Below are 72,089 nucleotides of genomic sequence, written 5' to 3'. Positions count from 1 at the left end.
TTTATTAATAACACTATTACTGATACTAATAATAATGTACAGTGTTTATTAATAACACTATCACTGATACTAATAATAATGTTCAGTGTTTATTAATAACACTATTACTGATACTAATAATAATAGACAATGTTTATTAATAACACTATTAATGATACTAATAATGTACAGTGTTTATTAATAACACTATTACTGATACTAATAATAATGTACAGTGTTTATTAATAACACTATTACTGATACTAATAATAATGTACAGTGTTTATTAATAGCACTATTACTGATACTAATAATGTACAGTGTTTATTAATAACACTATTACTGATACTAATAATAATAGACAATGTTTATTAATAACACTATTACTGATACTAATAATAATGTACAGTGTTTATTAATAACACTATTACTGATACTAATAATAATGTACAGTGTTTATTAATAACACTTTTACTGATACTAATAATAATGTTCAGTGTTTATTAATAACACTATTCCTGATACTAATAATAATGTACAATGTTAGATATCCAGTTATTATAAACACAATCTCACACTGTCTGATACTTACCCCAGTTTCTGTATTTTACAGTCCGGTTTCCTCAGAGCCGCAGACTGCAGTTCTACTCATGAATCTTCCAGTTTATTATTACCCAGGTTCAGAACCGTCAGTGACCGGTTTGTACTGAGAGCGGAGACGAGATCCTTGGTACAAGAATCTATGAGATCGTTATCACATAACCTGGAGATCAGAGAGTGAGGAGAGGGACAGAGTCGAGCAGAGATAACAGGAATCAATGTAAATTCCCAGTATTTATTTGTATTATTGTTACTTATACTGACATTAATATACAGTGTTCGGCATCCAGTTATTATAAACACAATCTCACACAGTCTGATACTTACCCCAGTTCCTGTATTTTACAGTTCGGGTTCCTCAGAGCCGCAGACAGTCGTTTCACTCCTGAATCTCCCAGTTTATTTCTCCCCAGTCTAAACACAAGCAGACAGACAGTGAGAGACAAACTGAATCCAATCCCCGATCTGACACATTTTTCCCTCTGACATTATAGCAAACAGTGAAAAATCTTCAGGAAATTAATAACCAGATTTCCCTGTCACTGACAATGAATCTCAGCTCTATAATCACTACAGATACTGTCATTAATATAATTTCTATATTCAATACAGATACTCTCCGTAATATCAGCTCTGTAATCAGTACAGATGCTGTCAGTAATATAATTTCGATAATCAATACAGATACTGTCAGTTATATCAGTACAGATATTTTCATTAATATCAGCTTTTTCTGATTCACAGCGGCCATTCTGGGATTTGAACTCACGGTCTTGGGGATCCGAGTGCAGTTTAAAACAAATAACTCTGTTCACAGTTGAAGTGGCAGCAAATTGCCAAACTGGTTCGATTAGATTTCACCAGAAAGGCCGCTCCCTGTTCTGAAACAAACGAGGAATGTTTGAGTTGAAATCCATCCTGAGGTTTGACAGCAGCTTGCACACATCGGGTGGAGTTTAGAATCTCACATCACAAGGTTCAGATCAAATCACAATTAGTGACTTGCTAAAATAAAACAAGGAGCTTCCACCTGATTGGTTGTCATGGAATTAAAAGGATATAATTTGTAAAATCGACACGGACATTGAGAGAGAGAAAATCCTTGCGGGATTTAGGTAAGTTATTGTCGCTTCTCAGCTTCATTTTGTTATTTTATTATCGTTTTCTCCCCTTCCTCTTTCATTCTAAACCCGATTTCCCGCGGTCAGATATGTTTCCCGGCGTTCGGAGCTCTGTATTCCTCGCGGGTGTATCAGTTCACTAAGTGTTCGCTCGGAAGGCGGGATATTTTACAACGGGGATTTCAGGGCTGAACCCTCTCCTGGTCTCCACCGGTCTCCCCACAGACACAATATTATAAGAGCGGTTACGGGACAGAAAGCAGGAACATGGACACTGGGAATTTACCATCCGCCCCATTTTAGAATTTGCAGTTCAGTAAATAGATGTTGAACCTGGGTCCGTCTAACTCCGGACGTATTTTTACTGTAACACTGGCTCTTTTTACTCACTGAACCGTTTGGTGCCCGGTGCACTTTTATTTAACTGATCAAAGGCGGGACCAGCTGTTCAGACCGAACACACAATTCAGCTCAGTGAAGGGTTCACACATTCGCACTGGCCGATTATCGATCTCTGCCTGGCACCTGGAAAATCAGCCTCTGATAACCTGAGGCAGGACTGAACGCGATCCACTCACAGGATAGGAGCAATTTCGGAGATAAAACTTGCCCACGATTAATTGCAATAATGAATTAGTGTTTAATGCGATAATGTCAGTAAAAAACGAATGCGCATTATGTGGGAAAATAGAGCAGGGACTTCTGCTTTTACCGAAATAAGTTCATGTTAATGAGGAAGTTATTTGCCAAACTGCCGAAACTGAAACAGAGAGAGGCCGCTCCCTTCAACGAGAAACAAACTTCAGGAATGTTTCAGATGGAAACCGGTTCAGGGCTGAAACGATCTTTCACACAGATAGGAGACTCCTGATCGTTAATCTTGGTAATTGGTGTAGTTACTTTTTATATCAACAGGTAGAAGGGTTAATCACTAATCTTTCTAAAAAAGTAACTACACAAATTATCAACAGGTAATAGGGTCCATCACGAAACTTTATATAAAAAGTACCTACATGAATTACCAACAGGCAGAAGGGTGCATCACTAATCTTTACATAAACATCAACTATACAAATTACCAACAGATAGGAGGGTTCCTCACCAATCTTCACATAAAAAGTAACGACACAAAGTACCAACAGGTAAGAGGGTCCATCACGAATATTTACGTAAAAGGTAACTACGCAAATTACCAACAGGAAGGAGGGTCCATCACTAATCATTATATAAAAAATAACTACACAAATTACCAACAGGTAGGAGGGTCCATCACTAACCTTTATAATAAAAGTAACTATACAAATTAACACCAGGTAGGAGGGTCCATCAGTTATCTTCATCTATAGAGTTACGACACAAACTCCCAACAGGTCGGAGGGTACATCACTAATCTTTATACAAAAAGTAACGACACAAATTACCAACAGGTAGGAGGGTCCATCACTAATCTTTATATAAAAAGTAACTACACAAATTACCAACAGGTAGGGGAGGGTCCATCACTAATATTTATATAAAAAGTAACGACACAAATTACCAACAGGTAGGAGGGTCCATCTGTAATCTTTATATAAAAGGTATCTACACAAATTACCAACATGTAGGAAGGTCCATCACTAATCTGCTGATATTCTACCCCTCCAGCGTTAATGAACTAACACCAAATGGGTAATGTACACTGCCTGTTTCTCCTTGACTTTCTCTTCACAGATCGAAACCCCACAATTTCCGAGACCCTTCAATTTCCGCCGATTGCCGGCTGTTAAATATCAAGATGTCCACCCAGGATAGAATAGAAGAGAACAGGCAATTGATGAATATGTGGAGGGAGGCAGCTTTGTGTTAACAAACAAGAAACCTTTCAGTGATCAAGGATATCGGGTAAATTGAAACAACACAATGATTTTGATTTATTTTAACATTATTGCTGAACGATGTTCGATATCGTAATTTCTTTTTGTGAACGAGATCATGTGGTAAAATGAAATCAACAGGACGATCATGAAATATATTTTTATTCAGTGCAAAATTTAGAAATCAATTATTTATTCCCCAATGACCTCACTCAAAAAAGATGGGAAAGTGACGATGAACTAAAGTTCCTGTTGCTTTCAGTGCAGTTTGCGTAGATTAAACTCTTGACGTTCACACAGCGCCATGTTGTAAAAAATTCAACAATGAGCACCCTGGAGAATTATTGATGTTTATACCCTCGTGGGTGCGGATCATGTGTCACGGGCGAGGAGTATCACAATTTTAAATGGTAAGGAAGTGTTTACTACATTTAGCAACGCAACATTTAAGTGTCGGACCGGGTCATCGGGGTGTCGCTGTGAGTCTGGTTCAGTGGGGTGTTGTTGTCGGACCAGATCAGAGGGGTGTAGGATTGGGTCACTGGGGTGTCGGTGTGGGACTGCATCTGTGGTTTGTTTCCTTCGGGAGATGGCAGGCTAAAGAATCAGCTACATTTCAACGATTTATATTTTGTTCATCATTAGAAAGAGAAAATTAATTTGTACTTTACACAGTCAGTATTTTCATCATCTGTTCTCCTGAAGAAGGCTTTAAACTAAAAAGGGGGGAGGGGTCAGGTGAGGAGAAATTTAGAAATCTTAATGAGAAGAGGTACAATTCTCATCAGTGTTAATGTTAGAACAGTGATGAATCTCCTCACCTCCTACTGTGTTCATTAGTGTTAACATTATTACAGTGGTAAATCTCCTCACATCCGACAGTGTTCATTAGTGTTAATATTAGAACAGTGGTAAATCACCTCACCCCATGCAGTGCTCATTACTGTTAATATTAGCACAGTGGTAAATCTCCTCACCTCCGACGGTGGCATAATTGTTAATATTAGAACAGTGGAAAATCTCCTCACATCCTACAGTGCTCATTGCTGTAAATATTAGAACAGTGGTAAATCTCCAAAGCTCCTGCAGTGCTCATCAGTGTTAATAACAGAACATTGGTAAATCTCCAATGCTTCTACAGTGCTCATCAGTGTTAATATTAGAACAGTGGTAAATCTCCTAATCTCTGACGGTGCACATTACTGTGAACATTAGAACAGTGGTAAATCTCCTCACCTCCTACAGTGCTTGAACTTGTTAATATCAGAACCGTGGTAAATCTCCTCACCTCCTACAGTGCTCGAAACTGTTAATATTAAAACAGTGGTAAATGTCCTCACCTCCTACAGTGCTCATAAGTGTTAATATTTGTACAGTGGTAAATCTCCTCACCTCCGACAGTGCTCATTAGTGTTAACATTAGAACAGTGATAAATCTCCTCACCACCTACAGTAGTCAGGAGTGTTAATATTAGAACAGTGGTAAATCTCCTCACCTCCTACACTGTTCATTAGAGTCAATATTAGAACAGTGGTAAATCTCCTCACCTCCTACAGTGTTCATTAGTATTAATATTAGAACAGTGGTAAATCTCCTCACCACCTACAGTGCCCATTAGAGTTAATATTAAAACAGTTGTAAATCTCCTCACCACCTACAGTGCTCATCAGTGTTAAGACTTTACCGTGGGAAGTCTCCTCACCACCAACAGTGCTCATTAGTGTTATTATTAGAACAGTGGTAAATCTCCCGACTTGCTAAAGTGCACATGAGTGTTAATATTGGAACAGTGGTAAATCTCCTCACCTCCAACAGTGCTCATCAGTGTTAACATTCGTGCAGTGGTAAATCTCCTCACCTCCTACAGTGCTCATTAATGTTAATATTAGAACAGTGGTAAATCTCCTCACCTCCTACAGTGCTCATTAGTGTTAATATTAGAGCAGTGGTAAATCTCCTCACCTCCTACAGTGCTCATTAGTGTTAATATTGGAACAGTGGTAAATCACCTCACCTCCGACAGTGCTCATTAGTGTTAATATTAGAGCAGTGGTAAATCTCCTCACCTCCTACAGTGCTCATTAGTGTTAATATTACAACAGCGGTAAATCTCCTCAACTCCGACAGTGCTCATTAGTGTTAATATTAGAACATTGGTAAATGTCCTCAACTTCGACAGAGCTCATCAGTGTTAATATTGGAACAGTGGTAAGTCACCTCACCTCCGACAGTGCTCATTACTGTTAATATTAGAACAGCGGGACATCTCCTCACCTCCTGCAGTGCTCCTAACTGTTAATATTAGAACAGTGGGAAATCTGCTCCCCTCCAACAGTGCTCATCAGTGTTAACATTCGTGCAGTGGTAAATCTCCTCACATCCCACACTGCTCATTAGTGTTAATATTAGAACAGTGGTAAATCTCCTCACCTCCTACAGTGCTCATTAGTGTTAATATTAGAGCAGTGGTAAATCTCCTCACCTCCTACAGTGCTCATTAATGTTAATATTAGAACAGTGGTAAATCTCCTCACCTGCTACAGTGCTCATTAGTGTTAATATTAGAGCAGTGGTAAATCTCCTCACCTCCTACAGTGCTCATTAGTGTTAATATTACAACAGCGGTAAATCTCCTCAACTCCTACAGTGCTCATTAGTGTTAATATTAGAACATTGGTAAATGTCCTCAACTTCGACAGAGCTCATCAGTGTAAATATTAGAACAGCGGGACATCTCCTCACCTCCTGCAGTGCTCCTAACTGTTAATATTAGAATAGTGGGAAATCTGCTCCCCTCCAACAGTGCTCATCAGTGTTAACATTCGTGCAGTGGTAAATCTCCTCACCTCCTACACTGCTCATTAGTGTTAATATTAGAACAGTGGTAAATCTCCTCACCTCCTACAGTGCTTATTAATGTTAATATTAGAACAGTGGTAAATCTCCTCACCTCCTACAGTGCTCATTATTGTTAATATTAGAACAGCGGTAAATCTCCTCAACTCCTACAGTGCTCATTAGTGTTAATATTAGAACAGTGGTAAATCTCCGCACCTCCTACAGTGCTCATTAGTGTTAATATTGGAACAGTGGTAAATGTCCTCACCTTCTACAGAGCTCATTAGTGTTAATATTGGAACAGTGGTAAGTCACCTCACCTCCGACAGTGCTCATTACTGTAAATATTAGAACAGCGGGACATCTCCTCACCTCCTGCAGTGCTCCTAACTGTTAATATTAGAACAGTGGGAAATCTGCTCCCCTCCAACAGTGCTCATTGGTGTTAATATTAGAACAGTTGTAAATCTCCTCACCTCCTACACTGCGCATTAGTGTTAATATTAGAACAGTTATAAATCTCCTCACCTCCTACAGTGCTCATTAGTGTTAATATTAGAACAGAGGTAAATCTCCTCACCTCCTACAGTGTTCATTAGTGTTAATATTGGAACAGTGGTAAATCACCTCACCTCCAACAGTGCTCATTGGTGTTAATATTCGTGCAGTGGTAAATCTACTTACCTCCTACAATGCTCATTAATGTTAATATTAGAACAGTGGTAAATCTCCTCACCTCCTACAGTGCTCATTCGTGTTAATATTAGAACATTGGTAAATGTCCTCACCTTCTACAGAGCTCATTAGTGTTAATATTGGAACAGTGGTAAGTCACCTCACCTCCGACAGTGCTCATTACTGTAAATATTAGAACAGCGGGACATCTCCTCACCTCCTGCAGTGCTCCTAACTGTTAATATTAGAACAGTGGGAAATCTGCTCCCCTCCAACAGTGCTCTTTGGTGTTAATATTAGAACAGTGGTAAATCTCCTCACCTCCTACAGTGCTCATTAGTGTTAATATTAGAACAGAGGTAAATCTCCTCACCTCCTACAGTGTTAATTAGTGTTAACATTGGAACAGTGGTAAATCTCCTCACCTCCAACAGTGCTCATTGGTGTGAACATTCGTGCAGTGGTAAATCTACTTACCTCCTACAATGCTCATTAATGTAAATATCAGACCAGTGGTAAATGTCCTCACCTTCCACAGAGCTCATTAGTGATAGTATTAGAGCAGTGGTAACTCTCCTCGCCTCCTACAGTGCTCATTAGTGTTAATAATAGAACAGTGGTAAATCTCCTCACCTCCTACAGTGCTCATTAATGTTAATATTAGAACAGTGGTAAATCTCCTGACCTCCTACAGTGCTCATTAGTGTTAATATTAGAACAGTGGTAAATCTCCTCACCTCCTACAGTGCTCATTAGTGTTAATATTAGAACAGTGGTAAATCTCCTCACCTCCTACAGTGCTCATTACTGTTAATATTCGAACAGTGTTAAATCTCCTCACCTCCAACAGTGCTCATTCGTGTTAACATTCGTGCAGTGGTAAATCTACTCACGTTCTACAGAGCTCATTAGTGTCAATATTAGAACAGTGGTAAACCTCCTCAAATCCTGCAGTGCTCATTTTTGATAGTATTGGAACAGTGGTAAATCTCCTCACCTCCTACAGTGCTCATCAGTGTTAATATTAGAACAGTGGGAAATCTCCTCACCTCCGACAGTGCTCATTAGTGTTAATATTAAACAGTGGGAAATCTCCTCACCTCCTACAGTGCTCATTAGTGTTAATATTAGAACAGTGGTAAATCACCTCACCTCCTACAGTGTTCATTAGTGTTAATATTAGAACAGTGTTAAATCCTCTCACCTCCTACGGAGCTCATTCGTGTTAATATTAGAACAGCGGGAAATCTCCTCAGCTCCTGCAGTGCTCCGAAGTGTGAATATTAGAACAGTGGGAAATCTCCTCACCTCCTACAGTGTTCATTAGTGTTAATATTAGAACAGTGTTAAATCCTCTCACCTCCTACGGAGCTCATTCGTGTTAATATTAGAACAGCGGGAAATCTCCTCAGCTCCTACAGTGCTCCTAAGTGTGAATATTAGAACAGTGGGAAATCTCCTCACCTCCTACAGTGTTCATTAGTGTTAATATTAGAACAGTGGTAAATCACCTCACCTCCTACAGTGTTCATTAGTGTTAATATTAGAACAGTGGTAAATCTCCTCACCTCCTACAGTGCTCATTAGTGTTAATATTAGTCATGATGTGCTCATTACTGTTTATATTAGAACAGTGTTAAATCCTCTCACCTCCTACGGAGCTCATTCGTGTTAATATTAGAACAGCGGGAATTCTCCTCAGCTCCTACAGTGCTCCTAAGTGTGAATATTAGAACAGTGGGAAATCTCCTCACCTCCTACAGTGCTCATTAATGTTAATATTAGAACAGTGGTAAATCACCTCACCTCCTACAGTGTTCATTAGTGTTAATATTAGAACAGTGGTAAATCCCCTCACCACCCACAGTGCTCATTAATGTTCATATTAGAACCGTGGAAAATCTCCTCACCTCCGACATTGCTCATAAGTGTTAATATTATAGCAGTGGGATATCTCCTCACCACCGACAGTGCTCATTAGTGTCAATATAAAAACAGTGGTAAAGCTCCTCACCTCCTACAGTGGTCATTAATGTTAATATTAGAACAGTGGTAAACCCCCTCACCGCCTACAGTGGTCATTAGTGTTAATATTAGAACAGTGGTAAATCTCCTCACCCCCTACGGTGCTCATTAGCGTTAATATTAGAACAATTGGTAAATCCCCTCACCTCCCACAGTGGTCATTAGTGTTAAAATTGGAACAGTATTAAATCTCCTTACCTCCTTCAATTTTCATTAGTGTAAATATTAGTGCAGTGGTAAATCTCCTCACCTCCGACAGTGCTCATTAGTGTTAATATTAGAACAGTGGTAAATCTTCTCACCTCCTACAGTGCTCATTAATGTTAATATTAGAACAGTGGTAAATCTCCTCACCTCCTACAGTGTTCTTTAGCGTTAATATTAGAACAATTGGTAAATCCGCTCACCTCCTACAATGCTCATTAGTGTTAATATTGGAACAGTGGTAAATCTCCTCACCTCCTGCAGTGCTCATTACTGTCAATATTGGAACAGTAGTAAATCTCCTCACCTAATGTGCTCATTAATGTTAACATCACAACAGTTGTAAACCTCGTCACCTCCTAAAGTGTTCATTAGTCAGGTGCTGACACCATGAGATATTTGGTAAATATATTCTAATTGAAGCACCAACCAGGACACATCACCATGAATACTAGGACACTGCCACTGCCCATCGTTACAAGAGGAATCACACTCAGCTGTATATCGTGTGTGTGGATATTTATCGTACAGCTAAAGTATCTGAATTTAATCACGAATCTCAACAAATCGAAAATATTGAACACAAATCTGTGAATAAAAATAATCCAATAGCCCCAGACTGTATAATATCGTGCGAAGGTTCATTTAATTCATCAATGATCACCCTGCTCCATATTTACTTCCAGAATATTCACTACCTCTGGAAAATGGCTGTTTCGGGACTGCCCTGTGTGAGTTGATCTTACCAATGGGCCCTTCCATTGCAGAGTCTCGGCCGACGGGAAATGGGTTGTGGAGATCAGCGGGAGTCATTGGGTTTCACTGGGCAGCTGTCCGTGTCACACATGATGTGGAGAGTTGATCATAACACTCGGGAAATGCTCGATCCCAGAGCTAACAACTGTTGTACTGATGGGAGAGGAGGGACTTGGTATCATGTTTAACAAGGGGACGCTCTCCTGCTCATTTTAATATTTCTGCCTAACCCTCTTATTAATATTATATTTATTGCAGAGCATCAGAATCTGGGAACGTCTGTCACCACCATGGCTGAAGGTTCAAACAGGGGAGAAGATCCAACATCTTCAACAAGAATGAGATTGGACACAGGTAGGTTCACAAAATTGTTTACAATATCACTTGTGTCCTGAGGTGGAACGAAGGAATGGAGAACGATAGTAGTGGGAGATTCCATAGTCAGGGGAATAGAGAGACTCTTCTGCAGCCCTGAGCAGGTCCCGAATGGTAAGTTACCTCCATGGTGTCAAAGGGATGACCATCCTGGAACATGTGGGACCATCTCTGGGAAGGAAAGGAGAGCAGAGAATAGCCATGATCGGGACCAATAAAACGGCTGGAAGTACATATATAGAGGGAATATTAAGACTGAGGTAGTAGATTAAAAAAAAACAAGGTAGTGATCTACGGATTATTTTACGCTAGGCCATTTAAGGAGTGAAATATGAGGCAGGTATATTTGTGGCTGCAGGGCTGGAGCAGGAGGGAAGGGTTCACGGTCTTGGGGACTAGAGTGAGTTCAGGGAGAAGGGAAGGGACGGTCACGATCTGAACCGACCAACAATGGTTTTACAGACTGGGTGAATGGAGCAGTGGGGAGGGTTTCAGCTGATATGTCTGGAGGGTGGGAAATATCCGGACCTGAGACAAAAGAGTGGAATTAATAAAACTGTTCTAGCAGGAGCAGAAGTTTTATGAAATAGTGAAAACTTATTATCAGGTAAAAAGGAAGGTGGTTTTGAAATATTAAAAGGTAAAGGCACTTGATATTTAAAAAAACGAAGAAGCGAAAACGGAACAACATTCTAAAAGATCGGAGTTATGGTTGAGTTTGATGTCTGTGAATCTACAAATCATTCCAAACACATTTGGAAAGTCAGAATCGTAAGAGATGTGATCCATTATCTGTAAGACAGGGCCTGACTTCACACAGGGCTCAGAGCGAAATGTTCTTGGTTATAACATTTTGAGGGGAGAGAAAAATAGTTCTGGACGCCAGTATCAAGAAAGGTTCTATGACAGAGCTGGAACAATAACAACTTGCATTTTGTAGAACCTTTAATGTAGTGAAATGACCCAGGGCGCTTCACAGGAGCGGTGATCAAACAAAATTTGACACCGAGACAAATAAGGAGATAATGGGATGGGTGACCAAAAGCTTGGGCAAAGAGGTTGGTTTCAAGGAAAGTCTTAAAAGAGAACAGAGAGGGAGAGAGAAGGATAGGTTTACAACGTAAGGATCTTCCAGGGAGCGAAGTTAAGATAGAATCCATATGAACGCAGTTAAGCAATAGGAAGGGAAATAGCACAATTCCCTGTGGGTTTTGCAAATCAGCAATCAGTGGAGGTGAGATAGAGGGGGAACTGGGGAAACTAGTTGTGGATGAAGTTTTCGGGAGATACAAAATAATTTATTTAGTTTCTAAAAATGATGGTGGAAGTGAAAATGTTGGTGTACTGGAGGAGGATGTGGGACCAAAGTTAGAGATATGTGTGGAGAAGGATAGCTATGGAGAACGATAGGTCTGGCCCAAAAGTTAAAATTCTAAATTGGGGAAAGGCCAATTTTGAAGGTATTAGACAGGAACTTTCAGGCAAAGGGACGTCTGGTAAGTGGGAGGCTTTCAAAAGTGTGTTCACCAGGGTTCAGGGTAAGCACATTCCTTATAAAGTGAAGGGCAAGGCTGGTAGAAGTTGGGAACCTTGGATGACTCGGGACATTGAGGGCCTAGTCAAAAAGAAGAAGGAGGCATGTGACATGCATAGACTGCTGGGATCAAGTGGATCCCTTGAACAGTGTAGAGATTGCCAGAGTAGAGTTAAGAGAGAAATCAGGAGGGCATAAAGGGGACATGAGATTGCTTTGGCAGATAAGGCAAAGGAGAATCCAAAGAGCTTCTACAAGTACATAAAGGGCAAAAAAGTAACTTGGGAGACAGTAGGGCCTATTAAGGATCAACAAGGTCATCTATATGCGGAGCCACAAGAGATGGGTGAGATCCTAAACGAATATTTCACATCGGTATTTACGGTTGAGAAAGGCATGGATGTTAGGGAACTTGGGGAAATAAATAGTGATGTCTTGAGGAGTGTACATATTACAGAGAGGGAGGTGCTGGAAGTCTTAACGCGCATCAAGGTAGATAAATCTCCGGGACCTGATGAAATGTATCCCAGGACGTTATGGGAGGTTGGGGAGGAAATTGCGGGTCCCCTAGCAGAGATATTTGAATCATTGACAGCTACAGGTGAGGTGCCTGAAGATTGGAGGGCAGCAAATGTTGTGCCTTTGTTTAAGAAGGGCGGCAGGGAAAAGCCTGGGAACTACAGACCGGTGAGCCTGACATCTGTAGTGGGTACGTTGTTGGAGGGTATTCTGAGAGACAGGATCTACAGGCATTTGGAGAGGCAGGGACTGATTAGGAACAGTCAGCATGGTTTTGTGAGAGCAAAATCATGTCTCACGAATTTGATTGAGTTTTTTGAAGGGGTAACCAAGAAGATAGATGAGGGCTGTGCATTACACGTGGTCTACATGGACTTTAGCAAAGCCTTTGACAAGGTACCGCATGGTAGGTTGTTACATAAGGTTTAATCTCACGGGATCCAAGGTGAGGTAGCCAATTGGATACAAAATTGGCTTGACGACAGAAGACAGAGTGTGGTTGTAGAGGGTTGTTTTTCAGACTGGAGGCCTGTGACCAGCGGTGTGCCTCAGGGATCGGTGCTGGGTCCGCTGTTATTTGTTATTTATATTAATGATTTGGATGAGAATTTAGGAGGCATGGTTCGTTAGTTTGCAGATAACACCAAGATTGGTGGCATTGTAGACAGTGAAGGATGTTATCTAGGATTGCAACGGGATCTTGATAAATTGGGCCAGTGGGCCGATAAATGGCAGATGGAGTTTAATTTAAATAAATGTGAGGTGATGCATTTTGGTAGATCGAATCGGACCAGGACCTACTCCATTAATGGTAGGGCGTTGGAGAGAGTTATAGAACAATTAGATCTAAGATACAGGTTCATAGCTCCTTGAAAGTGGAGTGATAGGTTGATAGGGTGGTGAAGAAGGCATTCGGCATGCTTGGTTTCATTGGTCAGAACACTGAATACAGGAGTTGGGATGTCTTGTTGAAGTTGTACAAGACATTAGTAAGGCCACACTTGGAGTACTGTGTACAGTTCTGGTCACCCTACTATGGAAAGGATATTATTAAACTAGAGAGAGTGCAGAAAAGATTTATTAGGATGCTACCGGGACTTGATGGTTTGACTTATAGGGAAAGGTAAGATAGACTGGGACTTTTTTCCCTGGAGAGTAGGAGGTTAAGGGGTGATCTTATAGAAGTACATAAAATAATGAGGGGCATTGATAAGGTAGACAGTCAAAATCTTTTCCCAAAGGTAGGGTAGTCTATAACGAGGGGGCATGGAATTAAGGTGAGAGGGGAGAGATACAAAAGGGTCCAGAGGGGCAATTTTTTCACTCAAAGGGTGGTGAGTGTCTGGAACGAGCTGTCAGAGGCAGTAGTAGAGGCGGGTAGAATTTTGACTTTTAAAAAGCATTTGGACAGTTACATGGGTAAGATGGGCATAGAGGGATATGGGCCAAGTGCAGGCAATTGGACTAGCTCAGTGGTATAAACTGGGCGACATGGACATGTTGGGCCGAAGGGCCTGTTTCCATGTTGTAAACTTCTATGATTCTATAATTCTATAAGGATTTGGATGTGAGAAACATCGCCGAGGTGGGAAAATCACTGGGCCCAGAGATAACACACCCGAGGCTGTAAAAGGAAGTCAGAAAGGTGATTGAAGGGACTCTGATCAGAATTTCTCAATCCTCGTTTGATATAAAAAAATCCAAGTGGACTGAAGGAGCCCAAGTAATGTCTCTGTTGAAATAGGGAGAGAGGATCGACGGGTAACTGGCGACCAATTAGTCTCCATCAGTAGAGGGCAAACTCCTCGAATCTTTAATTCCACGTCGAATTACTGAACATTTAGAGATACAGGGGATGATCAGGGGAGGCTGGAACTGATACGCTGTGGACAAGTCGTATTTGACAAATCTGATAGAGCTTTGACAATGTGGCTCACAGGAGGCTTCAGCCGTTTGGTATAAGAGGAAATGAAGCCGCCCGGATAGAAAGTCGATAATGTGTTTAGTTTTCTCCATTTTTGTTCACAGATCCGAACACTGCAATCACTGAGTTCCTGACAAAGTGCGACGATTACCAGCTGTTCCAGTTGACGAAATTCTACCGGGACAGATTAGAACAGGCGATTGAAGAAGGGGTGGACGGAGTCAGCTCGTTGTTAACGTACGGGAGGCATTTCAGTGGACAGGAACATCGGGTAAGTGGGAGGGACACAGAATGAGTTTGGATTATTTAAACATCACTGAACTAGCAGGGTATCAAATCTCAGAATCATAGAATGTTACAAAATAGAAACAGGTCAAATAATAAAGAAATGGATAAAACTAAAATTACAGTGAATCTGAAACAATGTTACGAAGAGGTGAAAATACCCAGTGGATCGGACAGTGTCTGTACAAAGGACAGGGGAACGGTTCAGGTATAACTCTTGTGTGGACTGAAAACAAAAGGGAATCATTTTTATTGGGAGTGGGAAAAGGAGAGACCAATATATTTATTATTATTCTTTACAGAAAGTCGTTGATCTCGTGGAGAAGGGAAACAGGGCAGACAGTTCCAAACTTCTCCTAAATCTGGTGATGGAGAAAGGCTCTCGGGCCCGAAGGGTGATGTGGGAATCCTTTGTGAAAATGCACCATGTGGTACCAAAGTTGGACAAAATACTGAAAGAGATGCAGGAACTTGGTACGGTAAAATCACACACTGAATTCAATTTCAGATTGAAACACTGCAGAATTTACTATAATATTACACAGATCTGATTTCATGAAAGCTCATTGATTTAAACAGGTCCTGATCCATTTGATTATATGAACATCGGACGAGGTTTATCTGAAATATCCAGTCACCTGAAAGGTAAGTGATGAAATGGAGATTTTAAACCGTTTATTTCACTTCTGAGAATCAGAATGTTTGACTGTAATTCATAGAATCATAGAATCATAGAAGTTACAACATGGAAACAGGCCCTTCGGCCCAACATGTCCATGTCGCCCAGTTTATACCACTAAGCTAGTCCCAATTGCCTGCACTTGGCCCATATCCCTCGATACCCATCTTCCCCATGTAACTGTCCAAATGCTTTTTAAAAGACAAAATTGTACCCGCCTCTACTACTGCCTCTGTCAGCTCGTTCCAGACACTCACCACCCTTTGAGTGAAAAAATTGCCCCTCTGGATCCTTTTGTATCTCTCCCCTCTCACCTTAAATCTGTGCCCCCTCGTTATAGACTCCCCTACCTTTGGGAAAAGATTTTGACTATCGACCTTATCTATGCCCCTCATTATTTTATAGACTTCTATAAGATCACCCCTTAACCTCCTACTCTCCAGGGAATAAAGTCCCAGTCTGTCTAACCTCTCCCTGTAAGTCAAACCATCAAGTCCCGGTAGCATCCTAGTAAATCTTTTCTGCACTCTTTCTAGTTTAATAATATCCTTTCTATAATAGGGTGACCAGAACTGTACACAGTACTCCAAATGTGGCCTCACCAATGCCCTGTACAACTTCAACAAGACATCCCAACTCCTGCATTCAATGTTCTGACCAATGAAACCAAGCATGCTGAATGCCTTCTTCACCACCCTATCCACCTGTGACTCCACTTTCAAGGAGCTATGAATCTGTACTCCTAGATCTCTTTCTTCTATAACTCTCCCCAACGCCCTACCATTAACGGAGTAGGTCCTGGCCCGATTCGATCTACCAAAATGCATCACCTCACATTTATCTAAATTAAACTCCATCTGCCATTCATCGGCCCACTGGCCCAATTTATCAAGATCCCGTTGCAATCCTAGATAACCTTCTTCACTGTCCACAATGCCACCAATCTTGGTGTCATCTGCAAACTTACTAACCATGCCTCCTAAATTCTCATCCAAATCATTAATATAAATAACAAATAACAGCGGACCCAGCACCGATCCCTGAGGCACACCGCTGGACACAGGCATCCAGTTTGAAAAACAACACTCGACAACCATCCTCTGTCTTCTGTCGTCAAGCCAATTTTGTTTCCAATTGGCTACCTCACCTTGGATCCCATGAGATTTAACCTTATGTAACAACCTACCCTGCGGTACCTTGTCAAATGCTTTGCTGAAGTCCATGTAGACCACGTCTACTGCACAGCCCTCATCTATCTTCTTGGTTACCCCTTCAAAAAACTCAATCAAATTCGTGAGACATGATTTTCCTCTCACAAAACCATGCTGACTGTTCCTAATTAGTCCCTGCCTCTCCAAATGCCTGTAGATCCTGTCCCTCAGAATACCCTCTAACAACTTACCCACTACAGATGTCAGGCTCACTGGTCTGTAGTTCCCAGGCTTTTCCCTGCCGCCCTTCATAAACAAAGGCACAACATTTGCTACCCTCCAATCTTCAGGTAATTGTTTGTTTAGAGATTGTCAGAACCTGGCAATCAGAAGTTCAAAGGGTGGAGGGAACAGAAATGAACCTCGTTTGGATTCGACATCAACACTCAACTATTCTGCGTAGATTCAAGTTACAATTGATAAGATTTTTGACACATCCTGTAAATATGCGGAGATTGCATTTTATCACTTAATCAAGCTGCTGATTGCGATCACTTGTTAAATCCCCATACACACCTGGCAGGCTCCTGATACACTCTAAATCCCCATACACACCTGGCAGAATCCTGATATGTTGCAAATCCCCATACACACTTGGCAGGATCCTGATATACTCTAAATCCCCAAACACACCTGGCAGGATCCTGATACACTGTAAATCCCCATACACACCTGGTAGGATGAAGATACACTGTCAAACCCCATACACACCTGACAGCATCCTGATACACTGTGTGTCCTAATACAAACTTGGCAGGATCCTGATACACTGTGAATCCCCACACACACCAGGCCGGACGTTGGAACACTGTGAATCCCCATACAAACCTGGCAGTATCCTGATACACTTTGAATTCCCATACACACCTGGCAGGATCCTGATACACTGTGAATCCCGATACACAACCGGCAAGATCCTTGTCTACTTTCAATCCCAATAAACAGCTGGCAGGATCATGCAACACTGTAAATCCACGTGCACACCTGATCACCTGGCAGGATCCGAATACCCTCTGAAACCCGATACAGACCTGACAGCATCCTGATGCACTGTGTATCCCGGTACTCATCTCGCAGGTTCCTCATACACTGTGATACCCCCTATACCACCAGGCTGGATCCTGATTCACTGTGAATGCCAATACACACCTGGCAGGATCCTGATGCACCGTGAATTCCCATACACACCTGGCAGGATCCCGGTACACTTTGAATCCCTATGCACACCTGACAGCATCCTGATACACTTTGTATCCCCATACACAACTCGCACGAACCTGATACACTCCATATCCCCTGACACATCTCGCAGGATCCCAATAAACTGTGAAACCCCATACACCATCAGGTAGAATCCTGATACACTGTGAATCCCCATCAACATCAGGCAGGATCCTTAAAGACTGCGATTCCCCGTACACACCTGGCGGGATCCTTGTTCAATGCGAAACCACATAAACACTTGGCAGATCCCGATACACTGTGAATCTCCATACACACCTGGCAGCATCCTGATACGCTTTGAATCCCCATTCATACCGGGCAGGATGTTGATCCACCGTGAATATCCGAACACATCTGGCAGTGTCCCGATACACTGCGTCCCCAGACACATCTGGCAGGATCCGAATAAACTCTGAATCCCCATACACACCTGACCATATCCTGATCCACTGTTTATCCCCGTAAACATCTCGCGGAAATCTGATACACTGTGATACCCCATGCACCACCAGACAGGGTCCTGATACATTGTGAATCCCCATACACACCTGGCAGGATCCTGATACATTGTCAAACCCTATACACGCCTAGCAGGATCCTGATACACTGTGAATCCCCTCACACACCCGACAGGATGCTTATGCACCGTGAATCATCATACACAACTGACAGCACCCTGTTACACTGTTTACCCCCATACACATCTCGAAGGATCCCAACAAACTGAGAAACCCCATACACCACCAGGCAGGTTCATGATACACTGTGATCCACATGGACACCTGGCAGGATCCTGATACACTGTGAATCCCCATACACACCTGGCAGGATCCTGGTACACCGTGAATTCCCATACACACCTGGCAAGGTCCTGGTCTACCTTAAAACCCCATATACACCTCGCAGGATGCTGATGCACTGTGAATCCTCATACACACCTGGCAGGATCGTAATGCACTGTGAATCCTCATACACAAATGGCAGGATCTTGTTACACTGTGAAAACCCTTACACACCTGGCCGGATAGTGATAGCCTGTGAATCCCCATACACATCTGGCAGGATCCTGATACTCTGTGAATCCTCATAGACAAGTAGCAGGATCCCGATACACTGTGAAAAACGATACACACCTGGCAGTATACTGAAACACTGTCAATCCCCATACACACCTTGCAGGATCCTGATACACTGTGAATCCCCATACACACCTGGCAGTATCCTGATACACTGTGAATCCCTATACACACCTGGCAGGATCCTGATACACTGTTAATCCCCATACACACCTGGCAGTAACCTGATACACTGTGAATCCCCATACACACCTGGCAGGATCCTGATACACTGTGAATCCCCATACACACCTGGCAGGATCCTGATACACTGTGAATCCCCATACACACCTGGCAGGATCCTGATACACTGTGATTCCTCGTACACAACTGGTAGGATCCTGATACACTGTGAATTCCCTACACACCTGGCAGTATCCTGATACACTGTGGATTGCCATACACACCTGGCAGGATTCTGATTCACTGTGAATCCCCACACACACCTTGCAGGATCCTGATAAACTGTGAAGCCCCTTGCACACCTGGCAGGATCCTGATAAACTGTGAATCCCCATACACACCTGGCAGGATCCTGATACACTGTGAATCCTCGTACACAACTGGCAGGATCCTGATACACTGTGAATTGCCATGTGCACTAAGCACGATCCTGATATACGGTGAATCCCCGCACACAACTCCAATATGCCCCACCGATGCTTTGGGCTCAGAATTAATGAGGAGTGCTCTTAGCCAGAAGTCACAGTTTAACTGCGCCCCCAAAAATCTGCTCTCAATCACCTGTTGGGAACGAGGTGAGAAATGCGAAAGGTTAAAAATGTTATAATTTCACAGACGTCAAAGTGTTCGATCTGATCTGAGATGATGTGCGGATTTTCACACGAAGGATCATTAATCCGTTGAGAAATGTGAGGGAAAGACAATGTTCAAGGTGATTCGGAAGTTATCGGCTCGCTTCCTAATGGCAGTGAAAGAGAGAACTTATTCCACTCAAAAAATTGTCCTTTAACTCAGAGGTGTTTTAGACCCAATCTAATTTCCCAAAACTGCATTGTATGAAGTTCAAACCAAAATGAAACAACGGAATATAATTACTGGGAAAACATTTGAAAAGAAATGTGAATGTTGTCTGCTCTAACATTACACTGAGTGATGTGGGCAGTATGTGTATTATTAATTCTAATCGGTGATATGACAGGACTGTTATAAAAGCACATTCAATGTAGGTGCAAACGGCTGAAAAAATGTTCGCAATTTCTGAAACACAATATAACTGGAGAATGATTAGAGACAGGAAAAAGCCATTTGGCCCAAATAAGCCTGTCCCTTTCAGAGAGATGACCCCAACGACCCCTCCTCTCAGTGTATCCACAAAATCACGTTCAATTATCTCTTGACCCCACTGACTCTGCCCCTTTTGTGTCCTTGCCAGGATCTCTGGCCCTTTGGATTAGACAATTACCCTGACTTCCCTTCTCTGTTATTAATTATTTTGTTGATTGTGAGCCTGTTTCCTGTTTCTGTTGAGTATATTCAAGAATCAGATCGATAGATTTTTGGACACGAAGGGAATCAATGTATATGTGGACAGGGTGGGCAAGTGGATTTAAGGTAGATCAGCCATGACCTTAATGAATGGCGGCGGAGGCTCGAGGGGCCGTATGGCCTACACCTGCTTCTATTTCTTATGTTCTTACTAATGTTGGGAATTCCATTGAAACATTTCAATCCCGAATTCGCTTGCCCAAACAAAATACACGAAACCCTCTCACCACTCCCTCAACCTAAAGTCCGAATACCTTACATCATCATTCTGATTCTCCTCTGTACCTACAGAATGGCAGTAATCGTTACCTGTGAAAAAGTGATTATAGAAATGTATGTAATACCCCAGATAACCTGCCCGAGTCCTGAATCAACAGCAACTTAACTCCTGCCTATTCAATCTAATCTTCTCCCAATACACACAACACCCCAGATAACCTGCCCGAGTGCTGAATCAACAGCAACTTAACTCCTGCCTATTCAATCTAACCTTCTCCCAATACACACAACACCCCAGATAACCTGCACCAGTCCTGAATCAACAGCAACTTAACTCCTGCCTATTCAATCTAACCTTCTCCCAATACACACAACACCCCAGATAACCTGCACCAGTCCTGAATCAACAGCAACTTAACTCCTGCCTATTCAATCTAACCTTCTCCCAATACACACAACACCCCAGATAACCTGCACCAGTCCTGAATCAACAGCAACTTAACTCCTGCCTATTCAATCTAACCTTCTCCCAATACACACAACACCCCAGATAACCTGCACCAGTCCTGAATCAACAGCAACTTAACTCCTGCCTATTCAATCTAACCTTCTCCCAATACACACAACACCCCAGATAACCTGCACCAGTCCTGAATCAACAGCAACTTAACTCCTGCCTATTCAATCTAACCTTCTCCCAATACACACAACACCCCAGATAACCTGCACCAGTCCTGAATCAATAGCAACTTAACTCCTGCCTATTCAATCTAACCTTCTCCCAATACACACAACACCCCAGATAACCTGCACCAGTCCTGAATCAACAGCAACTTTACTCCTGCCTATTCAATCTAACCTTCTCCCAATACACACAACACCCCAGATAACCTGCACCAGTCCTGAATCAATAGCAACTTAACTCCTGCCTATTCAATCTAATCTTCTCCCAATACACACAACACCCCAGATAACCTGCACCAGTCCTGAATCAACAGGAACTTAACTCCTGCCTATTCAATCTAATCTTCTCCCAATACACACAACACCCCAGATAACCTGCACCAGTCCTGAATCAACAGCAACTTAACTCCTGCCTATTCAATCTAACCTTCTCCCAATACACACAACACCCCAGATAACCTGCACCAGTCCTGAATCAACAGCAACTTAACTCCTGTCTATTCAATCTAACCTTCTCCCAATACACACAACACCCCAGATAACCTGCACCAGTCCTGAATCAACAGCAACTTAACTCCTGCCTATTCAATCTAACCTTCTCCCAATACACACAACACCCCAGATAACCTGCACCAGTCCTGAATCAACAGCAACTTAACTCCTGCCTATTCAATCTAACCTTCTCCCAATACACACAACACCCCAGATAACCTGCACCAGTCCTGAATCAACAGCAACTTAACTCCTGCCTATTCAATCTAACCTTCTCCCAATACACACAACACCCCAGATAACCTGCACCAGTCCTGAATCAACAGCAACTTAACTCCTGCCTATTCAATCTAACCTTCTCCCAATACACACAACACCCCAGATAACCTGCACCAGTCCTGAATCAATAGCAACTTAACTCCTGCCTATTCAATCTAACCTTCTCCCAATACACACAACACCCCAGATAACCTGCACCAGTCCTGAATCAACAGCAACTTTACTCCTGCCTATTCAATCTAACCTTCTCCCAATACACACAACACCCCAGATAACCTGCACCAGTCCTGAATCAATAGCAACTTAACTCCTGCCTATTCAATCTAATCTTCTCCCAATACACACAACACCCCAGATAACCTGCACCAGTCCTGAATCAACAGGAACTTAACTCCTGCCTATTCAATCTAATCTTCTCCCAATACACACAACACCCCAGATAACCTGCACCAGTCCTGAATCAACAGCAACTTAACTCCTGCCTATTCAATCTAACCTTCTCCCAATACACACAACACCCCAGATAACCTGCACCAGTCCTGAATCAACAGCAACTTAACTCCTGCCTATTCAATCTAACCTTCTCCCAATACACACAACACCCCAGATAACCTGCACCAGTACTGAATCAACAGCAACTTAACTCCTGCCTATTCAATCTAACCTTCTCCCAATACACACAACACCCCAGATAACCTGCACCAGTCCTGAATCAACAGCAACTTAACTCCTGCCTATTCAATCTAACCTTCTCCCAATACACACAACACCCCAGATAACCTGCACCAGTCCTGAATCAACAGCAACTTAACTCCTGCCTATTCAATCTAACCTTCTCCCAATACACACAACACCCCAGATAACCTGCACCAGTCCTGAATCAACAGCAACTTAACTCCTGCCTATTCAATCCAACCTTCTCCCAATACACACAACACCCCAGATAACCTGCACCAGTCCTGAATCAATAGCAACTTAACTCCTGCCTATTCAATCTAACCTTCTCCCAATACACACAACACCCCAGATAACCTGCACCAGTCCTGAATCAACAGCAACTTTACTCCTGCCTATTCAATCTAACCTTCTCCCAATACACACAACACCCCAGATAACCTGCACCAGTCCTGAATCAATAGCAACTTAACTCCTGCCTATTCAATCTAACCTTCTCCCAATACACACAACACCCCAGATAACCTGCACCAGTCCTGAATCAACAGCAACTTAACTCCTGCCTATTCAATCTAACCTTCTCCCAATACACACAACACCCCAGATAACCTGCACCAGTCCTGAATCAACAGCAACTTAACTCCTGCCTATTCAATCTAACCTTCTCCCAATACACACAACACCCCAGATAACCTGCACCAGTCCTGAATCAACAGCAACTTAACTCCTGCCTATTCAATCTAACCTTCTCCCAATACACACAACACCCCAGATAACCTGCACCAGTCCTGAATCAACAGCAACTTAACTCCTGCCTATTCAATCTAACCTTCTCCCAATACACACAACACCCCAGATAACCTGCACCAGTCCTGAATCAATAGCAACTTAACTCCTGCCTATTCAATCTAACCTTCTCCCAATACACACAACACCCCAGATAACCTGCACCAGTCCTGAATCAACAGCAACTTTACTCCTGCCTATTCAATCTAACCTTCTCCCAATACACACAACACCCCAGATAACCTGCACCAGTCCTGAATCAATAGCAACTTAACTCCTGCCTATTCAATCTAATCTTCTCCCAATACACACAACACCCCAGATAACCTGCACCAGTCCTGAATCAACAGGAACTTAACTCCTGCCTATTCAATCTAATCTTCTCCCAATAAACACAACACCCCAGATAACCTGCACCAGTCCTGAATCAACAGCAACTTAACTCCTGCCTATTCAATCTAACCTTCTCCCAATACACACAACACCCCAGATAACCTGCACCAGTCCTGAATCAACAGCAACTTAACTCCTGTCTATTCAATCTAACCTTCTCCCAATACACACAACACCCCAGATAACCTGCACCAGTCCTGAATCAACAGCATCTTAACTCCTGCCTATTCAATCTAACCTTCTCCCAATACACACAACACCCCAGATAACCTGCACCAGTCCTGAATCAACAGCAACTTAACTCCTGCCTATTCAATCTAACCTTCTCCCAATACACACAACACCCCAGATAACCTGCACCAGTCCTGAATCAATAGCAACTTAACTCCTGCCTATTCAATCTAACCTTCTCCCAATACACACAACACCCCAGATAACCTGCACCAGTCCTGAATCAATAGCAACTTAACTCCTGTCTATTCAATCTAACCTTCTCCCAATACACACAACACCCCAGATAACCTGCACCAGTCCTGAATCAACAGCAACTTAACTCCTGCCAATTCAATCTAATCTTCTCTCAATACACACAACACCCCAGATAACCTGCACCAGTCCTGAATCAACAGCAACTTAACTCCTGCCTATTCAATCTAATCTTCTCCCAATACACACAACACCCCAGATAACCTGCACCAGTCCTGAATCAACAGCAACTTAACTCCTGCCTATTCAATCTAACCTTCTCCCAATACACACAACACCCCAGATAACCTGCACCAGTCCTGAATCAACAGCAACTTAACTCCTGCCTATTCAACCTAACCTTCTCCCAATACACACAACACCCCAGATAACCTGCACCAGTCCTGAAACAACAGCATCTTAACTCCTGCCTATTCAATCTAACCTTCTCCCAATACACACAACACCCCAGATAACCTGCACCAGTCCTGAATCAACAGCATCTTACCTCCTGCCTATTCAATCTAATCTTCTCCCAATACACACAACACCCCAGATAACCTGCACCAGTCCTGAATCAACAGCAACTTAACTCCTGCCTATTCAATCTAACCTTCTCCCAATACACACAACACCCCAGATAACCTGCACCAGTCCTGAATCAATAGCAACTTAACTCCTGTCTATTCAATCTAACCTTCTCCCAATACACACAACACCCCAGATAACCTGCACCAGTCCTGAATCAATAGCAACTTAACTCCTGCCTATTCAATCTAACCTTCTCCCAATACACACAACACCCCAGATAACCTGCACCAGTCCTGAATCAATAGCAACTTAACTCCTGCCTATTCAATCTAACCTTCTCCCAATACACACTACACCCCAGATAACCTGCACCAGTCCTGAATCAACAGCAACTTAACTGCTGCCTATTCAATCTAACCTTCTCCCAATATACACAACACCCCAGATAACCTGCACCAGTCCTGAATCAACAGCAACTTAACTCCTGCCTATTCAATCTAATCTTCTCCCAATACACACAATACCCCAGATAACCTGCACCAGTCCTGAATCAACAGCAACTTAACTCCTGCCTATTCAATCTAATCTCCCAATACACACAACACCCCAGATAACCTGCACCAGTCCTGAATCAACAGCAACTTAACTCCTGCCTATTCAATCTAACCTTCTCCCAATACACACAACACCCCAGATAACCTGCACCAGTCCTGAATCAATAGCAACTTAACTCCTGCCTATTCAATCTAACCTTCTCCCAATACACACAACACCCCAGGTAACCTGCACCAGTCCTGAATCAATAGCAACTTAACTCCTGTCTATTCAATCTAACCTTCTCCCAATACACACAACACCCCAGATAACCTGCACCAGTCCTGAATCAACAGCATCTTAACTCCTGCCTATTCAATCTAACCTTCTCCCAATACACACAACACCCCAGATAACCTGCACCAGTCCTGAATCAACAGCATCTTATCTCCTGCCTATTCAATCTAATCTTCTCCCAATACACACAACACCCCAGATAACCTGCACCAGTCCTGAATCAACAGCAACTTAACTCCTGCCTATTCAATCTAACCTTCTCCCAATACACACAACACCCCAGATAACCTGCACCAGTCCTGAATCAATAGCAACTTAACTCCTGTCTATTCAATCTAACCTTCTCCCAATACACAGAACACCCCAGATAACCTGCACCAGTCCTGAATCAATAGCAACTTAACTCCTGCCTATTCAATCTAACCTTCTCCCAATACACACAACACCCCAGATAACCTGCACCAGTCCTGAATCAATAGCAACTTAACTCCTGCCTATTCAATCTAACCTTCTCCCAATACACACTACACCCCAGATAACCTGCACCAGTCCTGAATCAACAGCAACTTAACTGCTGCCTATTCAATCTAACCTTCTCCCAATATACACAACACCCCAGATAACCTGCACCAGTCCTGAATCAACAGCAACTTAACTCCTGCCTATTCAATCTAATCTTCTCCCAATACACACAATACCCCAGATAACCTGCACCAGTCCTGAATCAACAGCAACTTAACTCCTGCCTATTCAATCTAATCTCCCAATACACACAACACCCCAGATAACCTGCACCAGTCCTGAATCAACAGCAACTTAACTCCTGCCTATTCAATCTAACCTTCTCCCAATACACACAACACCCCAGATAACCTGCACCAGTCCTGAATCAATAGCAACTTAACTCCTGCCTATTCAATCTAACCTTCTCCCAATACACACAACACCCCAGGTAACCTGCACCAGTCCTGAATCAATAGCAACTTAACTCCTGTCTATTCAATCTAACCTTCTCCCAATACACACAACACCCCAGATAACCTGCACCAGTCCTGAATCAACAGCAACTTAACTCCTGCCTATTCAATCTAATCTTCTCCCAATACACACAACACCCCAGATAACCTGCACCAGTCCTGAATCAACAGCAACTTAACTCCTGCCTATTCAATCTAACCTTCTCCCAATACACACAACACCCCAGATAACCTGCACCAGTCCTGAATCAATAGCAACTTAACTCCTGTCTATTCAATCTAACCTTCTCCCAATACACACAACACCCCAGATAACCTGCACCAGTCCTGAATCAATAGCGACTTAACTCCTGCCTATTCAATCTAACCTTCTCCCAATACACACTACACCCCAGATAACCTGCACCAGTCCTGAATCAACAGCAACTTAACTCCTGCCTATTCAATCTAACCTTCTCCCAATATACACAACACCCCAGATAACCTGCACCAGTCCTGAATCAACAGCAACTTAACTCCTGCCTATTCAATCTAATCTTCTCCCAATACACACAACACCCCAGATAACCTGCACCAGTCCTGAATCAACAGCAACTTAACTCCTGCCTATTCAATCTAATCTTCTCCCAATACACACAACACCCCAGATAACCTGCACCAGTCCTGAATCAACAGCAACTTAACTCCTGCCTATTCAATCTAACCTTCTCCCAATACACACAACACCCCAGATAACCTGCACCAGTCCTGAATCAATAGCAACTTAACTCCTGCCTATTCAATCTAACCTTCTCCCAATACACACAACACCCCAGATAACCTGCACCAGTCCTGAATCAATAGCAACTTAACTCCTGCCTATTCAATCTAACCTTCTCCCAATACACACAACACCCCAGATAACCTGCACCAGTCCTGAATCAATAGCAACTTAACTCCTGCCTATTCAATCTAACCTTCTCCCAATACACACAACACCCCAGATAACCTGCACCAGTCCTGAATCAATAGCAACTTAACTCCTGTCTATTCAATCTAACCTTCTCCCAATACACACAACACCCCAGATAACCTGCACCAGTCCTGAATCAACAGCAACTTAACTCCTGCCTATTCAATCTAATCTTCTCCCAATACACACAACACCCCAGATAACCTGCACCAGTCGTGAATCAACAGCAACTTAACTCCTGCCTATTCAATCTAATCTTCTCCCAATACACACAACACCCCAGATAACCTGCACCAGTCCTGAATCAACAGCAACTTAACTCCTGCCTATTCAATCTAACCTTCTCCCAATACACACAACACCCCAGATAACCTGCACCAGTCCTGAATCAATAGCAACTTAACTCCTGTCTATTCAATCTAACCTTCTCCCAATACACACAACACCCCAGATAACCTGCACCAGTCCTGAATCAATAGCAACTTCACTCCTGCCTATTCAATCTAACCTTCTCCCAATACACACAACACCCCAGATAACCTGCACCAGTCCTGAATCAATAGCAACTTAACTCCTGCCTATTCAATCTAACCTTCTCCCAATACACACAACACCCCAGATAACCTGCACCAGTCCTGAATCAACAGCAACTTTACTCCTGCCTATTCAATCTAACCTTCTCCCAATACACACAACACCCCAGATAACCTGCACCAGTCCTGAATCAACAGCAACTTAACTCCTGCCTATTCAATCTAATCTTCTCCCAATACACACAACACCCCAGATAACCTGCACCAGTCCTGAATCAACAGCAACTTGACTCCTGCCTATTCAATCTAATCTTCTCCCAATACACACAACACCCCAGATAACCTGCACCAGTCCTGAATCAACAGCAACTTAACTCCTGCCTATTCAATCTAACCTTCTCCCAATACACACAACACCCCAGATAACCTGCACCAGTCCTGAATCAATAGCAACTTAACTCCTGCCTATTCAATCTAACCTTCTCCCAATACACACAACACCCCAGATAACCTGCACCAGTCCTGAATCAATAGCAACTTAACTCCTGTCTATTCAATCTAACCTTCTCCCAATACACACAACACCCCAGATAACCTGCACCAGTCCTGAATCAACAGCAACTTAACTCCTGCCTATTCAATCTCACCTTCTCCCAATACACACAACACCCCAGATAACCTGCACCAGTCCTGAATCAATAGCAACTTAACTCCTGCCTATTCAATCTAACCTTCTCCCAATACACACAACACCCCAGATAACCTGCACCAGTCCTGAATCAACAGCAACTTAACTTCTGTCATCGTCTTATTCCTCTCCGTCGCTTCACACTTGCAATAATATTCCTCCAGTGACTACAAGTGCCCACAATACCCCAGGTAACCTGTCCAGGACCTGATACACTAACAGTTGAACTTCTGTCCATTCACAGTCTGTTTCTCTCCCAGTGCCCACAATATCCCAGATAACCTGCCCGAGGTCTGATACAATAACAGTGGGACTTCTGTCCATTCCCAGTCTGTCCCTCTCCCAGTGCCCACAATATCCCAGATAACCTGCCCGAGGTCTGATAAAATAACAGTGGAACTTATGTTCATTCACAGTCTGCCCCTCTCCCAGTGCCCACAATATCCCAGTTAACCTGCCCAGGGTCTGATACAATAACAGTGGAACTTCTGTCCATTCACAGTCTGCCCCTCTCCCAGTGCCCACAATATCCCAGTTAACCTGCCCAGGGTCTGATACAATAACAGTGGAACTTATGTCCATTCACTGACTGTCCCTTTCCTAGTACATAAAATACCACAGATAACCTGACCAAAACATGATGCTATGACAGTAGAACTTCTGTCCATTCACAGTCTGTCCCTCTCCCAGTGCCCACAATATCCCAGATAACCTGCCCGAGGTCTGATAGAATAACAGTGGAACTTCTGTCCATTCACAGTCTGCCCCTCTCCTAATGCACAGAATAACCTATTTCCCATTTCCACAGAGGGTCAGCGCCACTGACGGTTTCATAAATTATTCCACTAGAACCTCAAGTTTTGAATACCAGAATCACGTTTGGATTTGTAACGAGGGCAGGGCTGATAGTATTAAGCATCAGAGGGAAAATATCAAGTTCATAGAAATCTCCATGCTCAGTCAATATTAGTATCAAGTGAGGATTTGAAACTTTTCTCCACCATTATTCACTTTCAAGCGAGGTTTTCAGTAACTGAGTTTAATTTCCTGCTTGCACCTCTATTGAAGCTGGGAATTAAATCTCGCAACATTTTACTGAATCGCAAAGTGAGATTGAGAATTTGCTTTTATTTCAATACAACTAACATTGATAACCATTCTGTGTCTGTTCTAATTGAAGATGCTCAACAGAAACACAAGGAAAAAATCCGGGTCCAAACTGAAACACTGAGAGTGAACACGATCCTAATAAAGGAGAAGGTTAAGATTTTCCAGCTGGTCACTCTATACACTGAGCTAACGGTCATTTCTACTGTTCGAGATCGGACACTTGTAGAACATGAACTGCTGGCAAGAGGCCGAGACCATGAAGAGTGGAGAGAGAAACATCTCCGGAGAGAACTTGAAAAAATCCGAACTGATCAATTGTTCCAGAGCAGTTTTTCTGGGAGAAAATCCAAATCTGGGAGTTCAGCAGCAGTGAGCGGAGTCGCGGGGATTGGAAAAACAACAATGGTACAAAAGATTGTTTATGACTGGGCCACTGGGAAAATATACCCACACTTTCAATTTGTTTTCAGTTTTAAATTCCGGGATTTGAACGCTATTAACTGCAGAATAAATCTGAGGAATCTGATACTGGATCTGTATCCTTACTTTGGGAATATTCTGGGAGAGCTCTGGAAGAACCCAGAGAGGTTACTGTTTATATTCGATGGTTTAGATGAATTCAAGGACAGTATCGATTTTGCTGATAATCGGAGAAATACAGAACCTCAGTACATGTGCACAGATCCTGAAGACTGGTGTGAAGTGTCTGACATTGTGTACAGTTTAATACAGCACAAGCTGCTCCCAGGATGTTCAGTGCTAGTGACCAGCCGCCCCACTGCATTACATTTATTGGAAAAGGCTGAGATCAGTGTCTGGGCTGAAATCCTGGGATTTGTTGGTGAGGAACGGAAGGAATATTTCAACAAGTTTTTTGAAGATCAGGTGGTGGCAGCAGCTGTTTTCAAACATGTGGAGGAGAACGAGATCCTGTACACCATGTGTTACAACCCTTCCTACTGCTGGATCCTCGGTCTGTCACTGGGTCCCTTCTTCACACAGAGAGACAGGAAACAGCAGCGAGTTCCCAGGACCATCACCCAACTATATTCCTACTATATTTACAACATTCTGAAAAACCATGGCCGAGAGATTGAATCCCCCCGGGATGTGTTGCTGAAGATCGGTGAGATGGCCTTCACTGGAGTCTCCGAGAAGAAGATTGTGTTTAGAAATGGAGATTTGATCAAGTACAATCTGCAAACTTCCCAGTTCCTGTCTGGGTTCATGATGGAACTTTTGGAGAGAGATGATTCTGCCCAGAGTGTGGTTTACACATTCCCGCACCTCACCATCCAGGAGTTTGTAGCTGCACTCGCACAATTCCTGACTCCAGATCCAGGGGACATCCGGAAACTCCTCAGTGAAGCCCACAGCAAGGAAGATGGGAGATTTGAGATATTTGTCCGTTTTGTTGTTGGTCTCTCCTCCTCACAGTCAGCTCGGCTCCTGGAGGAGTTTCTGGGTCCATTTCTTCATCAAACAATCTGCGGAGTGATTGACTGGGTGAAGGAGAAGGTTGAAGGACAGATTGGAAACATAGCGAGTGAAACTGGTAAAAGGAACCTCCTGAACACATTCCACTACCTGTTTGAGTCTCAGAATCAAACACTGGCTCGGGCCACAGTGGGATCTGTGGAAACACTTACATTTCATGGATTGCGACTGACCCCGATTGACTGTGCGGTGCTGTCTCATATCATTGGACTTTGTGATGCAATAAAACACCTCGATCTGGGGAACTGCTCCATTCAGTGTGAAGGACTCCAGCGGCTGGGACCCGCACTGCATAAATGCCAGGTGTTGAGGTAACTGTTTATTTGTCTCTAACTGTTAGGCCAATTGTAGAACAATCATGGATTGTATTGTTGCTCCGTAATGAAGGGAAACGAACAGTTCAGTTAAACCAGAGAGAAGCAGATTCAACACAAATATGACAAATGATAAGAGGATCGGTTAGTAATTCCGTGAGGACTGGAGAATCTAAAATGGATCCTTGTGAACAAGTCGTGATTTTGCAGTCTTTATCGGATCAGTAAATACAGGTCACTGAAAGAGTCTGAGAATTTAATTGCAATAAATGATATTTATTGCTGTTTTTCTCACTGCCTGAGATGCGTCCATTGAAGAGGCTCTCTCTGACTGTTACTTACCCGCAGACCGACACTAACTGTAGCAGTTTGTGTGTCGGAGCATCCCACCCTCTTACCGAGGTGTGGGGGCAAGTGACAGTCACCGGACTGTCAACGTGTATAGGAGAGGGAAGCTGAAACACCAAACTTTCATTGACAAAGTGCAAAACACAGCTTTCGGGCAGTTAACCTCCAATGGGCGAGCTGAGCTTTCCCCGCAGGACGTCGGTCCGTTATCTTAACTCATCAATGACCCAGCCTTTCACACTCTCCAATACATCCACCATCTCTTCACCCAGCTGGCAGCACTCGTGCCTCTGAGTCAGAAGCTCGTGGATTCAAGCCCCTCGCTCATTAATTCAGGCCGACACTTCAGTGGATTTGGAACTAAAATCTGCTGGTAAAAAGGTTCAAATCTACAGGGTTGTGGGATATTAGCCCAGGAGTACAGACACACACCGGCCAGCGGTGGGGCCTCACACACAGCGAGTGGCTCCTGGATTAACCAGGGGAAGTGAACCAGGAATTTCCCATAATCTGCCCCCGGTGTATGAGGCCCCGCTCGGGAAGGGAACTTCAGAAAATTCCCCATAAACTGTCTGGCCCGTTTCACCTGAAATAAATGTAGAGCCAGTTTAATGGGAATAAAGAGAGAGACTCCCCTCCCTATAAACTGTTTGTACAGGGACATTTAAAATTTGTAACTGGACAGAATAAACTCTCCTTGTTATATAAAATCATGTGGGATGGATTTTGCACCAGCAGTTCACGCCGTTTCATAACATAACTCACCCCGAAATATTATGCAGATTAGTATAATACTGCATAAAGTACAGGTAATCACCGCTTTATCATTTAATTCGGGGTAAATCGCCGCATTCCCATAAAATCTGGGATTTAAGAAACAGCAGAAATGAGTCAAGTTTCCCCAAACATGACAGGAACGGTCACTGACCTCCAGGAGGGTAATTCTGATCATCAGGGAATGAGAACAGACTGAGGGACATTTAATGGCTTCACACAGACAGCACTTTATTTATTAAATACATTTCCTGACAGTCCCTGAATACATGCGGAGTTGGGCAGAGTAAGATTAATTGTCAGTGACAGGGAAATCTGGTTATTAATTTCCCGAAGATTTTTCAGTGTTTCCTGTAATATCAGTGAAAATTTGTATCAGATCGGGGATTGGATTCAGTTTGTTTCTCACTCTCTGTCTGTTTGTGTTTAGACTGGGGAGAAATAAACTGGGAGATTCAGGAGTGAAACTATTGTCAGCGGCTCTGAGGAACCCGGACTGTAAAATGCAGGAACTGGAGTAAGGATCAGACTGTGTGAGATTGTGTTAATAATAACTGGATGTCCAACACGGTACATTAATGTCAATATAAGTAATAATAATACAAATAAAAACTGGGAATTTACTCTGATTCCTGTTATCTCTGCTCGTCTCTGTCTCTCTCTCCTCACTCTGATCTCCAGGTTATGGTACAACGGTCTCACAGATTCTTGCACCGAGGATCTCTCCTCCGCTCTCAGTGCAAACGGGTCACTGACGGTTCTGGACTTGAGTAACAATAAACTGGGAGATTCAGGGGTGAAACTACTGTCTGCGGCTCTGAGGAACCCGGACTGTAAAATACAGAAACTGTGGTAAGTATCAGACTGTATGAGATTGTGTTTATAATAACTGGATGTCGAACACTGTACATTAATGTCAGTATAAATAATAATATTACAAATAAATACTGGGAATTTACTTCGACTCCTGTTATCTCTGTTCGTCTCTCTCCTCTCTCTCTCTCTGATCTCCAGGTTATGGGGTAACGGACTCACAGATTCTTGCACCGAGGCTCTCGCCTCCGCTCTCAGTGCAAACCGGTCACTGACTGTTCTGAATCTGAGTAATAATAAACTGGGAGATTCAGGAGTGAATCTGCTGTCTGCGGCTCTGAGGAACTCGGACTGTAAAATACAGGAAATGCGGTAAGTATCAGACTGTGTGAGATTGTGTTTATAATAACTGGATGCTGAACACGGTATATTAATGTCAGTATAAGTAATAAGAATGCAAATAAATACTGGGAATTTACCCTGATTCCTGTAATTTCCCTCTCTCTCTGATCCCCAGTCTGTATGGTAACGATCTCACAGATTCTTGTACCGAGGATCTCGTCTCCGCTCTCAGTACAAACCGGTCACTGACGGATCTGTCCCTCGGATCAAACTCCTTCACAGACCGATCTGTCCCCCCTCTCCGCTCCCTCATACTGACCCGCAGGAGTCTGGAGTGGATCGGGTGAGTTTTGTGTTAATGTTTAATGTAATGAATAAAATATCAATATGATTCAGTCCCTTTTATGGGTAATATTTGTCTGTAATTATTATTGAAATATTAACCCCAGTCTCCCTGGAATTTACACGGTTGTTCAATCTGTTTATTTCCTATTTAATCTTTAATCTGTTTCAGGCTGAGTGGGAATCGGTTCAGTCCAAATGGAAGGAATCAGCTGAAGTCGCTGCAGGGAACGAGACCCGGACTGAGTGTGGAAATGTGAACATTTGAATTTATAACCATTCCTGGTCTCATTATATGAACATTTCAATTTATAACCATCACTGGTCTCATTATATGAACATTTCAATTTTTAACCATTCTTGGTCTCATTACATGAACATTTTTGGCCGATTCTCTGTCCCTCCCCTTTAACCGGCCGCGCTCCAGGTTTAAATCCGAACGGCCCTTTAACGGTTTCCAGCTCGAGCTGAGCGAGCGTCGTCTCCGATGGTGACGTCAGAGGCCCAGCGACAGGGTCACGAGACTCAGTCACCCGGTCCCACAGCGCTGATTCTGCAGGATATCCGGGGCTGGATGGTCACCAATGGGGCACTGGGTCAATGAACAGAAAGGAAGGGCCCAGGGTGGGGCTCAGTCTGGGCTGCAGTGGGACACTGGGTCAATGTACAGACAGGAAGGGCCCAGGGTGGGGCTCAGTCTGGGCTGCAGTGGGACACTGGGTCAATGTACAGACAGGAAGGGCCCAGGGTGGGGCTCAGTCTGGGCTGCAGTGGGACACTGGGTCAATGTACAGACAGGAAGGGCCCAGGGTGGGGCTCAGTCTGGGCTGCAGTGGGACACTGGGTCAATGTACAGACAGGAAGGGCCCAGGGTGGGGCTCAGTCTGGGCTGGAGTGGGACACTGGGTAAATGTACAGACAGGAAGGGCCCAGGGTGGGGCTCAGTCTGGGCTGCAGTGGGACACTGGATCAATGTACAGACAGGAAGGGCCCAGCGTGGGGCTCAGTCTGGGCTGCAGTGGGACACTGGGTCAATGTACAGACAGGAAGGGCCCAGGGTGGGGCTCAGTCTGGGCTGCAGTGGGACACTGGGTCAATGTACAGACAGGAAGGGCCCAGGGTGGAGCTCAGTCTGGGCTGCAGTGGGACACTGGGTCAATGTACAGACAGGAAGGGCCCAGGGTGGGGCTCAGTCTGGGCTGCACTGGGACACTGGGTCAATGTACAGACAGGAAGGGCCCAAGGTGGGGATCAGTCTGGGCTGCAGTGGGACACTGGGTCAATGTACAGAAAGGACGGGCCCAGGGTGGGGCTCAGTCTGGGCTGCAGTGGGACACTGTGTCAATGTACAGACAGGACGGGCCCAGGGTGGGTCTCAGTCTGGGCTGCAGTGGGACACTGGATCAATTACAGACAGGAAGGGCTCAGGGTGGGGCTCAGTCTGGGCTGCAGTGGGACACTGGGTCAATGTGCAGACAGGAAGGGCCCAGGGTGGGGCTCAGTCTGGGCTGCAGTGGGACACTGGGTCAATGTGCAGACAGGAAGGTCCCAGGGTGGGGCTCAGTCTGGGCTGCAGTGGGACACCGAGTCAACATTGGATCAATGTTGATCGGAACACCAGGGACTCCCCATCTCTTCTTGTGTTATTGTTGCTGCATCTGTTCCGTCCACTGAAGGTGACAGAGGGAACCCTGGTTTAACATCTCATCGGTGAAAGCAACAGTCTGTGGCAAATAAAATCATGCGGAGTGGACACCGAGCTTCCAATTCGCTATCGCTCGTTGTGCTCTGATGCCCGAGGTGAATTTATGCTCTCATCTCTTGCCTCAGCTGGCGATCGAATGGGGTTAAATTGTCTCGCCAATCTGCAGCCGTGTCAGACACTGATCTCACCTATAATGTGATAATCAGTGATCCAGCTGATGCTGAATTCCGGTGATCCTCTCAGCTGCTTTTACAATTGGTTATTCATTGTGTTAATTATCTGCCTATTAATTATTTATTATTAACATTGTTAGGTGGCTCTGTTTATATGTAATTATTATTGTTATACTCAATGGCTAAATAATGATAATTATGAATTCCAAGTTAATAAAACATTGTTGTGCATGATTTGCTGTCTGACTTCTCCTTTGAAGATTTGGTAAGAAAGCGTTAATCCATTCACTCAGTCGCTTGTGGCCATCCTAATTAATGGTCGGTGAGGTGAGCTGATCAATCTGAACTGCGAGATGTTGGACAGTTCAGGGTGCAATATTAGGCATCATTCACTTCTGGACATCGGTCACAATCGAACAGGAACATGTTAAACCGAGGCCCCAAAACCAGGTCCCAGAGAGGAAATTAAACCCCAGGGCAATAAACAGGTGGGACCTGTTTGGGTGCAGCCTGTGGAGGTGGCCCCGGTCGGTCCCCTCTGGGGGAGGCCTCGGTCGGTCTTCTATGGGGGAAACCATGGTCGGTCCCCTCCTGAGGAGACATCGGTCGGTGCCCACTGCGGGAGTCCTCGATCAGTCCCCTCTTGGGGAGGTCTCGGTCGGTCCCCTCGGGCGGAGGCCTCGGTTGGCCCCCTCTGGGGAAGGATTCTGTCGGTCCCTTGTAGGGGAGGCAATAGGCACCCCAGTGGGATCCCAGAGTTGCAGTCTTTATATTTAGACTGCCACCACAACAACTACTAGTGCAAAAACAAATACTTATATACATAATATATATTATTTATGTGTATTTACACACGACCAGCAAGGTGGCAGCTTGGACAACACAACGGAAAATACGGCGGCCATCCTGCACAAAATGGCGGCAACGAAGGCGGCCTTCTTGGACAAAACGACCGCAAGTGGGGTGGCCATCTTGGGCAAAATGTAGCGAGTGCGGCAGCCATCTTGGACAAAATGGTGGAAAATACCGCGCAGAATGTCCCCAGTGATACCACAGTGACCGTACAATGATCCAGTGACACCAGAGCGGACTCAATCACCCCAGTGTGATCCCAGACTGCACCCAGAGATCCCACAGTGCACCCAGTCACCCCAGAGTGATCCCGGAGTGCACTATGGACCCCAGAGTGCACCCAGTCACCCCAGAGTGATCCCAGAGTGGCAGGATTTATATTTAGACCACCACCACAACAACTACTACAATAACAACAACTTGTAGTTATAATATATAATATATATATATCTGCTATGTATAAATGTATTTACACACGGCCAGCAGGGTGGCATTTTGGACAAAATGGCGGCAAGTACGGCAGCCATCTTGGACAAAATGGCGGAAATTACCACGCAGATTGTTGACAGTGATATGACAGTGACCCCAGAATGTCCCAGTGAACACACAGTGACTCCAGAGCGCACCTCGTCACCACAGAGTGATCCCAGAGTGCACCCAGTCACCCCAACCTGATCCCAGACTGCTCGCAGTATCCCAGAGTGAATGTAATCACATCAGAGTGTTCCGAGAATTCACCCAGTCACCCGAGATTGATCGCAGAGTGCGCCCACGGATTCCAGAGCGCACTCAGTCACCCCAGAGTGATCCCAGAGTAGCAGTCTTTATATTTAGACCACAACTACACAAATTGTATTTCAAAGATATTTATCATATATACATATATATATGACATATATATGTGTATTTACACACGGCCAGCAGGCGGCAAATACGTTGACAATCTTGGACAAAATGGCGGCAAGTAATGCGGCCGTCTTGGACAAAATGGCGGCCAGTACCCCTCACAGCGTCCCCAGTGATCCCACAGTGACCCTACAGTGAATCCAGAGTACACCCATTGATCCCAGAGTGCAACGATTCACACCAGAGTGATCCCAGAGTGCACCCAGGGATAACAGAATGCACCCAGTCACCTCGGAATGATCCCAGAGTAGCAGTCTTTATGTTTAGACCACCACCACAACAACTAGTACTATAAAACAACAACCTGTATTTATAACATTTATATATAAATATGTTTGTATTTACACACGGACCACATGACGGCAAGTACGGTAGGTATCTTGGACAAAATGGCGCCAAGCACCGTGGCCATCTTGGGCATAATGGCCGGAGGTATGACGGTCATCTTGGACAAAATTACGTCGAATACAGCAGCCACCTTGGATGAAATGACTGAAAGCACCTCAAGGCTGTTGGACAGGAATGGGAGGAGGCCATTCAGCCCTTTGAGCCTGTTACACAGTAACATGATGCCAATCAGCCCCTCAAGCCTGTTAGGTCGGAACAGGATGAGGCTTTTCAGCCCTTGGAGCCTGTTATACAGGAACTGGAGGACATGCAGCCCCTCAAGCCGATGACACTGGAACAGGACGAGGACATTTCGCCCCTCAAGCCTGTTACACGCGTACAGGAGGACAATCGACCACTCAAGCCTGTCTGATTGCAACAAGAGTAGGCCAATCAAACCGTCAAGCCTGTTACTCAGGAAGAGGAGGCCAATCAGCCCAATTAGCCCTTGATGCAGGAACTGAAGGCCATTCAGCCACTCGAGCCTGTTACACTGGAAAAGGACGAGGCCATTCAGCCGCTCGAGCCTATTAGGTAGGAACAGGAGGAGGCCATTCAGCCCCTCAAGGCTGTTACATAGCAACAGGTGGAGGTCATTCAGCACCACGAGCCTGTTACATAGGAACAGGAGTGCACAATTCAGCTCCTTGAACCTGTTCCGCTATTCAAATAGATCATGACTGAACTGTATCTTAACTCCATCTACCCTCCTTGGTTCCTGAATCCATAATACCCTTGGCGAACAAAATTCTATCAGTCTCCGTTTTGAAATGTCGTATTGACCCTCCGCCTCAACAGAATTTTGTGGGAGAGAGTTCCAGATTTCCACTACCCTTAGTGTGAAGAAGTGCTTCCTGACATCACCCCTGAACGGCCGAGCTCTAATTTTAAGGTTATGCCCCCTTGTTTTGGACTTCCCCACAAGAGAAAATAGTTTCTCTCCATCGACCCTATCAACTCCTTTAATCATCTTAAACACCTCGATTAGATCACCCCTTAATCTCCTATATTCAGAGGAATACAAGTCCAGACGATGCAACCTGTCCTCATAATTTAACCCTTTTCGCCCCGATAAAATTCTGGTGAATCTGCACTGCAGCCCTTCCAAGGCCAAAATATCCTTCCTGAGGGTCAGTGCCCAGAACTGAATGCAGTCCTCCAGATGGGCTCGAACCAGAGCTTTGTACAGCTGGAACATAGCTTCCACCCCTTTATATTCCAGCCCTCTTGAAATACAGGCCGACATTCTATTAGCCTTTTCAATTACTTTTGTAACTGTCCACTAGCTTTTAATGATTTCTGTACTTGGACCCCTAAATCTCTCTGCTCATCCACAGTTCCGAGCTCCTCACCATTTAGAAAACTCTCTGAACTATCTTTCTTAGATCCGAAGTGGATGACCTCACATTTCCCCACATTGAACTCCATTTGACACAGTTTTACCCACTCACGTAATCTCTTAATGTCCTGGGAATGCTTGGTGCTTTTGTTTGGTTGGAGAATGCTTTATATCAGATCGTTATTTTTAAAAGATTTCAATTCATTTGTAATTTGTATTTTTTGAACAAGATCATTATTCCCCGATCAGTAAAATGTCCGTGTTTTTCAGATGGTGGCGACAGTTCAGAGATAGTTGCCTTTTTGCCAACTTTAATGAAGTGAAATTTTGCTGATTTAAAATCAGCTGTATTTCTAAGCTTGATAACTCCCAATGTCTCAGTGTTTCCGCTTGTCCTGATATCAATGTAACATTTGAAGGGCTCCAGGTAATGAACAGTGAAACCCCTTCAGATTATCTCAGCTCACTCGTTCTATCCAGTGCCGAATAGTACCTGCTCTTCAGAGGGTGACAGATTCACACTACACTGGACCTTGTTTTAGACATTAACTGCAAAACAAATTGATGAAACAGTAAGAGAACAAACAAATAGTCGCAGTAAGACAACAGTTTTACTGTAAAGCTGAACCAGATCCTTATTGGGAAAAAAAAAATTCACAAATACTATACGAAACTGTGACTGAACTTTTGAACATCCTGGTTCTTTGTTTTCTTTTTCTCCCGAACTATGGAAACTGTCGACTTGATTAACATTCTCAGAGATTCCAAACAGACTCACCAGTTTGAAAAAGACAGGCTGATAAATGACTTCAAAACAGTGACTGGGAGCCAGTCATTTTAAGCAATGGTCTGTTTAATTCAAGAGAAGCTGCCAATCAAAACTGTACGAGAAGAAATGACCCCGGAGGATTATATCTGAATCAAATGTTTGACTTTGTGAGGTGCAGCCTGCCTTGAAGAGGTGCTAACCACTCACGCAATATCGGGGCCCCCTCTGCTGGTGAGAAGCCGCTCAACAGCGCAGCCAGGCCTGACAGCTCGCAGGAATCAGGTAAATCACCAGACAGCACCAATCTCACGGACTGTCTGCATCTCAACGACAGGGTGCAGGTTAATCACATGGGGGTTAATCGCCCCCCGCGCCCGGATTCGGGGGTTATCGAATTTAACCCCGTACATATCTTTATATATATTTTACATGGAATACAGCACGGCACAGAAACAGGCCATTCAGCCCATCTGGATAAAGAAGTTCCCCTGAATTTCTTATTTGACAACAACTTCTGGAGTACAAAATATAATACAACACATAATCTAATATTATGTGTATATTTTTTTAACATCGAATGTACAGTACAGCACAGTACAGTGTCCATTCGGCCCGACTACTATTTCTACTTTACAAAGCTACTTTTTCAATATAAAATACAATACAATATATCTTTATACAAATATTACTTAGAATTCAGCACGTCACCGAAACAGGCCATTCGGCCCATCTGGGTAATTAAATATCCCACAGTGTTCCCACAGTGACCAAGTGATCCGACAGTGCACCCAGTAATAGTGCCCCATTGATCCACAGTGTCCCAGTGATCTAAAGTGCACCCAGTGATCCCACAGTGATTGCAGGGTGACCCATTGATACCACAGTGCATTTGTGATAGTGCCTCAGTCATGCACAGTGTCGCAATGATCCATAGTGCACCCACTGATCTCACAGTGATCGCAGCGTGACCCAGTGATCCCACAGTGAACGCAGCGTGACCCAATGATCCCACAGTGCACCCAGTGAGCCCACAGTGATCGCAGCGTGACCCATTGATCCCACAGCGCACCCAGTGATCCCACAGTGATCGCAGCGTGACCCAGTGATCCTACAGTGCACCCAGTGATCCCACAGTGATCGCAGCGTGACCCAGTGATCCCACAGCGCACCCAGTGATCCCACAGTGATCGCAGCGTGACCCAGTGATCCTACAGTGCACCCAGTGATCCCACAGTGATCGCAGCGTGACCCAGTGATCCTACAGTGCACCCAGTGATCCCACAGTGATCGCAGCGTGACCCAGTGATCCTACAGTGCACCCAGTGATATTGCCGCAGTGATCCAAAGTGTCTCAGTGATCCCAAAGTGCCACAGTTCTCTCAAAGTGATCTCACTGATCCCACAGTGTCCCAGTGATCCTAAAATACCCCAGTGAACCTGCAGTGTCCCAGTGATCCCACAGCAACCTGTGACCCCACAGTGCTCCCATTGATCCCACAGTGACCCAGACAAAACTCACGTGAGTCTCATTGGGTGCAGCCTATGTTAAAGGCCTCGGTCAGTGCCCTTTGGAGAGAAAGCCTGTAGTTTGTGGTCAACTTACAGTTTGTGGCTTTTTCCAAACAGCCAAAGAGTTCAAACAAATTCATGACATTTAAAAGAGCCAAAGCAAAACGTTTTTTAAAAAACCGAACGCACGGCAAGATCCCTCATCAGTTACAGGGACAATCTCTCAGCAACATTCAATTACACAGAAACAAAGCCCAGTTTATAAAGGAGAAGAATCTAAGTTGTAAATGATTGAGAGACACTCTTTATCGACAACAACTTGTATTTATATCTTACAGCAACTACTACAACATCAATTTGCATTATTACATATATATGTATTTGCATAATACAACTACTATTACAAAGCCTCCATAAAGGATGTGGGGAAAGAGCAAAGGGGGAAATGGGACTAATTTGACAGCCCTTTCAAAGAGCTGGCACAGGCACAGTGGGCCGAAAGGCCTCCTCTTGTGCCATAGTTACCATGAAACCTTAAAACTATGAACAACAACTCCAATGTCATGAACCTGAAACAAAATGGACACCAGTAACGCAGTCATCATAATGAGGGGCAAGCTGGACATCTTACTGAGGGGCAAGGCGGCCATTTAACGGAGGGGCAAGGCGGCCATTCAACTGAGGGGCAAGGCGGCCATTTAACTGAGGGGCAAGGCGGCCATTTAACTGAGGGGCAAGGCGGCCATTTGACTGAGGGGCAAGGCGGCCATTTAACTGAGGGGCAAGGCTGCCATTTAACTGAGGGGCAAGGCTGCCATTTAACTGAGGGGCAAGGCTGCCATTTAATTGTGGGGCAAGGCTGCCATTTAACTGAGGGGCAAGGCGGCCATTTAACTGAGCGGCAAGGCGGCCATTTAAATGAGGGGTAAGGCTGTCATTTAACTGAGAGGCAAGGCTGTCATTTAACTGATGGGCAAGGCGGCCATTTAACTGAGGGGCAAGGCGGCCATTTAACTGAGGGGCAAGGCGGCCATTTAACTGAGGGGCAACGCGGCCATTTAACTGAGGGGCAAGGCGGCCATTTAACTAAGGGGCAAGGCGGCCATTAAACTGAGGGGCAAGGCGGCCATTTAACAGAGGGGCAAGGCTGTCATTTAACTGAGGGGCAAGGCGGCCATTTAACTGAGGGGCAAGGCGGCCATTTAACTGGGGGGCAAGGCGGTCATTTAACTGTGAGGCAAGGCGGCCATTTAACTGCGGGGCAAGGCGGCCATTTAACTGAGGGGCAAGGCGGCCATTTAACTGCGGGGCAAGACGGCCATTTAACTGAGGGGCAAGGCGGCCATTTAACTGAGGGGCAAGGCGGCCATTTAACTAAGGGGCAAGGCGGCCATTTAACTGAGGGGCAAGGCGGCCATTTAACTGTGAGGCAAGGCGGACATTTAACTGAGGGGCAAGGCTGCCATTTAACTGAGGGGCAAGGCTGCCATTTAATTGAGGGGCAAGGCTGCCATGTAACTGATGGGCAAGGCGGCCATTTAACTGAGCGGCAAGGCGGCCATTTAAATGAGGGGTAAGGCTGTCATTTAACTGAGGGGCAAGGCTGTCATTTAACTGAGTGGCAAGGCGGCCATTTAACTGAGGGGCAAGGCGGCCATTTAACTGAGGGGCAAGGCGGCCATTTAACTGAGGGGCAAGGCGGCCATTTAACTGAGGGGCAAGGCGGCCATTAAACTACGGGGCAAGGCGGCCATTTAACTGAGAGGCAAGGCTGTCATTTAACTGAGGGGCAAGGCGGCCATTTAACTGAGGGGCAAGGCGGCCATTTAACTGGGGGGCAAGGCGGCCATTTAACTGTGAGGAAAGGCGACCATTTAACTGCGGGGCAAGGCGGCCATTTAACTGAGGGGCAAGGCGGCCATTTAACTGAGGGGCATGGCGGCCATTTAACTGTGGGGCAAGGCGGACATTTAACTGAGGGGCAAGGCGGCCATTTAACTGCGGGGCAAGGCGGCCATTTAACTGAGGGACAAGGCGGCCATTTAACTGAGGGGCAAGGCGGCCATTTAACTGAGGGGCAAGGCGGCCATTTAACTGAGGGGCAAGGCGTTCATTTAACTGAGGGGCAAGGCTGTCATTGAACTGAGGTGCAAGGCGGCCATTTTGTTAAGGAGCTAGTCGGCCATTGACCTGTGAGGCAAGGCGGCCATTTAACTGAGGGGCACGGCGGCCACTTAACTGAGGGGCATGGCGGCCATTTAACTGAAGGGCAAGGCGGCCATTTAAGTGAGGGGCAAGGCTGTCATTTAACTGAAGGGCAAGGCGGCCATTTAACTGAGGGGCAAGTCGGCCATTTAACTGAGGGGCAAGTCGGCCATTGAACTGAGGGGCATGGCGGCCATTTAACTGAGGGGCAAGGCGGCCATTTAACTGCGGGGCAAGGCGGCCATTTAACTGCGGAGCAAGGCGGCCATTTAACTGAGGGGCAAGGCGGCCACTTAACTGAGGGGCAAGGCGGCCATTTTACTGAGGGGCAAGGAGGCCATTTAACTGAGGGGCAAGGCTGTCATTTAACTGAGGGGCAAGGCGGCCATTTAACTGAGAGGCAAGTCGGCCATTTAACTGAGGGGCAAGGCTGCCATTTAACTGAGGGGCAAGGCGGCATTTAACTGAGGGGCAAGGCGGCCATTTATCTGAGGGTCAAGGCGGACATTTAACTGAGGGGCATGGCGGCCATATAACTGAGGACAATGCTGCCATTGAACTGAGGGGCAAGGCTGCCATTTAACTGAGGGGCAAGGCTGCCATTTAACTGAGGGGCAAGGCTGCCATTTAACTGATGGGCAAGGCGGCCATTTAACTGAGGGGCAAGTCGGCCATTTAACTGAGGGGCAAGGCGGCCATTTAACTTTGGGGCAAGGCGGCCATTTAACTGAGGAGCAAGGCGGCCATTTAACTGAGGGGCAAGGCGGCCATTTAACTGAGGGGCAAGGCGTCCATTTAACTGAGGGGCAAGGCGGCCATTTAACTGAGGGGCAAGATGAAGCTTGCTGTGGTGTGAGTCACGGAGAGGGTTCATTTGCTGTTCCTGTTAAATCACTGTTGAACTATAGTTAAAGATGCAAACGGAGTGAGAATGGCACTAGCTGGTGTGTAACACAAAGGCAGCGGAGCAGTGAGGGAATCAAGGACCAAAAGGTGAACTTCTGCAAAAAAATTGATTAATATTTAATTATTTGGGCGTAATGCTTATGGAGAAGGAGAGACCAGACATTCGGAGGAAAGGTCCATTTAACCATTTTGTGTAGTGTTTGAAATTCCAGCTTCTATTAAATAAATCAGAGTAAAATTGGACTCAATCTGAATGCAGTTCTGATCCAGGATTTGGTTCATTCCTCCATTATTCATATTTTTCTTTAATCTGAAACAATAACAGTATTTGTAACAGTAACAGAACAGGAGAGTGCTGCAGGACCCTGTCCAGTTTAGTAACACAGCAGAAGGGGTAAGACTACATTGTGATTTATTACAGAATCCAGCAGCTCACTGGGAAAGTTACACATGGTCCAGATGGAGGAGCAAAAAGATGCAAAGTGATTTTACACTTTAATTTGGGGCAGTGATTTTTATCTCCAAAAGGTTAAAATTTAAGTTTAAATAATGGGCTCTTTCTCCTAAAGAAACTTCAGGCACAAACCATGGATTTATGAACAAAACAATCATTTATTATTCTTCATACGCTAGAAAAATTTACATTAGAATTTAATCAACATCTTGGGATTATACCCGATTTAGAATTGCTTTAACACCAATAAAACAACACATTCTGAATTCCCAAAATGCATAACCGTTTGGAAATCCAATATCTATCTTCGACTAAGCTGATAACGAAAGTTATATCCTTATGGTTGACTCAAGCTTGCCTGGAAGAGTCCAGTCGTTTTGATGGATACCGTTGTAGTGTAGCCTGTCTTACTCTTGTATCCAGGTCATCTGCTTCACAGGCAATCTGTAAACCAGCATCGAGGCATCAAGCTGGGAGGTAGCGAGCAGTCAGGAAGATTCCAGGTGAGGTGGTGCTGTCAGGAGGCGAAAGGTGAGTTTGGAGCAGCAGTGGTGGATCTGCGTCTCTCTCCACTCAACTTCTGCCCAGCTTCTTTGTAACATAGAAACACACCTCTTGGACGTCAGCTTATCAAAAATAGTTTCCTACAAATACAGCCCACGATTGATTGACACTTCACTTGTTTTCTCTCAGTGTCCACACCGTAACCAAGTCAAGCCGGCAGGAGTTCAAACCATCTCTTGCCCTCCTGGAATCGTTATTATTGCTATGGTGATCTATCCTCTGCTGTGTGGTCTTTCACAACGTGTCATTAACAATCCTTCTAACAGCCCTTCCTCCTTTTGATCGTCCTTTTCCTTCAGACATGCTGAAGCGGCTTTAGTGTCAGGCTTTCGTTTATCAGATGAATGTTTACGACACAGAGCAGCTGGGAAACTCCTGCAGTAAGTAATGGTCAGGGTCAGGTACACAAGACTGAGTGACTTTATTGTGCAGCCTCCTGGCATCAGCTCTCTTTTTTTCTCACTGTGGATCTACTTTTCCCTTTTCCTTCTTTCTATCTGTCTCTTCCTCCTTCCCTTTCCATCTGTCTTTATTTCATTCTGTTTGTTTCTCACTCTCTCCAGCTCCACTTCTGCCTACTTCTTTCTCTCGGTTTCCATTTGACTTCTCGGTCTCTTCTTTGCATCTGTTTCTGTATTTCATTCCATCACACTCAGTCTCTGTTTCAATCTTTGTATTTTTCCTCCTGTCTCCAGTTTTCTATTTTCTCCCTGCTTTCTGTATCTCTTTTTCTCTTTCTCTTTGTCGTTTTATGTCTGACACTCTCCTGCTCTGACTCTCCCTCAGTCTCAAGTTATTTTGAATTGATTTCATCTGTCAATTTACCTCTCCTCTCATATCACTTTGTAATTATTTAGCAGTGTCTCTCTCTCTCATTATGTGTGTGTATATATATATAGAAATCTATATATAGACATGATTTCTTTCTCTCTTTATTTTTCTCTCTTGTCTGAAAAACTAACTCGTTATTTCTCTCCGTCGCTGAGTAAATCTGTCTCTGCCCCTTTTTATTTCTGCAGTTTTCTCAGTGGTACATTTATTTTGTCCTTGGGTTCTCTCTCTGTCTGTCCCTTTCTCTGTCTCTCGTCTTTCTCCCTCTGCCTCTGCCTCTCTTTCTGTCTCTTTCTCCCCCTCTCTCTGCCCTCTCTGTCTCTCCCTCTCTCGGTGTCTTTCTCCTGGTCTCTCTCTCTCTCTCTCTCTCGGCCTCTCTCTGTGCCACTCTCTCTGTCTCACTCTCTGTCTCTCTCTTTCCCTCGCTTCCCTCTCTCTATATCTCCCTTTCTGTCTCTCTGTCTCTCCTTCTTTCTCTCCATCTCTCTCTCCCACTCTCTCCCTCTCTCGCCTTCTCCCTCTCTCTTCCCCTTTGTCTCTCTTTCTCTGTCTCTCTCCAACTCTCTCTTTGTCTCTGCCTCTCCCTATCTCATTCTCTCTGTCTCCCTCTCTCTGTCTCTGTCTCTCTCTAATTGCCTCTCCCTTTCTCTCGCTCTTTCTCGCTCCCTCACTCCCTCTTTCTCATTCTCTCTCTGTCTCCCGTTCTCCCCCTCCGCTCTCTTTCTCTGTCCCTCTCTCTGTCTCCCCTCTCTCTCTCCCTCTCTCCTTTCCTCTCTCCCTCTCTCCCACCATTTATGTGAAGTACACACATCCTGATCAGGTCCACAGAAGTGACTTTGATTTCCAGCTTTGCCCATTTTGTCTTGCGGTCAGTTAATTAAAGTCCAGCTGAGCTCTTTAGTGCCGCCATTTTGAGCAACAATTCACGTGTTGTCTGCAGAGCAAATCCCGCCTCAATGGGTCAGATTATCAATAAAATATAATCTCAGAATCAGATTTAAGATCATTTCATATTTCTGTGCTGCTAATATAAAATGTACTTTCCGTCCCCCGGGAAGTGTAGGGGATGGAGTATGAAATGGACTTTAGTTCTAGTGCTTGAAACCCTTCAGCTCTTTCTATGATTTCACTAATTTAACAATTAGATTGAGTGGGTATTTCACCGCGTTCTTCAGCTCCTCTCTGAATTTAGTCTGGGTCAGGACATAAATACACGTGTTTGTGCAGGAACTGAGAAGCCGCAGCATCTTTGCTGTGTGATTTGTGAGATAAACAGGGTCAGTGTTGGAGTAAAAATACCGAATGTCTGCAATTCGCACATAAATGAAAAATACAACCTGTGTCAGCCACAACAGTATAAAACTGCCCGATATACTGAAGAGTAAAATGATGGATTTCTTTCGGTTCTCCATCTCTGGATCACTCTGATTCTCTCCATTGCTGCGGCCCCGGAGTCCCCTGCGGACTCGACTGGACACTAAAATACACCTGACCGTCAGAACATTGAACAGCATAATCAGACAGAACGGGACACAAGGGGTTAAAATGAGGTGAACCATGTCAAATGCGGCCCATGCGGGGGAAGTACGGAAGCTCGGTATAGTCTCACAACCCCAGGGAACGTTATCAATTACATATACAGGTTTAAATGTAAAATACCAGGGGGCACTCACTGAACAGCCCAGCACACTCACTGTTCCCAGAACCACAGCCGCCGTTCTCTCGGTGCAATATTTAGTTTTCAGCTTCTCACAACAAATGGCCACAAATCGATCAAAGGTGAAAGCGACTGTGAACCAGACAGAAACCACGATGGCTGCACCACTCAAGAAGATTATAGAACTACACACAGGAGTAATGTACAGGAATGGCCATGGGTTATATATCGAATTAATCCACACCAATATGACACGAATGATAACGACCAGGAGATCGGCCACTGCCATTCCCACCAGGTAGACACTGATACATTTGGAGAGACCGCACTTTCCTCGGGACAGGATCACAATCGCCACCAAGTTAACTGAAAGAGAGAGAAAAGGAACCAGAGAAGTTACTGATCAGACCTGGAGCCAAAGCAACAGATTGAGAGGAACTGGGGTAAAATTTCCAGCTTTGTTGCTGCATCGAAGGGTAGAAAGTGATTGACTGACCTGGGCAGTGCTTTTGGGCAGAACGATGTTTTAAACACGATGATCAATAATGAATTGGGAGATGGATACAGGAAGTGAATAAAGTGAGCACCGGATCCACTGGAAGGGCTGAGTGAGGGCTCGGTGCCTGTCGGGGAGAGAGAAATGGGTTTACACACCTGGAATCCATCAGATTAAAGCCGCGTTTGGGCTCCAGACGGACGGGGAAAGAGAGGGAATGGTGGAGAAGGTGACGAGACAGGGAGAAGTGCAGCTTGTGTGTTGCTCTGGGTTAAGACAGCTGACAGTGAGTGAGGTTGGGAGGGAGACAAGGAAAAGAGTAGTTTATATGAACGTGCAGGAGCTGGAGGGGAATGAGGGGCAGGTAGGTTAGGAAAACGGAAAAACTGAAGCAACGTATTGGGACGAGTGGGTGGGATTCACAGGGAGAAACTGCAGCAGAGTTTGAGAGGAAATCTAATCACTTGGTCGCACCAACATAATCCAACCAACAGATTCAACAGTTCATTTCTATGGTTACTGGTGTCAGGGAACGTGTGTTGGGTGTAAAATGTCTTTAATAAATTTAATTTGTACATTCAATTAAACTTAAATTGAAAAGTATGAATAAAATCAACCACGTTGTTTATTGAATTCAGCCGAGCTTTAAAAATACACTATCCGAATAATTCATTATGATCAATAAATTTCTGATTCTATTCTTCAAGTAAATTGTAATTATATTTAGTGTCAAGTTGGAAAACAAGGAACATTCACAAAAACAGACTGAGGTCCAGACATGAGGAGCGAATCCCACAATAAAAACTCACCCAATCTGACCACATCGTAATGACACACTCAAGTCACATTTTCTCTGTTTAATTGTACTGGAAGTTTCAGCAGGTCATTCTAATGAATTATTCACACCAGAGCCTCTCGCTTTCCCTCTCAGTCGCCCTCTCTGTCAATCATTCTACTCTCTTTCTCAAGTCCATTTTCAGATCAAGTTAAATCCTATCATCCTGTGTCTGCATTCTGTTCACCAGCCCCGTGTTCCACCGATCCTATTCTCAGTGTTATTTGTTGAATAGTGAAGCCTCTGTGGAATAGTTTAATGTTTCTACAGATCATTCTATTCTCCACCTGTTCACCTATATTGTTCACTTCATCTACAAATCATGGAATAAACAGAATCAAATTCCTCTTCCAGGCAGATCTCACAATAATTGAGATTCCTTCTCCTTTAATTATAAAGTAAAGTGATAGATGGCGGGATTGTTCAATTGACAAACGCCAATATCACACTTATAATCTACGGAAACATAAAGGGTCTCCTGATTTCAAAAGGCACGGTGCAAATTGAGACAACATAACAACCAAACATTTCATTTTACAGTGAAGTTCAGTGACAGTCAGTGAATTCATCCACAGTGAAGCAGAGAAGGAGATGTGAAAGAGTCAGCAGCAAACTCAGTTCAGTAACCAGACATCTGAAGCGGCGTCAGCTACACACATAATGAAATAATATTTCATAACAGTGATAACCAATAAATACATTGAAATCTCAGTTAAACTGAAGCATTTTATTGGAGAGGGAGGACATTGCATTGCCTCCTTGTATCACTGAGACCTTGAGCTGTCTCATTATCAATCACTGAAAACACATTGATGAAAACATATTCCAGGACAGGTTAGTTCCACAAAATGAAACTGTCAACAGCTCCTGATGGTTTGATACCAGCTCTTTGCTCAGACACCTGATTCCAATACATTCCACACAGAGAATAATCCATTAACAATGCCAGCTTTGTATATACAAAGTCATTACAGATATAATGCAACTCCTGCAATATCGAAAGTTTGGAAGTTAAAATGATATCATTATTCAACAATAGATTCAATACAGGGAATAATCCAGTATCAATGCCAGGGTTGGATATAAAATTGTCATTATGGTTGTACTGCAGCTCCTACAAGACCGAAAGAGCAGAGACTTAACATATTCCATCATTCAACCAATAGAACAGAACAGGTGACTGTGTTAAACATGGTAGGAGAAAACATCATATCCCAAGTACAGCAGCAGAGTCAACACTGATTTACACCATTAACAGCTGAGATAACGGCTGACCTGGAACTCCAATCGCTGCAAGAACAGGATAATAGATGTCTTCTATCTGATGGATTACTGGATATCCCATTTCTGTGAGAAGCACTGACTTCTGTTGGCCTGGAAACCACAGTTCCAGCAGGCACTCTGAGCTGATCCATTCCAACAAGCCCTGATTTATACAGGGGATAAGTCTCCACTGACACGGTTATACCCCTGACCATTGTTATTAGTAACAGTCAGTTTAACAAACACATTACATCAGCAGCTTTGACTCCGCTGTAAATAAAGTGGTGAATGAAACACAAACATCTCAAAGTCCACGATATTACTTAATCAGACCTCTCTCAGGTATAAAGTTTAAATCTGTTCTCATTTACAGCTTTTATATATCTATATTGACCATGTTCACTCCTGGTGTTGCATTTATAATTTAGACAGATGTCTCCGCAGTGTGCATTGAACCCAGGGACACAAGCAGACCCGTTTCACTCTGTTCCTGCAGTTTCCCAGTTAAAATATGAATTGTGAGTCTCTGACACGGGGACAGTTAAAGGGCAGGTTGAGGATTGCAGCCTAGAAATGACTGTGGGTGATATTAGGGGACGGACACTGAACGTGTCCCATTGACATTCCTCTCTCCGTTATTTTACTGCAGATGTTTACCCGTTTATTCTACATTGGTGAACGGCTCCAGTAAAATGGGCCCCGTGTAAAACCGAGCTCAGCTCATGACCCGATTTGACCTCCATCACAAAGGCCCCGTGATTCCCTCATCCGCCTGCATTCCTCCCACAGCCCATTGCCATTGAAACCCTCATCAATGCCGCTGTCCCCTCCAGACTCCATTCCTCCAATGCACTCCTGACCGGCCACCCAACCCCCACCTTCCATAAACGTGAGCTCATCCAAAACTGTGTGGTCCGTGTCCAACCAGCACCAGGTCCTGCTCGGCCTCACTGACTCTCACTGGCTCCCAGTTCCATATCACTTAAATTTAAAATTCTCATCCTTGGATTCAAAACCCCCCTGGCCCACCCCTCCCCATCTTCACACACACAGTAAAACTACCAATGATCTCCTCATTCATCGGTACGGAACTATTTTGGTGGGGCTACCCTCGCTTGGTTCCACTCACCCATCTGATCAGAGCCAGGAGAAGCTTCTCTTCACACTCTATCACCTTTATCTCTGATGTTTCTAATGGTTCAATCCTTGGCTCCCTCCTCTTCCTCATCTACATGCTGCCCTTTGGTGACGCAGTCCGCAGACACGGACCAGCTTTCAAATGGACGCTGACAAAACGATCACCTCCCTTAACCCTTCGTGCAGGAACAGAGAGATCTGGGGTGAAATGTGCACAAATCGTTGAAGGTGACAGGGCAAGTTGAGAAAGCGGTTAAACAAGCATACAGGATCCTGGTCTTTATAAATAGCGGCAAACAGCACAAAAGCAAGGATGTCATGATGAACCTTTATGAAATACTGGTTCGGCCACAATTGAAGTATTGTGTCTAGTTCTGGGCCCCGCACTTTTGGAAAAATGTGAAGGCCTGAGAGAAGGTGCAAACCAGATTTAACAGAATGATTCCCGTGATGAGACACTTTAGTTACGTGGATAGACTGGAGAAGCTCGGGTTGTTCTCCTTGGAACAGAGAAGGTTGCAATGAGATTTGATAGAGGTGTTCAAAATCATTAAGGTTCGAGATAGAGCGTGGATAGAGAGAAATTGTTCCCATTGGCAGAACGGTCAAGAATCAGATAACATCAATTTAAGGAGATTGGCAAAAGAACCAAAGATGACACGAGTAAAAACTTTTTTACACAGCGAGTGGTTAGGGTCTGGAATGCACTGCTAGATGGGGTAGTGGAGGCAGATTCAATTATGGCCTTCAAAAGGGAACTGGGTAAGTACTTGAAATGAAAATAAATTGCAGGACAACGGGGATAGGGATTGCTCTTGCATAGAGCCGGCACGGAGTCGATGCACCGAATGGCCTCTTTCTGTGCAGTAACCTTTCTATGATTCTATGACTCCAATGTCCTTGTGTTTGTCAAACCCACATTCTGTTTTAGATGAGACACAATTTCCTCCAGTTAAAAATTGGGAAGTCCAAGCGACGGATTCCATCCCACCCCGGGCTTTTTGATTGGTGAGTCGCTCACCACTCCGGTCCTCCACTTCTGGGAACTTGTGCATCCACAGTCCATTTGTCCTACCATTGACTGCCGTGCCTTCAGACATATCCACGCTCCAGTGTGGTCTCCGTAAGCCCCTCCATCTCCATCTCCCCATTTCAGGTGCCAGCCGTGGCTCAGTGGTAGCTCTCTTACCTCTCAGTCAGAAATTTGTGATTTCAAGTCCCACTCCAGAGACCTAAACACATAATCCAGGCTGACACTGCAGTGCAATACTGAGGGAGCACAGTGCTGTCGGATGGTCAGTACTGAGGGAGCACAGTGCTGTCGGATTGTCAGTAATGAGGGAGCACAGTGCTGCCGGCTGGTCAGTAATGAGGGGGAACTGTGCTGTCGGATGCTCAGTACTGAGGGAACACAGTGCTATCGGATGGTCAGTACTGAGGGAGCAGAGTGCTGTCGGATGGTCAGTAATGAGGGAGCACAGTGCTGCCGGATGGTCATAAGAACATAATGAATATGGAGAAGGAGTAGGCCATACGGCCGATTCAGCATCCACAGTCGTCTGGAGGAGAGAATACCAACGATTCATAACCCCCTTAGTGAAGAAATTCCTCCTCATCTCACTCCGATATCGCCCACTAGTTATCCTGAGACTATGACCCCAAGTTCTAGACTCTCCAGCCAAGGGAAACAGCCTCTCAGCATCTAGACTGTCAAAGCTCTCTAAGAATGTTATAAGTTTCAATGAGATCACCTCCATTTCTTCTGAACTCGAGAATTAGGGCCTATTCTTCTCAATCGCTCCTCATATGACCACCCTCTCATCTCAGGAATCAATCTAGTTAACATTCGTGTCACCGCCTCTAAGGCAAGTATAACCTTCCTTAGATATGAAGACCAAAACTGTACACAGTGTTCCAGGCGAGGTCTCAACAAATCCCTGCACAATTGGAGTAAAACTTCCTTACACTTGTACTGCAACCCCCTTGCAATAAATGCCATCATACCAATTGCCTTCCTAATTGCTTGCTGTACCTGCATGTTAAATTTCCGTTTTGTGGACAAGTTCCCACGAATCTCGTTGAACACCAACCTTTAATAGTTTCTCACCGTTTAAAACATATTCTGTTTTTCTATTCTTCTTACCAAATGAATAACCTCACATTTCCTCACATTATACTCCAACTGCCACTTTCTTGCCCACTCACTTAACCTGTCTATATCCCTTTGCACACTCTTTATATCCTCCTCTGAGCTTAATTTCCAACTTGCTGTGTCATCAGCAAACTTGGATACATTGGTCAGTACTGAGGGAGCACAGTACTGTCGGACGGTCACTACTGAAGGATTGCAGTGCTGTCGGAGGATCACAACTCAGGGAGCACAGTGCTGTCGGAGGGTCACTACTGAAGGATTGCAGTGCTGTCGGAGGGTCAATATTGAGGGAGCACAGTGCCGTCGGAGGGTCACTACTGAGGGAGCACAGTGCTGTCGGAGGGTCACTACTCAGGGAGCACAGTGCTGTCGGACGGTCATTACTGGCGGAGCATAGTACAGTCGGAGGATCACTACTGAGGGAGCACAGTGCTATGGGAGGGTCAGTACTGAGGAAGCGCAGTGCTGTCAGAGGGGCACGACTGAGGGATTGCAGTGCTGTCGGAGGGTCAGTCCTGAGGGAGCGCAGTGCTGTGGAAGGGTCAGTACTGAGGGAGCGCAGTACTGTTGGAGGTGCCGACTTTTGTAGGACACATTAAAGCGAGGGCACATCTGCCCTCTCAGGTAGGTGTAAAAGATTCCCCGGCAATATCCAAAACAGTGCAAGGGAGTTCTCCCCGGTGTCCTGGTCAATAATTATCCCTCAACCAACATCACTAAAACTGATTTTCTGGCCATTTATCTCAGTGAAGTGAGTGGGATCTTGCTGTGTGCAAATTGTCTGTCACGTTTCCTACATTACCACAGTGACTACACTTCACAATGTCCTTCATTGACTGTTCTGGGACGTCCTGAGGCATTGAAAGGCGCTATATAAAGTCAAGTTCTTTCCATTTTGATAGATCGAATCGGGCCAGGACCTACTCCGTTAATGGTAGGGCGTTGGGGAGACTTATAGAACAAAGAGATCGAGGAGTACAGGTTCATCGCTCCTTGAAAGTGGAGTCACAGGTGGATAGGGTGGTGAAGAAGGCATTCGGCATGCTTGGTTTCATTGGTCAGAACATTGAATACAGGAGTTGGGATGTCTTGTTGAAGTTGTACAAGACATTAGTAAGGCCACACTTGGAATACTGTGTACAGTTCTGGTCACCCTATTATAGAAAGGATATTATTAAACTAGAAAGAGTGCAGAAAAGATTTACTAGGATGCTACCGGGACTTGATGGTTTGACTTATAGGGAGAGGTTAGATAAACTGGGACATTTTTCCCTGGAGAGTAGGAAGTTAAGGGTTGATCTTATAGAAGTCTATAAAATAATGAGGGGCATAGATAAGGTAGATAGTCAAAATCTTTTCCCAAAGGTAGGGAGTCTATAACGAGGGGGCATAGATTTAAGGTGAGAGGGGAGAGATACAAAAGGGTCCAGAGGGGCAATTGTTTCACTCAAAGGGTGGTGAGTGTCTGGAACGAGCTGCCAGAGGCAGTAGTAGAGGCGGGTACAATTTTGTATTTTAAAAAGCATTTGGACAGTTACATGGGTAAGATGGGTATAGAGGGATATGTTCCAAGTGCAGGCAATTGGGACTAGCTTAATGGTATAAACTGGGCGACAAGGACATGTTGGGCCGAAGGGCCTGTTTCCATGTTGTAACTTCTATGATTCTATGATTCTTTCAGATGTCCGGACCATGAAACCCATCTCTTGCTCCAAGTTTTTGTCATTCCTCCTAATATCTCCTTCTTTTGGGCCTTCTTTGGGGCACTATCGGGTCCTGCTCTCCTCTGCTTAAAACTGCTCACTATTCCAGGATCATCCTGGAATGCAAAGATAAACCTCGGCTTCTCTTCACCACTACAAACCATCTTCTTAAAACCCTCACCCATGCCCCATCCATCCTCACCTCCAACGAAAATTGCGAGGAGCTCATGGAATTCTTTGTCACTAAGATTGAGACCATCCGTTCAGCTGCCTCCCTTCCTCTAGCCCACCAAACCAAACTTCCCCTATGGTTCCCCCCTGCTCTCGCCCTGAACTCACATCTTTCTCTTGTTTCTCTCCTGTCTCCCCTCATACCCTCTCCGAGCTCATCTTGACCATGAGATCCACCTCCTGCACCCTCGAACTTATTCCCACTAAACTGCTGACCACCAAACTTCCCTTCCTGGCTCTCATGCTAGCTGATATTGTGAACGGTTCCCTATCCTCAGGTACTGTCCCCCTCCCCATCAAATCTGCCATCATTGCCTCCTCCTCAAAAAACCCACCCTTGACCCCTCTGTCCTTGCAAACTATCGCCTCGATCTCCAACCTCCCTTTTGTTGACCGGAAGTCACCGGTTAACGGTTTTAGCTTAGTACACAGAGGAAGAGTCAATTCTCTCTTAATTCTCAATTCGCTTTATCAACGTTATTAGATCATGTACATACCGCTTATACGTCTAGTTAGATATAGGCATGTAGTTTACAGCAGGTTATACAGGTTTATACTCAAACTAGGATTTAAACGCACACCCACTAGGTTTTCTGACGACACTCCCAGAGTGGTCCCAGAATAGAAAGGATATTATATTACCCAGAAAAGAGAGACGCTGCTGGCCAGGCAATTCTCCCTCTTACTCCCGACGTCGTATCCACGTCCTCGACGCAGTCTTTCCGTCCCGGACGCAAGGTTCCTACTTCCGATAGGGTTAGTTTCCAGAGTCTCCCGGAGCCTCCTTCACAAACAAAGACACACCAACAAAAACACACACACACACTCTCTCTCTCTTGCTCACAAACAAACAAAGACACACACTGACTCCAAGCCAGCAAATCCTCAGTTTTTATTCCCCAAGTCTGTCTTTTCGAACGATGCTTTCTTCTCCGGTTGGCTCAGAGTTGCTGGAGTGACCGATGTCATCCCCTGATTGGCTCTGTTCCAAGGGCTCAGGTCGCACACCGTCCCTTTGTCTCTCTAAGAAGCGGAACGAATTCAAACCGGTTCTGGCCAGTTCAGACCAGTGACTGAACTCCAGGTCACCTCAGTTCAAAAGGTCAGTGTCTTTGTCAGCACTTTGAATCCAGCTCAGCAGCCTTCTGCAGCCTCTGGCCAACATCTCCCCCCTTTTTATCCAAAGATGCCTATCTTAGGATCATTATTCTCCCTTTCTAGGTACCACTCCTGAGGCCGTCATTGTCCCCCAATGGGTATGTTACATCCGCGATTTCATATGATTATAGAAAAAACAATATAAATGGTTATATAAATAATACAAAAAGGAAGCGTATAAAATATACTTCACACACTGTCCTTATGTTGATAATCGCTTCTTCTGTTTCATTATAGCACTAACACTCAATTGTTGCAAAATTTCATTTTTCCTCCTTCTAAGCTGATATACATTGAATATGACAAGTATTAATGCACATAAAATCACAATTACAGCAGCATGTGATAAAATCCTGACCCATGGATGTATTTGAACATTCGATCCCCAATTCCAAAACTTATTCCAGAACCCAGGGTCCCGTAACAGTTCACCTGCTTTATCAGCATGCGTTTTAATTATTTTAGTGTGTTTAGTCCATTGATGAATTATCTCATTGGCTTCCTCCGCTATTTGCATCCAATCTGCAGTCAGGTGCGGAATGGGTGGTAGTTCGGTAGGAACATATTTCCACAGATCTTGGTCTATATCGGTACGTTGGACTGTGAGGTTTTCGTTTATTACCATCCTCATTATTGGCTTAGGCAGAACATGTCCACCGACAACCAGGTCTGAGGTCACGTTGTTAATGGCCACATTGTGTCCCTCCAGAGGGCACAGTTTCCATCCTTTGTTACAGCTCATAGCCGCTGTGGCTATGTAATACGTTTGTCCCACAAGGGCGTATTGTAAAAAGGATTGGTTGTTAACTGGCAAAATGGACAATGAACAGTTTTCATAAGTACTGAACCCACAATTAGTAAGTCTCTGTCTCGTTATCTCTTCTGGACAGGCCCAGTGATTCCCTCCTTGGTGACACTTTGACAAATCTACCCCTTTCTCAGCACCGTCCATTACAATAGCATGAGATGGTGGATTGCTCAAAGAGATCCAAGTACCCTCATGATACTTGCCCACGTTATGAACTCTTTTTAACGGATAGGTCAAATTGCTTCCGTGCCGGGGAATATGAAACACCGCCCCAACGTAATATTTCCCTTTATGAGTCACTACTCCAGTCAATATTTACATAGGTGTGGTCCCAGTGGACCACATTTTAACTCGACCGTCGCTCCCCGATGGTCGCTCCATAAATGGACCTACAAATTGATTAATAATATTTCCCTCTGGGATTACCGATAATGTCACCTCTAGAACTGTGTTACATGAAAACCGTACTCCCGCTCCCTCCGGTATACCCAAAGTCTTTCCTCCACACGCTAACCCATTCACTCCCGTATAATACAAATTTAAATCCCCTCTTTTCCCTTTGTTGGTTCGGACTGTCTTATTCTGCAGAGCAAAGTTGTCCCTGGTCTCGGGATATCCCTCCGTCGTCGACACTGCTTCAGGCATGTTCATTCGTCGTGACGACTCCGAGGCAGGTTCAACCACAGTTCTGATGATGATCAATCCGATAGCAACAAAATGCATTATCCCCTTCATTCTAGGCTGGACCTGGAATAAACAAGTGTAATTTCTGCTCTTATGTACAGTTTCTTTTAGGTACTATCATAAGTCCAGTCTCTCCATATACTGAGCCAGACCGTCCAAATCCTGTTCCCAATTTGTTTCAGATTCTAACCGTCCGTTTCTGCGAACCCACTTACTCCCCCTTTTTGTTTTATTTTCCTTTCGTTTTGTTCCTGGATTCGCCTCTGCATGCGAACGGACAGTGTCAAATTTGTTTTCGATCACCTCCTCTTGGACCTGTAACTGGTCCAGTTCGTGATCTCCCTGACCTTCAGAATTCAGAAGATCGTTAGCATCGAGCAGCACATGCCAATGATGATTATCTTGTTTTTCTCCTACCAACTTTAGCTGATTAATGTGGTACCAGCCACTCTTATCTGGTGCCGTTAATATCCTGTATACAGATGGGCTAGCTTTGTCTACTATCTCATAGGGACCGGCAAACTTTGGACTCAAGAATGAGGCGGGCTGGTATATTCCAATCATTACTCTCTGTCCAGGGCTCAACTCTATGTATGTCCCACAGCCAGTTCTCCTTTCCCCATCCTGTACTGATGAAGAGCCATCCACAAAAATTTTAAAATAGGGTTCTTCCTTTCCTGTTTCCTTTGTCTTTCTACTTTCAGGCCCCGTCGTACCCCCTCCTGTTTGTTTTGATACAAATGGGCCCTTGGGGTCATTTGCTATCATCAATTGACACTCATGTTTTTCTCCCTGATAAACTAAGTTGTCTGCTAACATAGTGGTGGTTTTTACCCCCTTTACGGTTATATTTCTCCCTTGCAGCAACAATGTCCATCTAGCAATTCTATTTTGGCTAACTGAACCATCCTTAATCCTTCCATCTAACAGTAACTGTACTGGGATGTGTTTTGTTAATATTGTAAGTGGGTTTAGTCCCACTATATAAGTAAAACGCTGCACTGCCCAAAAGACAGCTTGCAAGTGTCTTTCGCATACCGTATAACCCTGCTCTACTGGTGAGAGCATACGTGAGGCGTACGCTACTGGTCGTAATTTCCTGTGTGTCTCCTGTAACAGAACTGCCGAGAGGGTGGTGTCTGTGGTAGCTACCTCCAATGCAAACGGTTCCGTTGGATTTGGGGTTTTTAAAGCAGGCGCGGCAGCTAGTGCTTGCTTTAAATCAGTCATCGCCTGGCTGTGTTCTGTTTTCCACTCCCAGGCCACATTCTTTTTTAATAATTCCATCAGCGGGGCCGCCTTTGTGGCGAACCCATCAATATGGTCCCTGCAATATCCCACCAACCCTAAGAAGGACCTTAACCCTTTCACATCCCGCGGAACAGGGAGTCTGCCAACTGTCTCTACCCTTCGCTTGTCAATGTCCCTTTGTCCCGGCGTCAGAATCACTCCCAAGTAAGTAACTTTTTGTTTCATGATCTGCGCTTTTTTAGGGTTAATCTTTAATCCCAAGTCATGTAACAACTGCAGTAATTCACTTAGCAGTTGATAATGTTCCTTCTTGGTTTCAGTTTGTAGGAGTAAGTCGTCTACATACTGCACTAGACATTCAGGCCTTGAGAATCCTTTTAACCCTTCCCTCAGTCGTTGGTGAAATATGGACGGGTAATTGTGAAACCCCTGCGGCAGGGCGGTCCATGTATATTGCTGTCCTTGGAAAGTAAATGCAAATTTATATTGACATTCTTTCTCCTGCGGAATAGATCAAACACCGTTACTTATGTCCAAAACCGTAAACCACTGCGCATCCTCATTTTGTCGAACTACGGTCTCTGGGCTAGTTGCTACTGTAGGGGCTGTTAGCGGGGTGACTTTATTTAATTCTCTGTAGTCTATCGTTAGTCGCCAGCTACTGTCGGGTTTACTTACTGGCCAAATAGGTGCGTTATTAGTAGAAGCTATTAGTCTTAATATCCCTTGCTGCAGCAGACTCTATCACCTTCTCTATCTCTTCTTCTGCTTGTTTTGGGAAACCATACTGCTTCTGTGGTTTGGGATCTGGACCTTGTATACACACACTCCCGGTCATTTTCCCACAATCATGTTTATGTCGGGCAAATACTATTGAGTTTTGTACAATAATCTGTTGTACTTCATGATCGTCACTCATTTCTCCTGGTTCTATCCACATTTCCCCGATCGTGCATACCCTATCCCGATATTCCCCCACCGGGACGAGTGTGTGATTTATACTGCCCATGGCCAAAGGCATTTGCCAAATCATACAATTAACGGGGTCGAAGCAGAATCCCGCTTTGGCCATATAGTCACTCCCGAATATATGTTCTTGTTCTCTGGGTAATTTAATAAGAACCACTGAAGGCTCTATCACTATGTCTCCCACACCGACTTCCAACGGTACACTCACATATCCCACTTGTGAATGCCCTGTGAATTCACTGAGAATAATATCGTTTTGAATTTTCCAATCTATGTCATTGATCTGAGTGGTGTTAACGGTGGTTCAGGATCCCCCTGTGTCCCAAAGGAATGTAAGAGGGCGGCCTCCGACCCTATCATTCACTAGGGGTCTCCCCGTGTCATGCAACCGCACGTCACACACCCATAACGGAGAGGCCTGAGACCGTCATTGCAGTTCGGGGTAAAACCCGGAACTCGGTGATATTTCTATCGTATCACACTGAGGACTTGGTCTATTCGGCCCTTCCACGGGTAGGCTCTGATTTCTTCCCCGACCTGCACTCTCTCGTCTTGGGTTCGGGCAGTCCGTTGCGAAGTGTCCCTCTTGGCCACAATTATAGCATTTGGACACCTCGCCTTGAGTTCTCCCCGTTCCTGAGAAGTTTCCTTTGCCTCTACCTCTTCCCACTGCCTGATAAGCTGGAGGGGGTTCCCCCTTAGTAGGTCCCCTCCCTTCATTTCTCCAGGTTATCGTCTGATCTTTAACAGGCATTGCTCTGTCCCCGGATGCTTTGGATCGTTTGGGTATTTCCCTTTCCCATACTCTACCCATCTTCCTAATTATCCAGGGTTCCGTATGTGTGTCATCAGTGGGGTCAAACTGATCGAGTGCCTTCCTCGACTCCTCAGTGCCATGCGACACTAGTGTTCTCAGCCATCGGTTCCTAACCTCCCGCTATAAATGATCCCTATCTAAGTCTGTACCGTAGACCTCCTGAAACACCGCCCATATACGGGCCGAAAATACAGTGGGATGTTCACCTTTTCTTTGATAGCATTTCATCAGTGCCTCCACTGGATCCCCTCTGTTATCGCTCATGACAGATAACACCTGGCCCTTTAAGGCTTCATTCGTGCCTCTACCAAGTTTTTGTTCCTCCGGTAGGGCGGAATGTATATGTAGGTGTAGGCACATTAGGATTAATTTTCTTTCCTCAGCATCGTCTAAGCCGTGTATCGCTCTCTGTTGCCTGACCGCGAGGAACAACTCCCTCGGATCATCCCCAGGAACACACGTTCCAATATCTTTTGCAATAACCCTCAATTCCTGTACCCCAAGTGGGGTGGAATATATCATATCCTGGCCATCTTCCCCCACCTGTGCTCTAGTGGTTACAAGGGGGGCCATTGAGGCAGACGTTTTTTCGGCTCTGGAGCGGATGCTGGCGGTGGGTCCCCTCGTGGAGGTTCCCCATCACCGCTGCTGTATCTATCCGCAGCAGCGGATGGATACAGCAGCGGTGATGGGGAACCTCTTACATTCCTTTGGGACACAGGGGGATCCCGAACCACCGTTAACACCACTCAGATCAATGACATAGATTGGAAATGTACATGTAGAACCTGACGTTGTGTTTTCGGATGATGTCGCCGAGTGGCAGGATGGTGTGGTCAATCGTGTCAAAGGCTGCAGATAGGTTTTTTTTATTCGTTCATGGGATGTGGGCGTCGCTGGCGAGGCCAGCATTTATTGCCCATCCCTAATTGCCCTTGAGAAGGTGGTGGTGAGCAGCCTTCTTGAACCGCTGCAGTCCGTGTGGTGACGGTTCTCCCACAGTGCTGTAAGGATGGGAGTTCGAGGATTTTGACCCAGCGACGATGAAGGAACGGCGATATATTTCCAAGTCGGGATGTGACTTGGAGAGCAACGTGCAGGTGGTGTTGTTCCCATCTACCTGCTGCTCTTGTCCTTCTAGGTGGTAGACGTCGCAGGTTTGAGAGGTGCTGTCGAAGAAACCTTGGCGAGTTGCTGCAGTGCATCCTGTGGATGGTGCACACTGCAGCCACAGTGCGCCGGTGGTGAAGGGAGTGAATGTTTAGGGTGGTGGATGGGGTGCCAATCAAGCGTGCTGCTTTGTCCTGGATGGTGTCGAGTATTTTTGGAGCTGCACTCATCCAGGCAAGTGGAGAGTATTCCATCACACTCCTGACTTGTGCCTTGTAGATGGTGGAAAGGCTTTGACGAGTCAGGAGGTGAGTCACTCGCCGCAGAATACCCAGTCTCTGACCAGCTATTGTAGCCACAGTGTTTATATGGCTGGTCCAGTTAAGTTTCTGGTCAATGGTGACCCCCAGGATGTTGATGGTGTGTGATTCGGCGATGGTAATGCCGTTGAATGTTAAGGGAGGTGGTAAGACTCTCACTTGTTGGAGATGGTCATTGCCTGGCACATGTCTGGCGCGAATGTTACTTACCACTTATTAGCCCAATTCTGGATGTTGTCCAGGTCTTGCTGCATGCGGGCACGGAAAGCTTCATTATCAGAGGGGTTGGGAATGGAACTGAACTTGTGACTTTTATAATGGCCATTTCAGTACTGTGGCAGTGCGGAAAACCTGATTTGAGGGATTCAAACATAGAGTTGTGGGAAAGATCGGCACGGATTTGGGGCAACACGTTAAAGGACTTTGGAGAGGAAAGGAAGGTTGGAGATGGGACTATAGTTTGCAAGGACAGAGGTGTCAAGGTGGTTTTATTGAGAAGGGGGGTGATGACGGCAGATTTGAAGGGGAGGGTGACAGTATCTGAGGAGAGTGAACCGTTAACAATATCAGCCAAAATAGGGCCCAGAAAGGGAAGTTGTCTGGTTTGCAGTTTAGTTGGAATCGGGTGGAGGGAGCAGGAGGTGGTCAAGATGAGTTCGGAGAGGGTATGAGGGAAGAAAGGAGAGAATCAAGAGAAAGATGTGAGTACAAGGCGAGGGAAGGGGGAGCCGTAGGGGAAGTTTGGATTGGTCGGTTAGGGGAAGGGAGGCTGCTGAACGGATGGCCTCAATCTTAGTGACAAAGAATTCCATGAGCTCCTCGCACTTTTCGTTGGAGGTGAGGGTGGAGGGAGCAGGGGAGAGGGGTTTAAGAAGATGGTTTGTGATGGAGAAGAGAAGCCGGGGGCTATCTTTGCATTCCAGGATGATCCTGGAATAGTGTGCACTTTTGGCAGAGGAGAGCAGGACCCAATAGTGCCCGAAAGAAGTCCCAAAAGAAGGAGATATTCGGAGGGATGGCAAACGCTTGGAGGAAGAGATGGGTTTCATGAGAGGTCTGAAAGAAGGAAAGCACTTGCCTTTATATAGCGCCTTTGAAGGCCTCGGGACGTCCCAAAACAGTCAATGAAGAATATTGTGACGTGCAGTCAATGTGGCAATTTCGGAAACGCGACAGCCAATTTGCACACAGCAAGATCCCACACATTTCATTGAGATAAATGACCAGAACATCGGCTTTAGCATTGTTGGTTGAGGGATAAACATTGGCCATGACACCAGGAATAACTCCCCTACACTATTTTGAATATTGCCCGGGATTTTTTACATTTACCTGAAAGGGCAGATGGGCCCTCGCTTTAACGTGTCGAACAAAAGTTGGAACGTCCGACATTGTTGCACTCCCTCATTACTGTCGTTCCGAAAGAGCAGCATTCCCGCAGTATTGCCACTCCTACAGCACTGTGCTCCCTCAATACTGACACGCTGACAGGACTGAACTCCCGCAGTACTGACCAATGTACCACGTTTGCTAATTATACAAAGCTAGGTGGGAAAGTAAGCTGTGGGGAGCACTCAAAGAGTCTGCAAAGGGATATAGACAGGTTAAATGAGTGGGTCAGAAGGTGGCAGATGGAGTATAATGTGGGGAAATGTGAAGTTATTCACTTTGGCAGAAAGAATAGAAAAACTGAATATTTTAAACGGTGAGAAACTATTAAATGTTGGTGTTCACAGCAATTTGGGGGACCTTCTCCACAAACAGCAAGTTAACATGCAGGTACAGCAAGCAATTGGGAAGGCAAATGGTATGTCGGCATTTATTGTAAGGGGTTGGAGTACAAGAGTACGGAAGCTTTGCGACAATTGTACAGGCATTTGGTGAGACCTCACCTGGAGTACTGTGTACACTTTTGGTCTCCTTATCTAAGGAAGGATATACTTGCTTTGGAGGAGGTGCAACGGATGTTAATCAGATTGATCTCTGGGATGGGAGGATTGTCATATGAGGAGAGATTGAGAAGAATCGGCCAATGTTCTCTAGTTTTGACGAATGAGAGGTGATCTCATTGAAACTTATAACATTGACAGGGTAGATGCTGAGAGGCTGTTTCCTATGGCTTGGGAGTCGAGAACTTGGGGTCATAGTCTCAGGATAAGTGGTGGCCGATTTAGGACTGAGATGAGGAGGAATTTCTTCACTCAGAGGGTTGTGAATCTTTGGAATTCTCTACCCAAGACGACTGTGGATGCTGAGTCGTTGAGTATATTCAAGGCTGAGATCGATGAATATTTGGACTTTATAGGAATCAAGGGATATGTGGATAGGCCGGGAAAGTGGAGTTGAGGTCGGAGATCAGCCATGATCTTATTGAATGGCGGAGCATACTCGAGGGTCCCTATGGCCTACACCTGCACCTTATTCCTTAGGTGATTATGACCATCTTACAGCACAGTGCTTGATCAGTACTGAACATCCGACAGCACTATGCTCCCTCAGTACTGACAATCCAACAGCACAGTGCTCCCTCAGGACTGACAATCCAACAGCACAGTGCTCCCTCAGTACTGACCATCCAAGGCACTGTTCTCTCTCAGTACTGACCATCCGACAGCACTGTGCTACCTCAGTACTGACCATCCAACAGCACAGTGCTCCCTCAGTACTGACAATCCAACAGCACAGTGATCCCTCAGTACTGACCATCCGACAGCACAGTGCTCCCTCAGTAGTGACCATCCGACAGCACAGTGCTCCCTCAGTACTGACCATCCGACAGCACTGTGCTCCCTCAGTACTGACCATCCGACAGCACAGTGCTCCCTCATTACTGACCATCCGACAGCACAGTGCTCCCTCATTACTGACAATCCGACAGCACTGTGCTCCCTCAGTACTGACCATCCGACAGCACAGTGCTCCCTCATTACTGACAATCCGACAGCACTCTGCGCCCTCAGTACTGACCATCCGATGGCACAGTGCTCCCTCATTACTTACCATCCGACAGCACTGTGCTCCCTCAGTACTGACGATCCGACAGCACAGTGCTCCCTCAGTACTGACCATACGACAGCACAGTGCTCCCTCAGTACTGACGATACAACAGCACAGTGCTCCCTCAGTACTGACAATCCAACAGCACAGTGCTCCCTCAGTACTGACCATACGACAGCACAGTGCTCCCTCAGTACTGACCATCCGACAGCAAAGTGCTCCCTCAGTACTGACCAACCTACAGCACAGTGTTCCCTCTGTACTGACCAACCGACAGCACTCTGCTCTCTCAGTACTGACCATCCATCAGCACTGTGCTCCCTCAGTACTGAACATCCGAGAACACAGTGTTCCATCAGGACTGACCATAAGACAGCACAGTGCTCCCTCAGTAATGACCATCCGACAGCACAGTGCTCCCTCAGTACTGACCATCTGACAGCACAGTGCTCCCTCAGTACTGACCATCCGACAGCACAGTGCTCCCTCAGTACTGACCATCCGACAGCACAGTGCTCCCTCAGTACTGACCAACCGACAGCACAGTGCTCCCTCAGTACTGACCATCCGACAGCACTGTGCTCTCTCAGTACTGACCATCCATCAGCATTGTGCTCCCTCAGTACTGAACATCCGAGAACACAGTGTTCCATCAGGACTGACCATAAGACAGCACAGTGCTCCCTCAGTAATGACCATCCGACAGCACAGTGCTCCCTCAATACTGACCATCCATCAGCATTGTGCTCCCTCAGTACTGAACATCCGAGAACACAGTGTTCCATCAGGACTGACCATAAGACAGCACAGTGCTCCCTCAGTAATGATCATCCGACAGCACAGTGCTCCCTCAATACCTACCATCAGACAGCACAGTGATCCCTCATTACTGACCTCCGACAGCACAGTGCTCCCTCATTACTGAGCATCCGTTAACACAGTGCTCCCTCATTACTGACCATCCGACAGCACAGTGCTCCCTCAGTACTGACCATCCAACAGCACAGTGCTCCCTCAGCACTGACCATCCCACAGCACAGTGCTCCCTCAGTACTGACTTTCCGACAGCACAGTGCTCCCTCAGTACTGACCATCCGACAGCACTGTGCTCCCTCAGTACTGACCATCCGACAGCACTGTGCTCCCTCAGTTCTGACCATCCGACAGCACAGTGCTCCCTCAGTACTGACCATCCAACAGCGCAGTGCTCCCTCAGTACTGACCATCCCACAGCACAGTGCTCCCTCAGTATGACCATCCGACAGCACAGTGCTCCTTCAGTAGTGACCATCCGACAGCACTGTGCTCCCTCAGTACTGACCATCCCACAGCACTGTGCTTCCCTCAGTACTGACCATCCCACAGCACAGTGCTCCTTCAGTACTGACCATCCGTTAACACAGTGCTCCCTCATTACTGACCATCCGACAGCACAGTGCTCCCTCAGTACTGACCATCCAACAGCACAGTGCTCCCTCAGCACTGACCATCCTACAGCACAGTGCTCCCTCAGTACTGACTTTCCGACAGCACAGTGCTCCCTCAGTACTGACCATCCGACAGCACTGTGCTCCCTCAGTACTGACCATCCGACAGCACTGTGCTCCCTCAGTACTGACCATCCGACAGCACAGTGCTCCCTCAGTACTGACCATCCAACAGCGCAGTGCTCCCTCAGTACTGACCATCCCACAGCACAGTGCTCCCTCAGTACTGACCATCCGACAGCACAGTGCTCCTTCAGTAGTGACCATCCGACAGCACTGTGCTCCCTCAGTACTGACCATCCCACAGCACTGTGCTTCCCTCAGTACTGACCATCCCACAGCACAGTGCTCTTCAGTACTGACCATCCGACAGCACAATGCTCCCTCAGTACTTAACATCTGTCAGACTCTGAACCCCAGCTTCTCCAGTCTATCCACGTAAAGAAAGTGACTCGTCCCGGAAATCATTCTAATAAATCTCTTCTGCACCTTCTCTAAGACCTTCACATTTTTCCTAAAGTGCGGGGCCCAGAACTGGAAACAATGCCCCAATTGTGGCGGAACCAGTGTTTTATAAAGGTTCATCATGACTTCCTTGCAATTGTACTCTCTGCCTCTACTCTTAAAGCCCAGGATCACGTATGATTTTTGAACCACTTTCTCAACCTGCCCTGCCACCTTCAACGATTTGTGCACATGTCACCCAAGATCTCTCTGTTCCAACAGGAAGGTTCAAGAGAGGCGGTGGTTTTGTCAGCGTCCATCTGAAATCTGGTCAGTGTCTGCGGAATGTGTCACCAAAGGGCAGCATGTAGATGAGGAAGAGGAGGGAGCCAAGGATTGAACCTTTAGAAACATCAGAGATAACGGTGATAGGGTGGGAAGAGAAGCTTCTCCTGGTTCTGATCAGATAGTTGAATGGAACCAAATGAGGGCAGTCCCAGAAAAAGAGGCCAATACCGATGAATGAGGAGGTAATTGGTGGGTTTGCTGTCGGTGTGGCGATGGGGAGGGGTGGGCCATGGTGGGATTTAAACCCAAGGATGAGAACTTTAAATTTAAGTGATATGGAACTGGGAGCCAGTGAGGGTCAGTGAGGCCGAGCAGGACCTGATGCTGGTTGGACACGGACGACAGAGTTTTGGACGAGCTCACGTTTATGCTAGGTGGAGGTAGGGTGGCCGGTCAGGAGTGAATTGGAGGAATGGAGTCTGGAGGGGACAGAGGCATTAATGAGGGTTTGAATGGCAATGGGCTGAGGAAGAAATGGAGACGGGTGAGGGAATCATGGGGTCTTTGTGATGGAGGTCAAATCAGGTCATGAGCTGAGCTCGGTGTGAAACGGGACCAATTTTACTGGAGCCGTCACCCAATTTGTCATAAACGGGTGAAGATCTGCAGTAAAATAGCGGAGAGAGGAATGTCAATGGGACACGTTCAGTGTCCGTCCCCTAATATCACCCACAGTCATTTCTAGGCTGCAATCCTCAACCTGCCCTTTAACTGTCCTCGTGTCAGAGACTCACAATTCATATTTTAACTGGGAAACTGCAGGAACAGAGTGAAACAGTTCTGCTTGTGTCCCTGGGTTCAGTCTGCACTGCGGAGACATCTGTCACATTTATAAATGAATCTTCAGGAGTGAACATGGTCAATACAATTATATAAAAACTGTAAATGGAGCCGCTCATTATTATTGGATCAGTCCTGTATGAGAACAGATTTAAACTTTATACCTGAGAGAGATCTGATTAAGATAATAACATGGGCTTTGAGATGTTTGTGTTCGATCCACCACATTATTTACATCGGAGTCAAAGTTGCTGATGTGATGTGTTTGTTAAACTGACTGTAACTAATAGCAATGGTCAGGGGTAAATTGTGTCATTGGAGACTTATCCCCTGTATAAATCAGGGCTTGTTGGAATGGATCAGCTCAGTGTGCCTGCTGGAGCTGTGGTTTCCAGGCCAACAGAAGTCAGTGCTTCTCACAGAAATGGGATATTCAGTAATCTATCAGATAGAACGCATTTATTATCCTGTTCTTGCAGCCATTGGAGTTCCAGGTAAGCCGTTATCTCAGCTGTTAATGGTGTTAATCGGTGCTAACTCTGCTGCTGTACTTAGCAAATTGTTTTTTGTCCCTACATATTTTGCACAGTCACTTGTTCTGTTCAATTGGTTGAATTATAGAATGTGTTAAGTCTCTGCTCTTTCGGTTTTGCAGGCGCTGTATTATTTCTGTAATGAATTTGTATATCCAACCCTGGCATTGTTACTGCATTATTCTCTGTACTGAATATATTGGAATCAGGTGTCTCGGCTAAGAGTTGGTATCAGACCACGAGGAGCTGCTAATGATTTCTGGTTGTGGAACTAACCTGTCCTGGAATATGTTTCCATCAATGTTTTTTCAGTGATTGATAATGAGACAGCTTACGGTCTCAGTGTTACAACGAGGCAGCGGAATGTCATCCCTCCCCAATAACATATTTCAGTTGAACTGGGATTTCAATGTATTTATTGATGATCACTGTTATGAAATATTATTTCATTATGTGTGTATCTGACGCCGCTTCAGATGCCTGGATACTGAATTGAGTTTGCTGCTGACTCTTTCACATCTCCTTCTCTGCTTCACTGTGGATGAATTCACTGACTGTCACTGGGCTTCACTGTAAAATGAAAGGTTTTGATGTTTTGTTGTCTCAATTTGCACCGTGTCAGTAGGAATCAGGAGCCCTTCTATGTACCTGTAGGTTATAAGTATGATGTTGGCGTTTTATAAATTGAACAATCCCGCCATCTATCACTTTACTTTATAATTACTGGAGAAGGAATCTCAATTATTGTGAGAACTGCCTGGGAGAGGCATTCGTTTCTGTTTATTCCATGATTTGTAGATTTAGTGAACAGTGTTGGTGAACAGGTGGAGAATTGGATGATCTGTAGAAACATTAAACTATTCCACAGAGGCTTCACTATTAAACAAACTAACACTGAGAATAGGATCGGTGGAACACGGGGCTGGTGAACAGAATGCAGGCACAGGATGATAGGATTTATTCGGATATGAAAATGGACTTGAGAAAGAGAATAGAATGAGTGATAGAGAGGGTGACTGAGCGGGAAAGCGAGAGGCTGCGGTGTGAACAATTCATCAGAATGAACTGCGGAAACTTCCAGTACAATTAAACACAGAAAATGTGATTTGAAGTTGTTATTATGATGTGGTCAGATTGGGTGAGTTTTTATTGTGGGACTCGTTCCTTATGTTTATATCCCTGTCAGGTTCTCAGTCTGTTTTTGTGAACGTTCCTTGTTTTCCAACTTAACACTAAATATCATTAAAATTTACTTCAAAAATAGAATCCGAAATTTCTTGATTGCAATTAATTATTCGGAAACTGTATTTTTAAGTTTCATTGAAATTGCAAATTAAATTTATTAAATACATTTTGTACCAAACAAATGTTCCCTGACAGCAATAACTTCAGAAACGAACTGTTTAATGTCTTAGATGGATTGTGTTAGTGGGACCTATAGATTAGATTTCCCTTAAAACTCTGATATCGTCTCTCCCTCTGAATCCCAGCCTCTGCTCCCATTGCAATGAATCCTCTGTCTGGTGGGTTGCATCAGTTTGTCCGTTCTCCCAAACCATCTGCACCTGACTCCCCTCCAGCTCCGAAACGTTCATGTTCACTACTCTTTTCCCAATCTCACTCACTCTCGGCTGTCTTAACTCACAGCAACACACGAGCTGCACCTCCCCCTGACCCTTCACCTTCCAGGCCCTTCCCATTCCTTCCCCGTCCGTCTGGGTCCCAAACCCGGCTTTAATCCGCTGGATTCCCGATGTGTAAAACCTCTTCTCCTTTCCCCACCGGCACTGCGCCCTCACTCAGCCCTGCCAGTGGATCCGGTGCTCACTTTATTCAC

At 45.1% G+C, this 72,089-nt stretch overlaps 1 protein-coding gene across 1 annotated transcript; it reads left to right on the top strand.

Annotated features, from left to right (window-relative positions):
* Positions 1–15,273: 15,273 nt before the first annotated feature.
* On the top strand, positions 15,274–34,937 carry LOC137316325 (NACHT, LRR and PYD domains-containing protein 3-like). Its single transcript, XM_067980389.1, has 7 exons — positions 15,274–15,334; positions 30,113–31,850; positions 33,406–33,492; positions 33,657–33,827; positions 33,990–34,160; positions 34,306–34,473; positions 34,645–34,937. The coding sequence occupies exons 1-7, from the start codon at positions 15,289–15,291 to the stop codon at positions 34,730–34,732; spliced, it is 2,469 nt and encodes an 822-aa protein (XP_067836490.1). The 5' UTR covers positions 15,274–15,288; the 3' UTR covers positions 34,733–34,937.
* The last annotated feature ends 37,152 nt before the right edge of the window (positions 34,938–72,089 follow it).

This window comes from Heptranchias perlo, unplaced genomic scaffold (genome assembly GCF_035084215.1).
Source record: "Heptranchias perlo isolate sHepPer1 unplaced genomic scaffold, sHepPer1.hap1 HAP1_SCAFFOLD_59, whole genome shotgun sequence".
Classification (NCBI taxonomy): Eukaryota; Metazoa; Chordata; class Chondrichthyes; order Hexanchiformes; family Hexanchidae; genus Heptranchias; species Heptranchias perlo.
This window is presented reverse-complemented; position numbering and strand designations above follow the sequence as displayed.

What these genes read in the sequence shown, in the direction of transcription:
- LOC137316325 (XM_067980389.1), top strand. Translation starts at nt 15,289, where the DNA reads ATGAACATCGGACGAGGTTTATCTGAAATATCCAGTCACCTGAAAG. An exon ending in TGTAAAATGCAGGAACTGGA is followed by an intron (nt 33,493 to 33,656) that starts GTAAGGATCAGA and finishes TCTGATCTCCAG; the next exon opens with GTTATGGTACAACGGTCTCA. An exon ending in TGTAAAATACAGAAACTGTG is followed by an intron (nt 33,828 to 33,989) that starts GTAAGTATCAGA and finishes TCTGATCTCCAG; the next exon opens with GTTATGGGGTAACGGACTCA.